This window comes from Haemaphysalis longicornis, unplaced genomic scaffold (genome assembly GCF_048455015.1).
Source record: "Haemaphysalis longicornis isolate Haplotype H1 unplaced genomic scaffold, Haemaphysalis longicornis Haplotype H1 scaffold_5, whole genome shotgun sequence".
Lineage (NCBI taxonomy): Eukaryota > Metazoa > Arthropoda > Arachnida > Ixodida > Ixodidae > Haemaphysalis > Haemaphysalis longicornis.
In genome coordinates this window covers 5,430,953-5,502,010 of record NW_027526385.1, presented here as the reverse complement: position 1 = coordinate 5,502,010, position 71,058 = coordinate 5,430,953, and the positions used below count along the sequence as shown (strand labels likewise).

Here is a 71,058-nt window from a genome sequence, read left to right as displayed (position 1 = left end):
GCCGAAACGTCTTTTTTGGATTTTAAACATTCTTTTTCGGTGCCAGTTTTTATTGTCATGCCATGAGGTATATTTACCGTAATTACCCGATTCTAACGCGCACCCGATTTTCCAGGCATAAAACCGAAAAAACTTGCACCTCCGATTGTAACGCGCAAGGAACTTTGTGAGCAAGAAAAACGAATGCGAGAGAAACGGGCGATTTATTTCCCGAAGTAATCTCACGCATCTCACTCCTCGTCGCTCTCCGAGAGCTCCTTGTCGCCTAGCTCCGCTGACCGCAAAATCTCGTCATCGGTGCCGTCAAGCGCGTTCGCGATGCCACATTTTTGAACGAACGTTCAACCATGTTCGACGGAATCGGGGCCCACGCCTCGCATGCCCATCCCGCGAGCTTCTCCAGAGGCGTACGCTTCAGCCAACCGCTCGTTGTGAACGCGTGGGAGCCGCTCGTAAGCCGCGGAAGCGGCGCACCTTCGTTGCGGCTACTGCCATTGCTGTTATCAAGTGCGCAAGTGGAATAATTTGACAATTGTGTGAACGCCGATAGAAAAGCCTAGGCGCCTAGATCCGAAAAATTGTTGCTAAAAACATTGGCGCCATCTTGAGATGGCGATGGCGATGGGTGGAACGAAATTTCAGCTGTTTCGGCAGTTTCGGTTTTGTATCCGATTCTAACGCGCATGTGATTTTTCGGCCTATTTTTGCGCAACAAAGGTGCGCGTTAGAATCGGGTAAGTACGGTAACTGACTGCCCCTCGCCAACACAGAGGTTATTCGTGAAACGGGCGGTTCGTAGCGCCGGAGTTTTGATTTTTCAGCGCTACGTATTGCTTATGTTTTCTTCTTTGTTCATGCGTGTGTTTTGGGGAACTTGTGTTAGGGTATACCCGCTTGATAGGAAAGTTCGGTCACGTGACTTTGGTTCATAAACTTACAGGATTGGTTGTTGTGGCCAATCAGCCGCCTAGTATGCATTTGGTAGGCCCATCCCACTCGCTTTTGTGACAGACCCTTTGAAGCGTGGTTTTTGTGTGTAACAAAACAAGTATTTCGTGTTTTGGGAGACGCTAGGAAAACTTGAGATCGGAGACTAGGGATCTATTCGTTTCACCTGCACCGCGTGAACCAGTTCAGGCGGTGCCGCACTTCGCCGTTCGTTTCAGCGGTGCAGCTCGCGGCACCTGAACCGCGCCGTTCGATTCACCGGTGGTGCCGACGGGTGCAGGACGGGTTCTTGGCAAAGCCTGCACTCCCTGCCGAGGAGGTGCAGAAGCAGACGAAAAAGGTGCAGGTCTGGTTCCGCCGATGGCGGAACCCGCTTTGCACCGCTGTGAACTGGTTCAAGAGGTGCAGGCTGAATCGAATAGACCCTAGGTTAAGTCGGCTGAACGAGAGCAAACAAGGGCTGACGCCGGCAGACATTCGCGGGGTTAGATGTTTAGCTAAGTGTATTTGAGTATTTTTCTTTTCACGTAAGCAGTGCGACAATATATTTGTTACTGCTTGAAACGTAACCAAATGTCATCGTCGGTACATTACAAAAGTTAACCTCAGAACCTCAAGGGACCCCGAGTAAACATGCTATACCGTAGCGAGCAAGACAAAGCGATACCTCAAGTTGGGCTAGTTGGTGCATGATTGGAAACTTCAAAGCGCACAAAAAACGGGGACAGACAGAAGCGACACATACAAGCGGTGATTCGCAACTATTAAAAAAAACACAAAATTTACACATGAACACCAATAATAGATTAGACGAACATGGTGCCGATTAGCGCGTGCTCCTTCCCGTGAAGAGAGATAGATGATTTGCTTACACACTTGTTATTACGTTCCTTGATAAAGAAGGCCTCAACCAGTTCCCTGACAATCTGATCATTATGCCTGTACATCACCACGCTTGCTGTTGCGGGTAGTTGCGGGCAGTGGTAGTTGCGAGTAAGCGCTTGTGTGTGTCGCTTCTGTCTGTCCCCGTTTTTTGTGCGCTTTCAAGCAAGACAAAAACCAGTCGCAACACGTGCCAAATACGGGATTAAGCTCACGCATGGGACTTTCGCAGTATTGCTTTAGAAAAGAAACCTGCTGTTGCGATCAAGGGTTTCATTTTAAACGTCGTGGCGCTAGTACGGCATATATTAATATAGTTTTGCCGCTCACGAAACACGCTCCACAACGGCGACGTCTACACAAGTGTGATGTCCATTACCGACCCCCTTTCTTTTCCACTCAGTGCTTGGATCGGCAGCCACCATCTCGGCCATCCGAGCTACGCTGAGGGCAACGGGGTTCGAAGAGGCCGGCGTGAGGGCGGGCTCGTGGGCCGCCCTGGCCCAGGAGGACATGGGAGGCGTCATCCGCGCGAGCAGCGTGTTCTCGCTGTGTCAGAGCTGGGGAGCGGCCGGGATACCGAAGCTCACGAAGCTGGTGATAGGATGGAACGCCTACTGCCTGTCACAACATCTCGCAAAGATTCTGCTACAGAAGGCTCGAGACGTTTGGGCTGCGTCAATCCCTATGGCGCATCCTTATGCGCCACGTCCGGGTTGGTTTTTTTGACCAAGGCCCGCAGAGCCAGGATTTTTTTTTTTTTTGGGGGGGGGGCACTCGCTGAAGGCCTGGACTATTTGATGAAAGCACCCATTTTTGATTAATTACTTTCCGTAAAAATCTCAGTATGTAAATTATTTGAGTTTTTAAGTACTACTTTATTGTTTTATATCTCTAGTTTGGAAAGGAATCTTCCTAATAGTACAATATTTTTATGCGGACTACCTGTCTCAACAAATTCCACTAATGATTGAATGAATGAATAAATTTATTACAGAAAAGATGGCACTCTGGCCTGTTGGGGGAAATAGGGGAAAGGGTTCAGTGACGATAAAGTTCAAGTTCTGTTGACCATGTAAGCGTCCTTCACGAAGGCCCACAGTCCAAGCAGCACGTCGTTGGCGTTATCCCTTGGAGACAGCCAATCCTGCCCTGATGTGACGCCAGGGGGCTTGTGCCTTGCTCGGATTCCTTCCAGGGCCCTACATGACCACAGCAAGTGGCTGATTGCCGGTCTATCTTGGTGGCAATAAAAATAAAACTACGTTATCTTAGAGACAAAAATAACTTAGACGAATAGCCGAAATAGTTTTGTACGTTTTTAATTGTGCATATAAAAGGTTAAAACCATTGCGGCCGGAATACGGTGGGTTACAAGGTAGTGGAAGAGAGGGACCGGCGTCCACTTCTTCGAGGTGGGGTGGTCCCGACGCAGACTCTGCGAAGAAACGGTCAGGTCCTCCTTCCTAAAGTACTGAAGAAAGGCCTGCCAGAGCCGATGTGCGTCCGATGGGCCGATGTGCGATGGCGGATCCATCAACTCTTGGCCGGTCGGAGCTACCCAACACCTCCCTCCACTGCTCGCTGCTGGTGATTAGAGGGAAGGGGTCTTGGGGGCACTGTCATTCCATATGGCAGTGCCCCCAAGACCCCTTCCCTCTAATCACCAGCAGCGAGCAGTGGAGGGGGGCGTTGGGTAGCTCCGACCGGGCTACACAAGAAGTCCTGGTCAAAAGAGCCACCGAAGTCGCTACCAGCCTTAGGCCGGTGGCCACCGCGCTTCTCTGACCACTTGCTGCAATAAAGTTTTCTCCTCCTCCTCCTCCTCTTGGAAAACTATAAAAAACACACCAAACTCATTGCCCCCACACTCGCAGCCCCGTAAGTAGACCCACATTTGCTTCAGATATGGGACGCTCGCCGATCTCTTTTGCAGCGCGGCGCAGAAATGAATCTAACCGCCGTCTTCGGCGCCGCATAAGCTTACTCACTCAGGAGGCAGAAGAATATGCTAAGCGATTGGTCAGCACGAACTGGTGGACACTCTGCGATTCACTAAACTCCCATATGAGCACAAAGCGCGCTTGGTCCCTCCTTAAAACTCTCATTCAGCCAACACAACGCATGAATCCGATTGCGAAGCTCTCACTTACCACACAGGAGTCCCCTCCGACCTCGCCAACTCTATCCGCAGCCTACTGCTCCCCAATAGTGCAGACTAGAGTCACTAGATAAGGTTTATAAGGTTATAACCGTATATAGTGACACTAGTGCAGACCACCCTACAAGCAGACTTCGCGACTAGTCGTTTCCAGCGTCGCCCATGGACACCGCCTTCACTTTTCAGGAACTACAACGAGCACTGGACTCCCTACACCGCAACACCACCCCCAGCCCGGATAAAATCACGTACAAAATCGTGAGAAATCTTAGCTCAGACTCTCAACAATCTCTCCTCACTCTTTTTAACTATGTCTGGGAGACTGGAACGATCCCTTAGAGCAGTGGTTCTCAGCCATGGATGTGTCGGGGACCCCTTGTGGACTGGTGGAAGTGATGGGGGACCCCTTGCAGCGGAGGGGAGGGAGGGGGGGGGGTACGTAGGTAAATTAACACAACTGGAGCGTGAAACAGGTGCCTTTTATTGCTACCAAAAACATCAAACAAACGTGCCACATCACTTCTTTTTGGGCAGTTCATCAATACGTGGCACAGTCGCGCTTAAACAGAGTTGCATATCTGCAGCCACATTCAACCTGTTTCGGTATTTGCTTTTCGAGTATGCAAGTCTGGAAAAAGCATGCTCGCATGCATACGTCGTAGAAAACTGTGACAGAAGCTTTACAGCCATCTCATGGAGAAGGGGGAACATTTCTGCAGTCCCCAACCAAAATGCCTCAAGGCTCACAGTGGCAAACTTTGCCTTCATCGCTGTGCTTTCATGGAGCTCCATCAGCTCATTTTCAGCTTCGACACATTCATGTGTAAAGCAAGCTATACGTCATCCTCAAAAGGGGCCACAAGCCATGTGTCTGGGGCAGATTCTGGGAAATAGTCCTTAATGTGGCACCTTAATGTGCTCAGATGGGCCGTGATTGTGGCTCTGTCACTTCCAGATACTACCCCAGAGCCTGCAAGACCACCGAGCAGCTTAAAAGAAGAATAGTCGCCTCTGTTTACCCGGCTCAACCAACTTTGAAGCTTTTTACAAAAGCCTCTCACCTTGTCCCCAGAAGAGACAACATTAGTGCCCATCCCCTGCATGCTGCTGTTAAGATGGTTCAGGTGCTCAAACAGGTCACACAGATAAGCAAGCTTTCCCACAAAAGAAGAGTCCTGAAAAGGATCTCCGAGTGCCCTATCTTCTGCCAAAAAAAGACTCAGCTCCTCTCTAAGCTCGAACACCCTTGCGAGCACTTTTCCGCGCGACAACCAACGCACCTCGGTGTGCAGGAGCAGGTGTTGGTGCTCGGCACCCATCTCCTCGCACAGTACCTTGAAGAGGCGACTGGCCTTAGGTCTTGCCGTTACACTGTTCACGACTGTGACAACATGTTGCATAACACTCGCAAGCTCTGGACTCAACTCCTTTGATGCCAAAGCTTCCCTATGAAGCATACAGTGTGTGAACGCTACTGCACTGTTCACTTTCTTAACGAGTCCTAAAAAACCTACAGAGTTTCCAACCATGCCTCGAGCGCCGTCGGTGCACACAGCTACACACATGTCCCAACGAAGACCGCGCGAAACAAAAAAATTGTTAATGGCATCGAAAATATCTTGACCTCTCGTTGTGGTCTCGAGTTCCAGAGAGTAAAGAAGTTCTTCGGCAATGACAGAGTTATTCACAAAGCGCACAAACACTATAAGCTGTGGGCTCCCGGATACGTCGCAGCTTTCATCGACGGCGAGGGACTTCAGCGGACTTCAATTTATCAATTACTTGGTCCTGCACATCAGACGCCATTTCTCTGATTCTCCGTGCCACGGTGTCGTTCGAGCACGGTATTTTGTCCAGTTTTTTCACATGCTCTTTCCCTATGACAGCACCGACGACGTCCTTCATGCAGGGCATAAGCAGTCTCGCAGATGGTGTGAGGCTTCATCTGTTTGGCCACGTGGTCGCTGAGCATGTAGCTTGCCTTGATAGCATCTGCAGAGCTTGCCAGCTGAAACGAAAGTCTAACTTTGTACGCTGAACCGAACCTACAAACACTGCATCGACAGTCTAAAACTGGTGCCTTAACCGGTCGCCTTCCCCACCCCGCGACGCGTTGTATACATGTGGAAAGTCGATGGCACATGCACTAAAGCGAACCAACAAAATCTGCCAGCTAACCGTGAGGCCGGAGCCTCACCGATCAGCGTACGCACAGCGAACATAACGCACATCGAGGGTCGCGGCTGCCGCGAACCTCGTATGCGCAACTAACGTAAAGTGCGTAAAGCACGTCGAACAAGCATTCGGCGACCGATCGAGGCTCGCTGCCGCAGCGAACATCGTATGCGCAACTAACGTAAAACTGTGTTATGATAATTTAGACCTCACCTTGTTTGGATTATCCAGCTTTTGGGATTCCAACTGTCATTTCTTGGTTTCGAAGAACTCTATGTCCTTGTCTTGGTAGCTTGGATGCTTTGTCCGGGGATGGCGTGTCAACTTCGTCGGCACCATGGAGCTTAGAGCGAGTACTTCACCGCACAAAACGCATTGCGGTTTGCCGCCGATATTGACAAAGCCAAACTTCAGATAACTTTCTTTGTAGCCACGTAACTTGGACATGGCTACGCGACTCAGACGAACACGTAGCTTCGCGACCTAGGCCAACCGGGTGAGACTGCACGGCACAGCTACTGATGCCAGGCGAAAATGGCGATATGATAATACGGCTGCGGGGCACCGAGACACGTGGTTCGGGAAGGTGTGGGGAAGAGGGAAAGGAGGTGATCGAGACGACCTTGTGCGGATTGCGGATCGCTGCGGCAGTTCCGGGAGCAGGTCCCGGAACTCCAAATGAGTCACGGCAAACTCCAAAAAATGTAAAAAAAAAAAAACGGGTGAGGGTTTTGCGGATCCTAGAAATGGCTTCGCGGACCCCCTAGGGTCCGCGGACCCCCATTTGAGAACCACTGCCTTAGAGTTTGTATGGAGTTAGAGTTTGTATGGAGACTCGGCAGAAGGATACATAGAAGCAACTTTATTTAGTCGCCTGCAGAGCGACACCACCATTAAATGGCGCCGCGACGCGGGCCCTTACGTCTTCTCAGCGGGTGGTCTTTACTCGACTATGGCGCGTGCTACTCCCGCCTTCGGTCGCCCTTGGGGGCAACGTCCCGGCGGTTTCGCTCGGCCTTTGTCTTTCAAGAGCCGCCGAGACCAGCTGGACGGCCCAGGTTTGGATTTCTTGGTCATAGCACTTCGCCGCAGCCGCGAGCCGCGGCGGAATCGTTGTACTTGTCGACGCTTCGTTGGGGAACTTGGTGCAGTCCCATAGGATGTGCGTTAGGGTGGCCCTCTCCCGCTGGCACACGCGGCACACATCACTCGCATACACTTGCGGGTACACATATTTCATCAACACTGGGGTGGGTAAGGACCCAGTCTGCAGTTGTCTGCAGCCCCGTCTGCAGTCTGCAGCCCCGGGTGCGGGGGTGGGATAGTTTTTCGAGCCAAGCGGTAGAACTGCATGTGTAAGTTCGTTGAACGTCGTCATACGGTCCTTGGCGCTACACCACAGTGGACGGTCGGTTGTAGCGGCGCGGTTGGTTAGCGCTCGCGCCACTGCGTGTGCCGTCTCGTTGTGGTTGTCGTGCTTGTCCGACGCATCGTTGCCTGCGTGCGCCGGGAACCACTTTATTTTAGCACACCTGTTCTCTCGTTGGAGGTCGGCCGAGCACAGAACGCGCACAGCCTCACCGCACACTTTGCCCTTGGCATAATTCCGCACTGCACTCCTGGAGTCGCACAACACTGTCTGGCACCCAGGGTCGGCAATGGCAGGGCAATGGCCACCTCCTCCGCCTGGCACGCCTCTCGGACCCGAACGCTCGCTGCCGCCCTCGTCGCGCCGGACGACGCCTCGATGAAGGTAGCCACGAATGCCTCGCTGTCTCCCTGGTATTCGGCCGTGTCCACGAACCTTGCGTGCTCGTCCTTGGCGTACAAGTCGATGAGGGCCTTGGCCCTCGCCGCTCTTCTCTCCTTGTCAAACTCCGGATTCATGTTCCTCGGGATGAGGTCTACCCGAATCCGGCGCCGGGTCTCGTCCGGGACAGGAGCGTCGCTGCTCGCCTTCTTCGCCGCAGGCGTGATGGCCAAGTCTTGCAGTATGCGCCTACCGGTCTCGGTCGTAGAGAGCCGCTCCAGCTGGGCGGATTGTTGCGCTTCAGCAATTTCCTCGAGGGTATTGTGTACCCCCAGGCTCAGGAGCTTGTCGGTGCTTGTGCACTCGAACAGCCTGAGCGCCGCCTTGTACGCTCGGTGTATCAGGGCGTAGATCTTATTCTTTTCGCACTGCATCCAATTGTGGAAGGCTGCAACGTAGGCGACGTGGCTGATTACGAAGGAATGCACAATCCGAATCAACTCTCCTCCTTCATCCCGGCCTTGCTGTTGGCGACCCGTCTGATGAGACGCACTGCGTTGGTGATCTTGGCTGTAAGGCGGGAAACGGTCTCGCCGTTGCAGCGACGCTTGTCTATAATCATGCCGAGAACCCGTATCTTGTCGACCTCCGGGATCACCTGGCCGCTCCTCGTCACGATCTTTATCGCCTCGTAATCCCTGGGCTCGCTCTTGTTTCGCCTTACGTGTTTCGGTCGTAACACCAGCAGCTCCGACTTGCTCGGCGAGCAGATCAAGCCGGATCGGTTTAGCTGGTCTTCGATAGTGTCGACGGCCTCTTGCAGCGTGCTCTCGATGTGACCATCGCTGCCTCCCGTAACCCACAGAGTGATGTCATCGGCGTAGATGGTGTGCCGGACCCCCTCAACTCGAGAGAGCCGCTCGGCAACCCCGATCATTACGAGGTTGAATAACAACGGCGAGATGACCGAGCCCTGGGGGGTCCCGACACTGCCGAGCCTTTTCTCTTGGAGTCGCGGGTCGCCGGCGCAGAGCTCTGTGGTCCGGCCTGTCAGAAAGTTCTTGATATAGTTATAGGTCCTTGCGCCCATGTTCAGTCTGGACACCTGGGCTAAGACCGCAGAGTGCTTCACTTTGTCGAAGGCGCTCTGCAGGTCCAGCCCCAGGATGGCTTTGTTGTCTTTCGTAAGGTTGCCGTCAATGACCTCATTCTTCAACAGAATCATCGCGTCTTGGGTGCCGAGGCAACGCCGAAACCCGATGATCATGGCGGGGTACAGTCCTGACTCCTCCAGGTAGCCCTGCCACCTACACATGAGGACGTGCTCCAACACCTTGCCCACGCAGGACGTGAGCGAGATGGGCCGGAGGTTGTCCGTGTTCGGTGGCTTGCCCGGTTTGGGGATGAGGATGGTCTTGGCAGTCTTCCACTGCTGGGGAAGTGACCCCACCCTCCAGCACTTGTTGTAGTAACCGGTGAGGTTCTCGATGGCCGCATAGCTGAGGTTCTTGAGCGCTCTGTTAGAGATGTGATCCGGGCCGGCCGCCGACTTGCTGTTCAGGTCATGCAGGGCCGCTCGCACCTCCTCGACGCTGATGTCGCGGTCGAATTTATCGTTGGCTTGACCCGCGTACTCAGGATGCCTTTCCGTGGGTGTGACCAGGAGGTACTTGCGATTACTTCTGGTTTCCTGTGTTCCTTGACTGCTCTGTGAATGATCTTTGCGAGGCGGTCGCGTTGATGGGATTTTGTTTTAGTCTCGTCGAGCAGATTCCGCATCAAGTTGCAGGTCTTGCCGCAATGCATCTGCCCGTCCGCAGCACTACAGATTTCATTCCACTGTTGCGAGCATAGCACGCGACAGTGGGCTTCGATGGCGCGATTCAGCTCCGCTACCTTCTTCCTCAGTCGCCGATTCACCCGTTGTTTCTTCCACCTGTTTAGGATGGATTGTTTCGCTTCTATTAAGTGCGCCAGGTGGCTGTCTATCTTGTCGACCTGCGCGTCCGTTTCTATGATCTTGGTCGCTTCCTTGATCTTCCCCGCGATGAGGGCCGACCATTCTTCTATGTTCTCGATGTCCTCCTCCTCCGTCGGTAACAGGCTACGGAAGGCATCCCAATCAGTAAATTTGTGCTTTCTGGTGTCCTCCGACGTGTTGACCTCCTCCGGCATGGTGACCTCCACGATGTAGTGGTCACTCCCGAGCTCGGACCCCGTGTTGCGCCAGGTGATCTTGCCCTTCTCGTCATTCTTTACAAACGTGAGGTCGGGCGTCGTGTCCCTGGCCACGTAGTTTCCGATCCTCGTAGGATCCGTCGGGTCCGTGATGAGGGTGAAGCCCAGGTCTATTGTGTCTTGAAACAGATCTCGCCCCTTGGCCAATTGCTTGCTGTATCCCCATGCCGGGTGCGCCGCGTTGAAGTCCCCGCAGACGACGAGCCTGTGGGTACCCGCCGTGGTGCTGGCTCTGCGCAGGAGTGTCTTGAACTTTTGTTTCCGGTGCGAAGGGCTACTGTAGACGTTAAGCAGAAAGGTGCTGTTCTTGTGTTTCTTGCCCGAAACGACCTCGATGAGAGAGTATTCTATTTTACTCTTGTTCGATGAAGGTAACTCCCTTGCGAACCAACGTACATACTCCTCTACCGCCGGTGACCTCCGGAGACTTGGTGTAAGCCCTGTAACCGGGGAGCGATACCGCGTCGGTGCGAGTCTCCTGCTGTTGTTGCTGGAGCGGCCATGATTGTTGCTGATTGTACTGCTGCGTTGTGATTTGCTGTATGGCGTTCGCTAGCTGCTGACATGTCTGCTCGATGTCGGCGAACTTGTCGAAAATCATCTTAGTGAAGGTTGTTTTAATATATTCCTCGAGCCCGTCAAGGTGTTTCTCGATTCGGTCGACCTTGTCTTCCAGGTTGTCCACCCTATCGTTAAGTTTGCGCTCCTTCAGGTTCTCGAGCGCTCGTCTCTTGGGTGCCGGTTCCTTCGGTGCGGGTACAACACTGCTGGTGCTGGGTGTGGGTTCACATGACACCGCTTAAGGCGTTTCGTAATTGGTGGAACGGGGCGTCAGAAGCTTTTTGATTTCCGCGATCTCTTTTGCCATCTTGCTGATAGTCGCCTCTTGCCTAATGACTGTCGTCTCGAGCTCGTTGTTCTTGCGCCGGAGTTCCTCGTTGGCTTCCTTCAACACCCTCATCGCATCGTCTTCCTTCGCCTTGCTGCTGTTGCCGCCGACGTTTTTGGTGGTTGCGGTGGCATTGGAGGTGGTGTGGTCGTACCCCCCTGTCTTTTATAGCATTATTTCTTGCTGCATCGGCCCAACTCACGCGGTCACGTGATTGTGATCGCTTACGGCTAGCGCTACGCCGTATGCTCTCGCTGCCCCTGCGCTTCGAGGCGGAACGCAATGCACGGCGACGAGCTGGGCTGGCAGCTGTTGCGGCTGCTGTTGTCAGCGGTGGAAATCCCTCAGCTTCGAGCGCCGCTTGTTGCTGCTGCTGCACTTGCTGTTCGGCCATCCTGCGCTCACACTGCCTCTTTCTAACTACGTATGGGATCTTGTACTTATTCTTGCAAACCTTGTCCCCGGTCAGATGTGGCCCGCCGCACAATTTGCAACTAGGGGTACAGGTATGGTCGTCCTTGGGGTTTACGGCGCCGCAAGCGAAGCACGTCTTCACGTGAGGGTTCGGACAAACGTCGCGGCGGTGGCCCACTTTTCCGCACTGCTTACACACATCGAATTGCTTTCGGTATAGGCTGCACTTGGTGAGAATGGGACCGTAGCACACGTAATTCGGGACCTTCAGGCCGTCGAAAGCAACGATGACTGTGGTCGAGCTACCAATTCTCTTCGCGCCAAGTGCCAGGGGTTTTCTCGAGTTTACAATGTTCCGGTCGATCGTGGCTGGGGAGTCCTCAATCGGGATACCTCTAATCACTCCTTTAACGGTGCCATATGGCGCGGTTTGGTATACGCCAACCACATGTTCCTTGCCACCTATGCAGATCGATTGTATCTTGGCGCAAAGTAAAGCACGTGCATCGTCGGGGGTACTCACCAACATGATGTTTTGTTGCTAATTGGGGCAGAAGGTGTCCGCTGCCCCGTCCTCCCTTGATACATTCGCCGCCGCCATGATTGCCGATGCCACGATGGCGGTATGAGTCCTCGCGATGTTAAAGGGGCACTGACGCAAAATTTTGAAGGCAATTTTCTTACAGTCGGACGTCCGAAATTGGCTGTATTTTGGAGGTTAGTAGAAATTTCCAGAATCACATAACGAGATGCTAATATTCTTACAACGAATTGTACAGTACACCGCGCAAGGCTAACGCACTACCGGGCAGACGGCATACATGGCCAAGTAAACTTGCTTCACATGTTTCGTTATTAGCGGTTCTCAATTCTTATCCTTCGCCAAAGAGATCATCATTGGAGTTGGTGAAGTGCCCTCCAAAAATTAAAAAAAAATAGGCTTGGTATTATAAATATGCCGATGAAACTTGCACCCTATACAAGCCAGGGTGTTGATGTACAAAATCGTTGTAATTGAAAAGCACAGTAGCTTTTTCGTTTTTGCTGTTATATCCCGTTTACGCCATTATTTGATGCTTCATGGGAACTTTTTACGTCCGGAGGATGTCATTCGGACTTGCACACCCGTTTCTGGATGTCCACTGTACATACTAAAATGTACGTCCAAACATGGACGTACAGTGGCCGTTAAACTGAGCCTTGGATGTACGGCCGTATTTCGGACGTCCCACGGACGTCTGTGTACTATCATGCGGTATTTATTCTCTAAACGATTCCCGATTACTGAAGTAAGCGTATTCCTGCAAAATTAAACACATTTCTACCGTTGTTAATGAAGTTACGGAAGCGTATTCCATCACAATTTCAGTTTTGAGGTAAATCTCAAAAGGCACCCCCAACTTTTTCTTTCGCTTGGGCACGACGCCGTTGCTTCATCAACTAGCTGCCAAAGGCCAGCGCCGCAGCATTCCCAGGTCGGCTGCACACACCGGCTTTGTAGGAGCATTTAGCTGGAATATATTCCTCGATACGCCAAACTGCATGTAGGTATGAAAAATTTACACGAAGGAACGGACTTGCACTTCCAGCTTGGCGCATGAGCGTCGTCTGCTATTTGTGATTACTGAGTATGGTCGTAAATCACACACATGGCATGCCTTGTAAAGGCACGGCCGCTGGATGAAAGGCGCACTGACGTGCGGCCTGCCGCGTGCCTCCAAAGCGGCGTGAGTGCGCCTAGAGCCAAATACTGCCACCGCGGCGCCACCGTTCCGGGACTGGTTGCGGCGAGCGCGGCCCGCGGGACGCCGGCTTTCGGGCCGCTTATTTCGAAGTGTGGGTTTATCATCGGCGTTCCGCGCTCCACTTAGAGCATTTACACGCACTAATGTTACGCCTATTAAAATACAAACACGATCAGCGGTTGCCGAGCTTCATTTGGTCAAGATGGAAGTTAAATTCCGTTCGCAGCACTAGCATTACGCGTTGATAGTGTGCCTTCTGTCTCGCATTGCTGTGTCGTTGTGTCTTACATCGCCCGGCATGCTCTTTGTGACCTCACGCCCGGCAGAGATTTACGTTTTGTCAGCCAGCTGCGACTGAAGAGAATATATTAAAATTCCGGACAAACAGAAACAATGTTTTTGTGACGGCGCTTGTTATTTATGAGTGCCAACACTTCTCAATGTTTAAGACACAACCAACTTTTGTGTAGGTTTTTCCTCGTGCACTAAATAAAACACCACAATTCGTAATAATTTCACGGCACATTTGACTTCATTACACATTGTTTAGTTATGAAGAAATACTACCATCACAGCTATGTCGGCCCTTTTTTATTTTGACAATATATATATACAGTTGAATGAAAAGCGATTTCAGTTTCTACCTGATATTATTACTTGTTCCCTGTAGCCTGGAAAAAAATTAAGGAGAGCCCATGGGATGTCCGGGTCCACAAAAAACTTTGAAAAAATATTTGCGAGCTCGGAAAGCTAAATTTTTGCGCGGACACAAAAGAAAAAAGCGAAATTGAACAGAAATTCCAAAAGTTCCCTAATAATGCGTAGCATTCAAACACCGTTTTTCCATTTCACATTTTATTCTTTTCTTTGCTATTTTAAACCAACAATCTACATCTTGAATATTATAATTATTAATTGTTCTAGCTGCGTGAATTACGCATTTTTTTGTGCAGATACAAGGCATTACACGAATTCTTGCATTACGTAGAGATTATGCTTGGGTACTCAAAAAAGAAAGCTGACGTAATAATAACGTATGTGAAAATTTTCCTACGCTACGAAAATTGATTCGATTTTAAGCGCAGTATGTTCACAGAGCAAAACTATCGCAACGTCTTTAGAGAACGCTAATTTGAGCACATACGTGTGCTGCTCCGGGAGCCCGACCGTTAGCTTCAGGGATATATGCATATGGGTTTGAATCGGCGATGAAAAAAACGGAGGAAATGTACCCAGCGCTAGCTCTCATCGCAAAGTTTGAAAAATGCTCAGCAGCTAGGAGAGTGGACCGTGCGCACTGTCTCTTGAACACAGCGCGGTGCCTTTATTTTTCTTTCTATAAAACCTCTGTCATCAAGTTTTCAGTAGCGCGTTTAAAGGCATTGTCGTGCCTGCGAAAATGAAACAACCCAAATCTCTATGCGCGGCAAGACATGATCGAGCCAGTATAAGAGAATCAAAAGACACGCATAGCAAAATGTCTAGTCTTTTCAAATCCTTTTTCAACCATCGTATCGCGTGTCCTCGTTTTATGAGGTGCGCATTCCGCCCGGCCAACATTTTTTTTTCAAAGAAGTGTCTTTAAGGCAAGCTTTATCCGTCGCTGGCAAATATTCATCGCTCTCCCGTGTGTCGACACCGCGTTTCCCGAAAAAAGGTGACATTTTTGAAATTTCTGGCGAACTGTAACTAATCAACTTGCGGCTTTAAACTGTGCAACGCGGTTTACGTGCTGTGGGTGAGACGTTTTCAGACAAACCTAACCGGTGGTTATTATCTTTTTGTTTTTCTGATGGAGGCGAAAAGCAAAAACGCCCGTGTGTACGAGATTTCGGCGCACGATAAAGATCCCCAGGTGGTCAAAATTAATCCGGAGCCCTCCACTACGGCGCGCCTCATCGCCTGCGTTGCGTCGGCGCGTTAAACCCCACAATCAATCATTATCTTTTTGTTGAATATTATCTTTTTTTAACAATGTTTTCGAATATGGGGCATCTTTTTAGATTTGTTAGATTGAAAATGTATTGCCTATATCTCATTCAAGAATTATTTTAACTTCTGGCTGCTTCAGTCATGGCCGGGTGGTTGGATCGAGCGACAGACTGGCAGACATACATACATACGGACAGACAGTTTTCGCGGTTGAGTAGCCCAGGAATGACAACAACATCTTTTAAAACCCGTGCGCTGGCTGTCTCTCAGTCGGCGCAAGCGCTCGCCTACGGGGACCGCCCCGCTCCGTCCCGAAACCAGTCCCCGAACGCTAGCGCCACGAGGGAGTCAAGCGGCGGCAAACGTAAACACCGCCACTCACGCCCTCGCCCGTTGAAATCCGGGCGACGCGGCAGGCCGCACCTTGCGTGCGCTCTCATCCAGCGGCCGTGGTAAAGGTCACGTACACGCTCAAGATTTACCGATCTGAAAAAAGTCCTCGTGGTTATCTACGCTTTGCGAGCCGCACCGCAGCAGAACGACAGAAAGCCATAGAGAGAAAGCCATGTACAGCAACGCTGCGCTGACCGCCACCAGTAGTATTAACTCTATGCCGCCACCGGCATTCCACTGACGAGCCGTTCGCCACGGGCGGCGCTGTTCTCCGAAGCGACAGTGGTGCCATACAACGGCCGCCCGGTTCCTATACTTTCTTCGAACAGATGCCATCTACTAGATGCTGCCGTCTAGGAGAGGGGAAGCGAAGTAGTTCATCATGACAGTAATGAGCGCCGACAGTTGGCGCCTCGATGCCAGCGGCTTCGTGTACGCGGGACGCGGGTGAATTGAAGCACCCTCCGCCACCTACTCTTTTCGGTTTCGGTTTCGTTTCTTTCGCACTATGAAAGAGGCATCAACCTCATTTTTGATGGCTGTTTTTTGATATCTAGTTTGTGCATGCGCAGTAGGGCTCGTTCACCGTTCCTGAACGTCACGTCTTTCGTTGTGCTTACCCAAAAAGCATGGCGAATTCACTGTGAATTTACGCAGTCGAGTTTCTCACTAGCTTATGAGAAACTCTATGGAAAAACATAAACCGTTTGTGGCGCGCGGAGTAGAGAACACTGCTAAACCACCTACTTCGGGCCCTTTTTCTCCACTGCTAACTTCCTAGAAAGCCTTTCAAATCCGGTTCCGGATTTCTTTTTTTTATCATGTTTTTTTTATTTTTTAGCGCGACATCTTGCGGCGACTGCAGAAAGCTTCCTCAGAGTCAACATGGCGGTTAGATGTTGTGCGGAATTATAGCTGCTCTAAATGTTTCTGGGATTCCATGCTTTTCAGGTGAGCCGTGCCTGCTTGCAACTTGTCGCCCAGGGCAGAACGATGTTATTGGATTGCCGTGTCAGCTTTGAAACTGTCAAAGCGCTCACGACAGTGCTTTTGTAGCCGCGGGAACATAAGTGGTTCAATGACCCAAGCGCCTCGTAGCCCGAGGTTTCATTTTCGCAATTCCGTCTCGCGCGTCGCGCAAAATGCAGCCCTCGTGCTCTGCTCGCGCTGACTTCATAACGCAATTCGCAGTGTCTGCTTGGGCCGCTACGCACCCATCCCTTTGGCGCCGTGACTTCGCGCTGTGGCGGCGCTTGTCAATCGGCGACGCGGTTTTTTCGCTGGGCCGACTTCATACGTGATCCGAATAGATATGACCGTCGCACGTTTCGCGTCACTTGTAACTCGGCTGCGTCGCATTCGCGGGACATCGGTGTCGGTGCGCGCGTTGTGACTGCAACGTGTTTTCGTGTTCTTCGTCCCGAAACATCGCGATATTTTGCGCGCTCCTTGGAGGTAGCGCCTCGGAGGCACCCGAAAGGCGCTAATGTCGACCGAGCTGACACAGTTCGAGGCGCGTCGTAATGCCCCGACCCGATTGGAATTCCGTTCTCTCCGGTAAAGGGGAAGTTTGTTAGCGACCAGATCTCCTTGAAGCGGGCGGGCTTTGGCTGCCGCCGTGAGGTCGCGTTTGTGCGTCAAGTGGATCCGAGTTGCGTCGGTGAGCCAACCGGGGGAGCACTCTGTTTTGCCGGCGGCATCTAATGTGGCCTTGCGTACGCTTCATTTTTGACCGCCTCGCCTTCTGAAGCGAACGTCACCGCTACGGTAAATGTTTTGCTGGCAAGAAAGCATTTCGACGCTCCCTACGTCCAGTGCAAGCCTACCCCCTCAGCGTTGCTGCAACGCACGCGCAAAATTATATCCTTAATGTACGAGCCCCCGACTAGATTTCTAAATTGTGACAGTAATTGTTTGTTCGGCGCCCCGCTTATATGTATGTTCATTCTATGAGCGAGCAGGATCGATGTCGCCAGGTTTTATTTTGCTTGTCGTTGACTGCGGACGCGGCGAGAGAAACGTCATGACGGGCTCGTCTGCGTAGTAGTACTGCGTGTTGCGGACACGCTTTTTATGACGCGGCGAGGCGAGTGACAGAACACTTGGACCTCACACTTGACACTTGAATGGATGTTGGCTGTGGCTGGACGCTTGGCTTTGCTGCTGCTTCGCGCGCAAATCTGCAGTGAAAGGCAGCGGCGGTGCCTGGGTGATAGCGTAACAGCTGTGAAAATTGAGTCATTTCTGTCGTGTGGTGCGGATCGTTTACTTTCAACGAAGCCAACTTTTTGCTTTCCCTGCACCTGACTTGTAGGAACAGTCTTCCACTCCATGGTGTTTGTGAATGGGAATGTAAGTAGATTACACCAAGTGTTTGTTTTAAAGAACAAATGATCTGGTCGCCACATAACAGCATTTGCTCATCATCATACAACCACACTTGCTCCCTTTCTGCCTCGTTTATTCGCATATACGATGGTACCGTGGCACTTTTGTGCCTTGGAGCGTTGACGGCTAGTGTACTACATTTAAATTCTTGCCCTTTATCGGATTTATTTCGTTGTGCTATTTATTCCTCAGTTATGCTGTACCAAGTAGCCCGTAAAGGCACTTTATTAGACACGTTCACGTGTACCTAAAGTGCCCGCCAGGTCACTACTACACCTTGGATCAGCACAAATAAGAACTGTGGAAATAATTTACCGCACATATTGAAATATGTTGCTGGCTCAAACGATAGAATACCTGTGCGGAAATGAAATCATTGGCAGTGTAGATTTTTTGGGAACAACAAATAGCAGCAGCACTCTCTGCTAATGCTGTGTTTGTGCGGAATTTGTTAATGATTGTAGGATTTAACGTGCCGACGCAGCACAGGCGATGAGGCGCACCGTAGTGGAGGGCTCCGGATTAATTTCGACCACCTGGGGATCTTTAACGTGCGCCGAAATCTCGTACACACGGGCGTTATTGCTTTTCACCTCCATCAGAAAAGCAGCCGCCGTGGCCGGGAATCGAACCCGCGACCTCGTTCTCTGCAGCGCAATGCCTTAGCCACTGGGCCGCCGGTCAGAATTTGTTAGCACTAACTTCCATGTAGCTGTGGTAGCATGAAATTGCATCAGTAACCATTGTAACAGCCGGGTAATTCTTGTTACAATTTTCTGTGTACTTTGTTGGGCACATTTTTTATTGAGTACTGTGAACGAGTGAAAATCATCTGCAATACGGTGAAACGTGTTGGGCGGTCGGCACTCATACCACACCAGTAGCCATGAAAAACGGGACACAAGTCCTAGGAGCTGATCTGCCTTGCTTTAATTACAATGTAAGAGGTCACGTGCACTGTGAGAACACATTATCTGCTCCTACGTTCCCACATTGACAGTCATGGCGTCTAAGCCTGTAGAGGCTCAATCACTCCATAAAAGCGCACAAGCAAGGTTTTTCAGCCATTTGGCACCACTCTTTGCAATGTACTGCCTAGTCTTGTTATCAGGTTTGAGCAATTGGATCTATGCAATGCGGCCATAAACGGGTCACTGTATCAAGAGTAATTAATGGTCGTGCAGGCTCCACCAGGGTGGTGTGATATCTCGGGTAACAAAGGGGCCTTAATATGAGGCTGTTGCTTATCAAGAATGTGGTGGCCTTATCATATCACATGGAAAAATTTTGTTTGTGCATATATATAATATATATATTATATGTATGTAATAGATATATATATATATAATATATTTATGTATGTATATATATATTATGTACTTATGTTTGTATATTTATATTTACCCTGAACCAAATCATGAATGCGGTGGCGTTGCCACAGCAACCATCGTTCAAGGCAGAGGTTTATGCTGTATGCTGGTTAACATGCTGCGTTATGAGTCAGCCTATGAAGACAGGCTTTCGAGTTGATGTGAAGTGGCTTGAAGCTGTTTCTTATATTTTAACTTTTTTGAAATAGCCATTTTTCGAAGTAACTCAGAAGCGGTTCTCACAACTTCCTGTGGGAATACAAAAGGTTTTGGGAAACACTGAGTGAGGAAATGTTGGCTCGCTCCGTATTTGGAGGGAATTTGACCACAAAACAAGAGAACAGTAGTAGTTCTGTCAGACGGCTGCACGTGCCGAGTGAGAGGCAAGGAAAGGTGGGCCCTTCTGGTCCCGCAAATAGAAGCTGTTGTTTCCGCGCTTATCATCACCGCCTGTTTACCTTGTCGTGTGACGGCCGGCGGGCACCGGTACCTGCTATCTCCCTCTGCATTCTTGCTTGTCGTGTTCTCGCTTCCGCTACTCCTGCTGCGTGCCAGTTTTTGCCGGCATTTTCTTTAACCAAGTATGCATCTCAAGCTCCCTGTACCTCAAGAAAGGCGTACCAAAGACTGCGCCAGTGCATATTGGCAGTATTGTGAACGAGGTAATGTGCAATTGCTGCTTGCAACCTGTCACTTAGCTTGTCACAGTTCTTAAGCAGCTGTAGTTTGGATGAGGCGCACAAGAAGTGGTTGTTGGCAATTAAGGGCATCTGTAGCGAGGCCTGACTATAGTAAATGAAAAAAAAAAAAAAAAAGAAGTGCTGAGGAATGGTTGCAGATGTTAAGAGCTTACAAAGCTCTTGAATTCACAGCACAACAGACAAGGGGAAGACGAGACACACATTGTCCATGTTTGTTGCGTTGTTTCAAGAATATGGAAAGCCATCCTTCCCGAGCATCAGCGTTGACGAGCATGCAAAACATACTTAGCAGTTAACAAAATGGTCTTGCATGCACACCATAAGCTTGCATAAGCCATGTGATATTTTGAGAATTGGGAGTGTTGTTTGCGCTTGCTTTTTCTTGGGAGAGATGTCACAGGACTGTTCAGCTGCTTGCACACTGAACCTAAGTGTTCGGCTAAAGCTACCCTGCCCACAGTTGCAGGCACAGATGTGTGGGGGTTATCATTGAGAGTGGCTGGGATCTCTTGCAAATTGTTTGGTGCATCCACTGAAACTACAAAATGGCATGTGTTCATTTTGTTGAGGTGGAAGGAGGGTTATTGCTTTGTTGGACCATTTGCTTAGCAGTCATGTGGGGATCCAGGTGTCACATGGGGAGGGGGAGGGCTGCAACCTTGACACCAGCTGAGTATGTTAGAGTTGTATGTAACTGAATTGTAACTGAACCCAATTTCCGCATTTCCAGCGCTCTCACTATGATTCTTGAACTTTCAGGGGCGGTGAGTGTGAGCAATTTGGCTGAGCGCTTTAATGTCACAGCAAAGAGTTTTGTGGCAGTATATGTGAGCTTGGGCACATTGAGGCTGCTGTGTATGTTTTGCGCTGTGTGTGCACAGCCAATAGGTTTGGGAAGAACGTTTTGCAAGAAAAGAGCGAGCAATGTTTTTGTCATTGCATTTCCAGTCATGGCGAAATTTCCTCGCCACGGTGAATTTTTCTTTCATCTGTAGACTTTGATAACAGGCCGTGAGACTTGTGTTGGAAACGTTGCTGTTGGGCCTTGTTACTTACGACTTATGACTCAGAAGTGCTGTGGCCCGGTCCCCCATACTTGGAGGGTAGCAGAGGCCCCCCATGCATGCGCAGCAGGGACTTGAAAGTGGGTTGGTCACTGCTGAGGGATGTAGGGGAACCACCTTCTCACCCCTCGGCTGGAATTGGAGGCTGTGTGTCCCCCACTGCTGCTGCTGATGGGTCCAGCCAATCCGCACCCCTTCCCTGCCCTCGCTGTCTTGAGGGCCTCTAGTTTCAATGGGGCTTGGTGGTGAGGGCATAACGATGGCCGTGGAACCAGCTTTCCCCGTCGTGGTTGCCACTGCTGCCCCTGTTCAGCCCGTGTAGCTGTGGTGTGGCATTATTTTCTCGCTGGGGTCACCAGTGTGCTTTGCCGTGTATGGTGAGCGACGGAGAAAAGTGATTTTTCGGGTAATGCGTGGATCGACTGGTAGTCAACCAAGCACCCAGCCCAAGCATAGTGAGAGAATCACCGAGTGGTTAGGGCAGACTATTAAATAACAAGAAGAAGAAGAAGAAGAAAGAACTGAGCTGGCAGCTGATGCCCCAAGCTTGGGGCCTTTCTAGAGCTCTGTCCTGTCGCAGTGGTTGCTGACGGGTGTTCTCTTTTTCTCTCCTTCTCTTCCTTGCTGTGCTTGTGCGAGCAGCGGCAGCGAGGGCGTCCCCGTGCTGGGAGGGTGTCCCAATGTACCAGTGCCTGAAGTTTGTCGACAGGCTCATTCGCAAGGACCACAAGCCCGGCCTGGGATCGGCCAATGCCGCAGGTACGAGAGGGGCACAGGCAGGGCTCCCGCTCCTCCTCCTCCTCCTTTCGGCTCTTTGCTTGTTAACTGTTGCGAGCGCGCAGGCAGCATTTGAAGGGGGCAGTGCCATCGACCCGAATGTAGCCGGAAGCATGGAGAAAAGAATGACGACACTCGCTCAAAGCGCGGCCAGCTGAGGAAAGCCCGACCTGCATCTCAGGTCAAGGACAACTTCTTGTTGATAAACCATAGGAAGGGGACAGTTCTCCCAAAAGTGGAGCGTGGAGTTTTCTGCCGCTCTGTGGTTATCAAACAGCTACACCTGAATGGATACACCGTTTGAAGATCTGACCCCAGCCGTAAGATAGAGGCTTGCTTTAATTCTCAAAATCAATCAATCAATCAATCAATCAATCAATCAATCAATCAATCAATCAATCAATCAAATTTATTTTTAGTGCCCAGGAGTGATGGTGACGTCTTAATGCTGGTGCACTAACGAAAATAAGAATAATATACAATGACATGACACATACAACGTGGATCAGTAAAAAACGCTACACTAATACAAGTACACAGAAAGGTAATAATGATATGACACACAATGGGCAGAATTGTTAGACTCAAATAATATACTGGGCAAGTGTACACGCAAACAAATAAAAGATTGTGAAGTAGGGATTACAGCTTTTACAAACAAGCAGTTGAAGCATATGCAGCAGTGTGTAAGGGAACGGGCAAAGAAAGGTACATGGCGTAACGAGAATATGTGGACGGAGTTAGGACATATCCTGATAGCTACAAACAGCACTGCTCAGCCCTACGGGAAGCTGTCTCATGGAATCATTGAACACGTCCAATTTCTCACCAAGTAAGTTGCACAGGCTTTGCAGTCGGTGGACAGGGGAGTGACGACTACCAGTTGCGCCAGTATGGAATGAATGCAGTTCTGGGGAACTCGGAGCATAAGCTGGGACAGAAGTTCCAGGCAGTAAATGACTCCGTGTAGTAGTCTGTGGAGAAAGAGAGTATCGGCTCGATCACGCCGGCAGCTCAAGGAAAGAGGCTTAGGTAGCTGATGTAGAATAAAGGTAGAAGCAGAACTGCGTCCTAGCCGGTGTTTATATATTGATAGGAGTTCTTTCTGCACCCTTTCAAGATGCTGATGGTTGAACTTACAGGTTCCATTCCAAACAACAGATGAGTATTTTAATTGGGGCAGGCAAATTGATTAATACAGCTTTAAAAAAGGAACAGGAGAAGTGAAATCTCTGCTAAACCTGCGCACCGCACCCAGAAAGTGCAGTGCCCGACCAACCATCTGTCTGATGTGGGGAGGGAAACTGAACCTCTGGAACTTTTGAAAGATGGGTTTAATTAAGAGTGTAAGAAAATTGGACGGGGTGTGTTTTTCGGCTTAGGTGATAATTTTGGCCTTTGATGGGCTCAGAATTAGGCCCTGCTCAGCACACCAGCGTCTGAAAGATAAGATGTGATGTTGAAGAATTGCGAGGCAGTCCTCAGGGCAATTAACTATATTGTAAACCTTTATATCGTCAGCATAAAAGAGGAAAAATGAGCTCTTAATTACGGCTGATATGTTATTAATACAAAGAACAGAAGAGGGCCCAACATGGACGCCTGAGGTACGCCGCTGGTAGGACTGTATTTGATAGATGGTTAACCATTTACACTAACATAACAGTGTTTATTAAGGAGATAGCTGCCTAAGAAGGCAGCTAAAGGGGCGTCAACACCACGGAGCAACAGCTTTTTGAGCAACACTGGGTGATTCACAAGGTCGAGAAAGCCTTACTTATGACCATGCAGTCATAAGTTTACTGCATCAATCCGGACACTGTCTGTGACTGCTCTGGGAGCATGCGTCACAAAGCAAGCAAGATTAGTGGTCGTTGACCACCCAGTTATGAAGCCATGCTGATTGGGTAACAGCGCATTTTTCACGCACAAAGACAATACTGTATCTAACGCGGATTTAAAAGGTTTGGATGCAGCACAAAGGATTGAAATCGGCCGGTAGTTGGTTGAGTCCGTTTTGCCACCTGTCTTGAAGATAGGATATATCCTGGATGCTCTCCATCAAGCAGGAAAAGTGTTGGTGATTAAAAAGTTATTGAAAATAGGTGTTAAAATAGGAACTAGGATATCTTTAATAAAAGTTTTTTAAGTACGGCTGCCGAAATACCATCATCAGGGTCAGAAGACAAACAAGGCTTCATATGCTTCCCCACGCATGCTGTAACTTGGATTTCTCGCCATCTTTGGGGGGCCTGAAAGTGCTGCCAAAGTGGCGCGCAAAGGAATTGGCTTTGTCAGGTAGGTAACTCATTTCCAGAAGAGTCAACCAGGTGAATTCGGTTTTCTGAGGTATTTCAATGAGAGTGGATGTACTACTACCAGATTATAGCAGGCTCACGTGTCGCACTTATCTCCACCGACTCAAGGTAGGCACTATAGTCTCTTTTGTAGAGATTTTTGTAGGCAGAACAGTGTAAACGAAACTCCTGTTTCCATGTATTGAGCCGAGTGACGCGTGCCTTTTTATGTGCACGATCTTTCATTTTGAGGGCGGTTTATTGTTCATGGGAGAACCAATATGGGAGTTCCGAAGGAGAATTCGTGTTCCTCAGGATGTACTGGTCCATACCCCGCTTTACAATTTTTGTTCAGCAGCTGGCCTGCACGTTAATTTCAGAGTGGGCCAATCTGCCGAGGAAAGATATTCGTATACGCCTTAACGTTCATCTTAAGCACACAAAATCACACAAACACAGAAGACAAGAACAAGCGCTTTACTTGGAAGAAGGGCTTGCGTACGGGCTAGTTGGTGTTCCATAAACGTCCATAACGTTTTGTGCGCTTAAGATGAACGTCGTGGAATACCAACTAGCCCGTACGCAAGTCTTTCTTCATATAAGCCTACATACCGGATTTTTGCATGTATAACCATCACCAAAAATTAGAAAATTTCAGATGTGAAGTAGAGGTGCGGATTATATGCGAGGTATTTCCTTTGGTATAGCTTCACCGCAATGTACGTTGGGCAGTGATGCCCCTACAGTAGTAATAGTGACTGAGCCACTGTTTTCCCATCGGCAATGCTTATTTTGGAGACACAGCTCAAAAATATACCAACCTGAAAAAATGTATGCGGCAAGTTATCTAGTTACACAGTCAGCTAGGTAAGTTCTTTTGTATGAACAAATGTGTAATGTTGCTTGAGTAGTAGATTTGGTCCATCCTCGTGTGTATAAAATATGCGGGCAATACGTGGGGATATATTTTTTTTATTCGTCGGCGGAAAGTGGGCATGCGCCGCGGTTATATGCAGGGGAGGGTTATACGCGCAAAAATACGGTAATCACCCCGTCTAAAGCAGTGAGGGCTAGGAGTAGAGCCTGCGGACGGAGCTATACAACGCTGTACGCATAAAGGTGTGGGAATGAGAAGTGTAGGATGAAACTTATCAGTATGAATGACAAATGTGAAAATGTAAAACTTGCATATTTGGTATGTCAGTGAAGCACTAGTCTAAAATATTCCCACAAGAGTTCCTTGTACTTAAGGTTAAGCTGCTGTAAAGAAGTAAAAGCTAGGAAATCAAGAATTATGCTGCACTTTTGCTCCGTGCAATAATTATAATGAGGAAACGTTGCGTTGTCCCAATGAATGCCCAGTGTGTTGAGGTTATTATAACAAGAAAGTTGTGATTGCTTTTGAGGGTTGAAGCGTGTATGTAATCAAGCACTGGAGGAGTAGCTTCAGGCGGCACATAAAACGCTCCAACAAGGAGCTTTTTGCCTTTGTGGAGGCGCACGTCAAGCCACACCGATTCCGCTGTTTCAAGCTCCTCCCGCCAAACGCAATGCAGCGACCTGTCAACAGCCATCAGAACGCCCCCATCTCTTTGCTTCAAAGCAGCAGAATTCCTATCAGCATGGAATATTAGGTAAGTTGGAGGGAAGTACTGAGCAGAGGAAATGTCGAAAGCCAAGTTTCGGAGATATATGAACAGGTATGAACAGGACGGAGCATTCGCAAAAAACTCCGAAGCTTTCATTCGCACACTGCGAGCATTTTGATATATTATCTCGAGCCTAGTGTTCTTTTTTGTCATCTTGCTTAGTTGGGTTTGGAGAAACAATCATGTCTGGATGGAGCTTGCCTCAAAACGTTTAAAGGAGCCATGAAGACAAAATGCAAGTTGGGTTTATTAGAAAGACTGCTTAGTCCCGATAACAATGATAGCAATATCATCGCAATCTTTGAACAAATGACGGAGATATTAAAGAAAACATTTGAAGCAGTCGCGACCCCCTAGCCAATGTCCCGCAACTTTTCTACGACGTCACGGAACCTTGTTTGTGCGATTGGCGGCCGCCTAACTGACCTGTCACGACGACACATGACTGTAGGTCTGTAATGGGGCCTCTAGTTCCATTTGACCGCATCACTTGAATGCTAACGTGCAGTTAACGCACTGAAAATTATGTTTTATTGTTGGCCCGTATGACGTCATTCTCGCTCATAAGACGTCACTGTGGCGCAAAATTTGAAAGTTTTTATACTTCTTGTTTTTTTTTTCATTAAAAAAAACATCTTTTATGGCTGTAATGGAGCTGAGTGAGATACTGAATCCTAGTGCTTTCAAATTAAACGAAGTTGTATTTTCTCTTCATGGCTCCTTTAAAGAGGCAGTCCGCAGGCCACATGCAGGGGTCTGTCGGGTGTTGAAAGCCCTGGTCGTCAACACCGACACAGAAGGAAGCAGATGAGTTGTAACTAGTTCTGAGCTGTCGACAGAATAACGGCGTGACACTTGCAGAAGACAGGTGCGCTTGGAGGTGCTGCGCCGTCGTGCTGGGATGCAGTTTTGACACAAACATAGCCTTAGGAGCAAGCTTCGTGGTGGGTTAACCACAACTAAACACGTCATGGCAGACGCACCAAGAAAGGCTGGGCTCTTGCTGTTCGTAAGCCCGTCGTTGGGAGGTGTTGGGTCTCTTGAAGAGGTGGGTTACGAAGAGGCCAGCGGAGGCGTTGTAGCTGTCGGAGCGGGGCTGTCGCAACACTTGTGGGGGCCGGGTTCCCGAGCTGAGCACAGCTAGCCACAGCTGACTTTGAATCCTTTGTGGTGGGTAAGGTAAGGGAATGCCGTACAGAAGCAGCGCACGATGACAGCTGTTGGGATAGAGCGCGCGCATTTTCTCTTCGCAGCCGGCCGCTGCATTCCCTAAGCTGGGCAACCAAGTCAGTAAGGAACGAGATCCGCTGCAGTGCGCTGAGGAGGAGCTCGCGCAGAGTGGTCTCTCCGTCCCAGGAACAGTCGGAGGAGAGGCAGCGGGAGTGGCGCGGGGCGCCGAGGCAGAAATGCCGGGGCTCACCAACCAGTCGTCCGGTGCGTCGCTAGTCCTGGCGTCGCCATCAACAGTCGCACATCGATTGCATACGAACGGGCTGAGCGCCAGACCGTAGAAGCTGTAGTTCTTCGTCCGGCAGTACCACACGCTTGCCATGAACACGTCCTTGCAACACAGCGTAGATATTTCTGTTTCTCATAGGAAGACGCAGAGCAAAGCAAACAGACGTCAGTACTGGGCCATGCGGGTAATGAAAACTTTTTCTTAATGCGGCCGTCGCAGAGCTACTTTTTGTTGAAGTTTATTTTTAAAGACGATAGTCGTTCTTGGGCTACTTAAACCCAGAAATTTTGGTCTGTCTGTATGTCTGTCTATGACTCGATTCAGCCACCCGGCCAAAGTGAAACGAAGTCTGCAGAATAGTCTTGTATACTCACAGCCAAATCTCAACGTCCAAGTCCAGTGTATATGTTCATACTTGTCAACAATGTTGAACAAGAACAAGTCACTACGCAAATATAAGACAGAAAATTACCGTATTTACCCAATTCCAACGCGTCCCCGATTCCAACGCGCACCCGATTTATGTGACCGAAAGAAATAAAAAAGACTTTTGGTTTGTACCCGAATCAACGCGCATGCGATTTTAAGGCCTATTTCTGCCGAAAAAAGCTGTGCGTTACAATTTTGTAAGTATGGTATACGGAAGGGATATTTACAGTGTTCCTTTATAAAAAAAATTCATAGATGTTTAATTTTTGCGAAATAAAATACTACATTTACTGCAAAAAAAAAAAAAAATTCACACCGTCGCCTGCTGTCGCCCGCGCCACTAAAGCTTCTCGCGGCGTTTTAAGAAATCAAGCGGCAACAGTTACGAAAGGTTCCACTATATAGGTTCCACGTTCTGCTTGGAGCGCACGTGGACTAGGGCAACACGGTTCTATAAACGTTGAAGTAGGGCACCTCGAATCACGCGCGTCTCCGCCGTACGGCAGCGATGGCATCGAGACACCTGGTTTGGAGCAGCGCAACGCGGTAAATTTAACTCAACTTGAGCAATGCCTTAGCGTTTTTACCTTGGGATGAGCACGATGCAAGAGGAGCAACATAAGAGGTGAGTGGGAAGACGAACGGAGGCATTTACTTGGCAAATGTCGGCAAAGACTATCGTCTTTTGTCGACATTTGCAACGAAAGGAGCAGATACGCAGCCAATTTTTTATAATGTGTATCTTCACTTTAAATTTGGCTGCATATTTTGAGGTTGTTCTTTCTGGTGTAGTAGAGCTGAAAGCTGATGAAAGATCTCATTGTGGCTTTCTGTTTTTTAGGAATGTGAGGTTCTCCAAGATTTCGCAAAGTTTTTTTTGAAACTATCTGAAGGGTCACCGAGTAAGCTTCAACACTGCTGGTGCTGGAAGGGACAAGGGTTGTCTATGCAAGAAAAAGAAAATGTGCGCATTGAATGACTGTGCTCGATTTTTAACTGGCATGAAAGTTTAATATTTCGTTCTGCCTTGTTGCAGCTTTTCTTTAACTGCGCTGCCGTGAAATACCAAGCCTGCAGTGATGATTGTGGGGTTTATGTACCAAACCTCATCTTGGGATTTTGGGGGGCGTTGTGCTGGATTGCTCTGGAAAAATTTTACCACCTGGAGATCTTTTAATGTGCGGGGAAATCTCGACACACAGGTGCTTCCACTTTTTACCTCCATCAGAAAAGCAGCCACCATGTCCGGAATCGAACCCGCATCCTTGGGCAGAGCGGCACAAAGATAATTCTGCTGTGACTACATGAAGGGGGCACTTAAAACCTACAACAGGGGCTGCAATGCAGCAGCCTGTAAGAGCAAAAGCTGTCAAAGCAGCTGTTTTTGAGGAAATCTGTATTAGTTAGCACTTTCATTTTATTCATATAATGGTTCCATTGAACTGGGCAGAGTAAAAGCTTGCATGCAGTTATTTGCTTGCAGTCCTGTACAGAAGTGTTTGGAAGCATGTCAGCCGGGAAGTGTTTCAGAAGCTGGGGCTCGCCTGCTATTTTATGGCATGCTGGGAAATGAATCAGTTCAGTTTTTTTGTTACTGCCGATAGCGTCTTCTTTACAGTGAAAGTGGAAATGCTTGGTTGCGTTCACTGTGGGTTTGTCTTAGTCAGGATCTTTTTGTTGTAGTGAGAGTTAGCTGTGTGAGGAGTGCAGTCTCCTTTTGTGGAAGCAGGAGGAACCACTGAAGTCTGTTGAACCCGCCGCAGTTGCTCAGTGGCTAAGGCGTTGTTGTGCTGCTGAGCACGAGGACGCGGGTTCGATTCCCGGCCACAGCAGCCGCTTTTCTGATGGAGGCGAAAAACAAAAACGCCCGTGTGTACGAGATTTTTGCGCTCGTGAAAGATTCCCAGGTGGTCAAAATTAATCCAGAGCCCTCCACTATAGTGTGCGTCATCGCCTGCATTGCATTGGCACATTGAACCCTACAATCAATCAATCAATCAATCAATCAATCAAAGTCTGTTAGGCATATTAAATGTGACATTGATGGGAGCACACCTTGCTGAAGAATCTCGTGTAAGAAAATGAAGCTAGCAGTCCTGATGTGGCTACCCCCTGCTTGATTTTGGTGGCGGCAGTTCTGTCTACACGCCACTGTGTGTGCGTGTGGGGGGAGGCCAACCTTGCTGTTGTTCCTGTCATTGCAGGGGGTGTAGGAGCGGGGGGCGGTGCGGGGGCAAGCCCGGTGTACCACGAGCGGCAGGTGAAGGAGCTGTGCGCGCTGCACGCGCTCAACAACCTCTTCCAGGACGGCCAGGCCTTCACCAAGGGCTCGCTCGACGACATCTGCCACAGGTTGTGCGTGACGCCCCCGCCTCCTCCTTCCTTCCTTCCTGTACCCTGTCCTCGGGCAGTAGCTTTGCGGCCTTTCGAGGCAGCGACTAGCGTCACTAAATAAACGCTTCTAGAGTATCGACTTTCTTTTCTCTCACTGGTATGTGCCGCCAGGATTTGCATTGGTCGGTCGACACCACGTGATATTTGTTTGCATATGGGCACAGCCATTTTGTTTCTGGGTGCCTCTCCTCTCTGCTGCGCGGACGCTAGAGTGGCCGGTTGCACTCTGCCCGTCACAACCGGTGGCGGTTTCGTTGGGAGAGACAGCAACACTGCAAGCCAGAAACAAAATGGCCCCCAGCTGCTTCCGGGTGCATGAAGTGGCGGTACTCTTAAGCGTAGCTTATTCGGTGACGCTAGCAGCGACTAGTTGAGGCATGGCCATCACTATTACCCGTAAAGTTAGGCTTGGTGTCAGGCAAGCAGTCGTGGACCACACCACTCTAGAGTGCTTTGGCCTGCGCCCCCACTCGCAGCCTTGCTGTTTCTGTACAGGCTAAAGTCACACTCAAGGTGCTTTTCCAGAACTTGGGCAAAGTCCCCTGCTCCGACCACATGCAGAGTTACTTGATGTAGGAGTTGCGAAACTCCTCGTAGGCCCGATGCATCCAAAAGTGGCCCTACGATTGGTCCACTGTTTTGGATTTTTCCGTACAGTGGCGCCATCTCTCGCTGACAAAATAAACTATACAACGTGGTTCGCCGCTTTGCGACCTGGGCGAGAAATGGTATTTGGGCGCTTGCATAAATTCGTTGGGCCAATGAGGCCCACGGTGTTCAACCATGCAAGTGTTTTATATGCGTTCGAACCAAGAGTAGTAAAAAAAATGTGACCGTGCGGTCAGCAAGATGCATTGTCGCTTGCACATTGTCGTCTGCTGCGCATCATCTGCAGTCTTCCGGCGGCAAAAGAAGGGTTCAAAATTTTCTTTGACAACTTTAAGCAAGCTTGAAAGGCTTATTTAAAGCCACTTGATCAGCTAGTAGATTAGATTTGGCTACAGTGTGATGTATGCCGGGCAACAACTACAAATTTAGTACTTCAGGTCGGACCTATGTTGTGCCCGAGTGCTCGCACTAGTGGCAATTGGTTGAGGCAGTTGTGCAGACGCGAATCAATCGCGACATAAAAACCAGAGTTCACCAAGCAATGTATAACTTATGAAAGTACAAAAATAAAGAATTATGCAGCTTGAAAATAAAGTTTAACGTTAAATTGTTAGTTGAATAATTGCTGTGTTTTTTGGATAGTGCGTGTGGTGGCCGCGGTGGCGCTACTGTACGCACGACTATCCAAAGCAGGGGAGGTCCAGGTGTGGCCTGTTTTCTGAGGTGGAGTTTCGCCACTGCCTACATCGAAGTGCTCTGGACCACGTGTTCTCCCTACGGCCATGATGGCTTTGTGATGCTTGGGCGCCGTTATATAGTGCCCTGAGTGGCACACAGTGTTATTGCAGAGCTGTCGTTGAACTGGGGCTGCATTCCCATTGGCTGGGCTGGCCCGAATACGTTGCTCAATTTTTCTGGCCAGCTGTTTGTGTAACCTGGCAGCACTTAGATTTCAAATTTCAGCATTGGCAGACGTGCACTGAGAGAGAGAGGGGAGGGAGGCATCCATGTTAAGACATTTAGGACTTGTTGATGAACCTTTGACGGCTAAGGGAATCAACTACCGAAGGACCTTCCAAGCCTGGCTACCCGCTACACTGACTGCTGGAATGCTGGCATTAATTCTGCAGTCGCTATCACAGTTGAATCCCCTGACGATGAATGTTACCCCAGTGAACAATTTTTTATGCGGTGCCTCCAGTTCTGTGGAATTTTCACGAACAAAATCGAAACAGAAGCATATTTTACTGGCTGTAGAGAATTTAGGGCCAAATTCGCAACCACTGTGTCCCATGGCTTGCTGCTGCCACCATTGTGACTTTGCCAGGTACCAGTGGTTGGCAGATACAGGTACGTGTGGTCTGTACCAGTCTCAGTCAGGCAAAGCAACGTGTCACCGCCAGCGAAAAAGCGGAGGTTTCTTCCGCTGGAGCGCAAAGTGCAAAGCATTGCCAAACCTGAAGGGGGAAAAAAGAAAGCAACAGTTGGTGGATGTAACGAACCTCTATGCAACGAATTCCTGGATTTAATGAAGTTTTTCAATTCCCCATTTCCACACCCCATTGAAGCCAGTGTGTTTGTGACCTGCATGTAACGAAGGTGTTGCAACGGCTAACCTTAATGTAACAAATTTGTTACGCCGAAGTCATTGTTTTTTGCTCTTTTGCTGAAAAATTGGCTAGAGAAGTGCACTAATTTAGCAAATCTCGCCTGCACCACACACTATTGCACGTTTCCATCTGTGAGTGCGGTGCGGGATAGGTGCTAGGCCTGCCCTGTCGGCGTGTAGTCGCGTGTCTCCACTGCTATCTGGGGTGTCGGTGATGAGTTCTGCTGCCAGAAAAGCAAAAGCTTTATCTTTTCAAGACAAGCTCGCAATTTTAAAAGCTGTGTCCGCCGGCGAGAAAGGAGAGTGAGGCTGCCCAGTACAGTATCCCAGCTAGCATCCTCTCAAGGATTTCGAGTGTGGTGAAGAGTATCAAGTTCGCAAAGAGGCGCCCTTTCAGCATAAGTTTGGTTCTTGAAACGTGCTAAAGCAGTGGAAAGTGTCAAAAGGCAGAAGTGGTTCTTAAATTGCGTTTGTGAATACGGGGGTAACTGACCTTGCTTCACGGATGTGTAGTGAGTAAGATCATGGGAAAGTAGCAGGCACAAGTCCTGGAGTTTCTCACTGAAATACATCCTTGCAGGGTTAGTTCACCGTCACTGATGTCTATCATTTTCATTTCGTTTCTGTTCACTCACACGCGCCTTTTTAAATTGAAACCTGCATGTAACGAAAAATTGCAAATTTTTTGTGAACTTGGTTATACATCCAGGTTTAACTCTATATCCAAAATGGATCTGCTGAGTACTTGGGATATAGCAGCATAGCACAGCACAAGAATGCTGCGTCACAGCATATGTGGTTAACTTGCTTTCCTCCTGCAGGGTTACTCAGAAGGGAAAAGGTTTGGGCGTGTTGGTTCATCATCAGACGCAAAACAAGCGCTAAATAAAGACACAGGACTAGCGCTTGTCCCGTCCACTCCTCGTCCCGTGTCTTTATTTAGCGCTTGTTTTGCGTCTACAGGGTTACACTTGCTCTCTCTATTTCCTTATCTCCATCTACTATGTGCTCACTCTTTGCTAACCACAGACTGAGCTCCCCAAACTTGCTGTTCTCGAGGTGGAGGGTGATGCGTCATAGCCCGGGGCTTTTCCTTTCTTTTTTTCCCTCCCCTTTCCCCATCCCCCGTCTGTGGTGGTGTGCAGCCTGTCCCCCGACCACCTGGTGAACCCACACAAGAGCGTGCTGGGCCTGGGCAACTACGACGTCAACGTCATCATGTCGGCCCTGCAGCTGCGCGGCTACGAAGCCATCTGGTTCGACAAGCGCAAGTGCGTACCCTCTCTGGACCCCTTGTTGGGAGGGGGGGAGAGCACGTTGCGCCTCGATGGAGGTCACCCCAGCCTGTGGCCTGTGGCGGCCGTTTGTCAAGCTCTTTTCACAGCCTGCTGGGTCGGTAGCCTTGCCCCGAAAACTCCCTCTTATCGCACCTCACACCTATTTTTGGTTGCAAAATGATCTCGACACCACCACGGCGCTTGCTTCCTCCGGCTCTGAATCAATGCGTTCCTAAAGGTAGTGGCTGTCCTTTTTTACTTGTGCAGTGGAACCTCGATGATACGACTATCAAAGGGTCCGCGGGGATGTTGTATGATCGGGGTACACAGGTAAATGCCGGCCTAGTGGATGGTCTCACATGACAGGTGGGCTAATGGCTTATTTAAACTGCTATATTTGGTGCGTTCTCGCGTAATTTGCGAATCCCTGGCTTTTGAAAATTCCAAGTTTCTAAAAAAAAAAAAAAAGCAACGCTTATTTTGTGCCCCCCTTCCCTTGACGGCGTCTGCGCTGGCTGAACAGCCCTGCTTGCGAGCAGGCCGACGCAGACAAGCAAAGTGAGAGGGGAAAAGGCGAATGTGAAACTGCCAAGACCAAGCTGAATGAACGGTAGTTTGAGGTGGCAATGGAAAAAAGGCGAGAAGAAAGGGAACGAAGTGACAACACAGCTTTTAAGGACACTGATAAGCAGAAAGTAGAAAGAGTACATCGGGAAAGAAAAAACTTTGACGGGGCAGGCACGGAAAGCGGGTGTTCGTCATCGCCGTGGTGCTGCCTCCTATGTGTTTTCACGTGTGTCGGCTCGCTGGGAGTTTCATATTTGCAGCTCGCTGGCCACCTGGACTTTGACTTTTCGCAGTTGGCGCATTAGTGTTCAGCGGCCGTGTGGGGCCGTCAAAGGTTAACTCCCACCCGCCAGTACCCACCTGCAGACCTTTGCACGCCAAGTAGCGTCAAAGGGGGGTTAAGAATATTGAAAGATTGATTGATTGATTGATTGATTGATTGATTGATTGGAGGGTTTACCGCGCCGATGCGATGCAGGCGATGAGGCGCACCATAGTGGAGGGCTTCGGAAAATGTTTTGACCACCTGGGGATCTCTAACGTGCGCCGAAATCTCGTACACACGGGCGTTTTTGCTTTTCACCGCCACCTGAAAAGCGGCTGCCGTGGCTGGGAATCGAACCCGCGACCTCGTGCTCAGCAGCGCAACGCCTTAGCCACTGAGCCACTGCGGTGAGTAATAAAGAAAGATCGTTACGAGACAGCGAAGCGGTGTTAAAGATGGGGAAAAACGCTGGTTTATCCCTGCCAGGGTCTGTCGTATGAAGTGGACCTCATGCGCCCGAGCGTTGTATAATCGAGGTTTTTGAATGCATTGTTTCTATGGGGAGTTTGCCGGGACTGCAGTGATCTGGTGATTCGTTGTAAAAAGTGGGTCGTCATAAGACCGTAAGGCTGATAAAGTACACGCTGTAAGCTGCAAGCAATCTTTTTGTTGCCCCTCTGCAAAAAATGTAACTCATGAAGCACTGTGGGCAAGAATGGAAATGGTGTGCACGCTTTTCCTGTACCGGGCAAGAACCACGTAATACTGGGGCGTCGTACAATCTGGGTGTGGGTAGATACCGCCTTGATAGACGGTCTTGCATAACAGGCAGGCTAGATCTTATCACCAAGCATCAGTAGTGCTCACTTTTGGGGCGTCAAGCACAGTGTAGAAAAATTAAATGAACTTTGGGCATTGTTCTCAGATTGCAGCTGACCAAGAAAACAAATGCAGGCAGGTGGTGGGGGTTTAAGTCTGCGAGGTCGGCTGATAAAAAGAAGATGAGCGGCAGGAAATGTGAAACGAATGACACTGTAAGACAAAGGAAGGAAAGGCAGGGAAAAAATGAGAGATGGGATGACACAGTGTGATTGGAATGTCGGAAGTCACTGATAGCAGAGATCATTGGGGGAAAATGGGCAGATTTAAGCAGTGGAGAAAGTATCGTTTGCCAGAGAGAAACACTGAACGAGAGTGTGGAGAAAAGCAGCTTCGAGGGTGGTAAAGCAATGAGCAGCGGTGAAATTGTGTGAAAGATGGGAAGATGTCAGTTTGTTTCTCACCCATCGTGGGTATTTCTAGTTTTGCATGCACTATCATGTGCAGTGGCATCAGTATCTCGCTGGTACCAGATTTCTGAGCTTGTCTCTTACAGTGCATCGCCTCAGAGCCGAGGCTTCCTTTCATGTGCTCTTGAGCCTTGCTCATAGAGCAAGCGTTGAGGTTCCAGGCACCTTTTGTTCCTTGGTCACAGCCAACTTGATCCACTGTCATGACCATTTTCACATTCAGCGCTTTTTGCACCCACGTATTCAGCTTGTCCCACACGTACTTTACCCACAGAAACAGTGCACTGAACATCTAGTTCCCCTCTCCTGTGGTTGCAGGGATCCGTCGTGCATTGACCTGGCCAAGATCGTGGGCTTCATCCTGAACGTGCCGAGCGAGATGAAGTTTGGCTTCCTCCAGTTCCCGCTGAGCCGCAAGCACTGGATTGCCGTGCGCGACATCGGCGGCACCTTCTACAACCTCGACTCCAAGCTCGAGGCGCCCGTCGCCATCGGCAAGGTGCGCCGCCCTCTGTCTTCTCTGTGCGCGCAAAAGCGGCTGTTCTTTGTGCGGCGGTCACCTCTTGCTTGAACCCAAGTTCAGCTGACGGGTTCCACCGGCGCGGCCGATGATTGCAGTCACACAAGGTGACAGCGGTTGCCACGGTAGGTAAGGTGCAGAAGCCGACCATTTTTTCGGACTCCAAAAATTCGAACTTTCCTGAGAAACCGCCAGTTGTCCCGTAGGAATAATGGCTTATGGATTTTTCGAACTACTTTTCGTTCCCCTCCTGGCCCGAATAATCGGTCGGCTACTGTATCTAGGTTTTATTTGGCAGAAGCACTAGCAAACGAGTTCTTTAAACTGCAGCAACAGGGAACAAATGTTGCAGCTCAGTTGAGATGACTCTGTCCAAAAGCAGCTGTTGGTGTTACTGTGCTCGAGTACCGTGTACCGGATTTCAGAACCCAAACCACAATTTTATGGTGGTGGTGCTCCCTTGGTGTTTAGGGATAACAATTAGTGACCCCTTGTGGAGCATGTTGCAGTGAAATGCCAAACTCCTGTTAAAAGCAGCGAGCAGTCCTACTAAGTTGTAGTAGGCGCAGCAAAATGGAAGTGCAGAATGGTTGCAAAATGCAAGTGTTGCACGCTGGCGTTGCTTGGTCAGGACATTTCTGGAGGGGCACGTGGGAGAATGCAGCCAGGTGTATTCAGCTTGTAGTAATGCTTCTGGCAGAACTGTCTTTTTGTGTGTGTGTTTGTTTGCTCCCGGATTGGCTACTGAGTGTAGAAGAAGGCTCAGCATGTGGAGACAAGCATGGTGGCATGTGGTTGCATCAACCATGAGAGCATTCGTCCGAGCATTGACATGGATTGCTTCAATCTCCTCACTGAGCACCAGTAATAATAACAACAGCAACAGCAGCGGCAATAACAACAACAACAATAACAATAACAGCAGCAACAACAACAGCCGCCAGGTGGAGTATCCCCTCTGCTTTTCCTACTTCCTGCCGGGGAACTGGACGTCCACCCATTCCGGCCAGAAATACAGGCAGGTGACCATGGCAGTGGGTACAGGGTAATGAAGAACAGTGCGTTGAAGAGGGCCCAGGCCAAAGTGTGCCAGAGGCTGTTGGAATGTTGTGCTGCCTTACAAATTTCTGGGGCCACGAATATTCCGTTTATAGTTGAATACCATATTTTCGTGCTTACAACTTGCACCAAAAATGCGAAAATTACAGGGGTGAAGTGGAGGTACAGATTATGTGCGAGGTATTCCCTTCGGCGTAGCTTCACGACAATGTACGTTGTGCCACGAGGACCCTACAGCGGCAGCAGGAACCAAGCTACTCTTATCCGACTGATAGTGCTAATTTCTCGCACACAGCTCAACAATATAACAACCTGAGCGAAAATATTGGGCTAGTCAGCTAGAGTTTTCCACAGAGGAAAAGGGCCGTTAAAGAGTGTGTATGCAAACACTAAAAACACCATGAAAACACCACTCCATACTATAGTGGTGATAGGCATGACTTGAATTTTGTTTGGAATGAGGCAGTGACTTTCGCCTCCACACTGTAGTGTTCTGTTCAGATGCCTAAATTATTTTAATGTAGAGTGTTTCTAACTTTTACCTCTTAGCTGTATAATAATAATATTTCTGCATTCATACTAGATTGGTGGGGGGCGTTTCCTCTTGATATTTCATTGTGTAGACGATGCAAAGCACATGTCAACTGTCCATACACTGAATGGATGGCTGAACATGTGGCTGAAGGTCTCCGACTTAACACCGACAGGCCACGTCCATAGGCCTGATGTTGGGCTGTCTTGTAAGTGAATCGTCAAGGCATGGAAAGTTATTCCAGGTGACATGGTTCACAAGAGCTTTATTAAGAAACTCTGCATTACAAGCAGCATGGACGGACCTCAAGATGATATTGTGTAGGACAGTAACAACTGTGGCCCAAGCAACAGCTCCCGAGAGCAGTGAAAATGAGTGGTTGTGGCGTAGGCCATGCAGAAAATGTATTCAATATGCAAATGTAGGTAAGCTTTTTGTGCGTCAACAAATGTGCCATGTTGCTGGAGTAGTGGCTTTGGTCCAGCCTTTCCTGTATAAAAGGTGCCGGCCACGGAGCAAGAATGAGATTGGAGGTGACACGAGGCTTCCCAGTGCGGCCAGATAATGTCACAAGCGCTCGTCATAGGTTAAGCTAGCGGCATTTTCCGCGGGTGAAGAAACTGCGCGGCCGCCGCGATCGGCATTTCACTGCGCGGCCACGAAATGAATTGCGGCCGCTATCATTTCCTCCATCAGGTGCCGATACCCTCTCCTTTGCCGTCGCAAACATGAAGCTTTGCAGTCCACCTTGGTTTGCATTGTGACATTATCTGGCCGCTCGCCCGCTCTTGCTGCAATGGGTCGTTTCGCCTCTTATACATGCTTGCTCCGTGGTGCAGGCAATACGCGAGGATATATATATTTTATTTGTGGACTGAAAGTGTGGGTGCAGGGTATATGCAGGGGCAGGTTATATGCATGAAAATATGGTACTGTACATGCCTAGCTTCAAGGCAGGTGCATGCACACATCACAACTCGTCCATATCGTAATCATCATGACCAGGAGTGTGGGTGCAGTGGTAGATGGGAGGGGAGTGGTGGGCCAGGATTGTCCCTTTGGGTGGCAAAATCGTGGTTCCTCTGTTCCCGAAGGATGTGTCATCCAGAGGGTTTATGAATGCCCCCCCCCCCCCCCCCCCCCTTACTCTGGTTTAGAGGGACAGTGCTGTGTTACATTGGCGGGCGTGTGGAAGCCTGTGAGCCCATTGTTTGTTCTTTAGATAGACGAGCATGTAGCTGTGCTCAAGTGCCCCCTCCCCGCATGCGCCCCGTGCAGTCCCAGGAGCTGCTGCAGTATCTGCGGGAGCAGGTCAAGTGCAAGGACCGGGAGATCTTCATCGTGGTCACCCAGGAGGTCGGCAGGGTCAAGGGCTGCTACCTCGAGGCCAGGTCAACGCCCCCGCGGCAGGCCTCGCAGCAGTCGGTGGCGGCCACGACGCGCGAGCACCCATCGCGCACGGGGTTGCGGTAGACAGACTGTTCCCGTTGAGCGTTTGCCCCTTCAAAAGTGACTCTGCACAGCTCCGTCCCTTGGGCTGACCACGGGTGTGAAAGCCACGGTGTCGGTGCGTGGACACCCAACCCACCTGCCGGCGGCCGGTGTCTGGCCGTGCGTCGCCCGCTAGCGCAATGCGTGCCATTATCGGTGGTGGTGAAGCGACGACCACGGGAGTGGATTCCTCCAAGTCGGTCGGTCGTTGCCAGAGCGAGCTTCTCTTCTCCCGGCATTCTTCCCGCCGCTGAGTGCCAGTGAGCCCGTGCTTTTTATACCTGTAAATTTGCGAGCGGCCCGAGTCCGCTGCTTTTGTGCCTGCCCAGTGAAGCCGTCTGCTTTTTGCCTTGCTAACGTTTTTCTCCTGGTCGTGTGACAGCCGCTTGGAAGGTTGCAGTGTCGCCTGGTGGAGTGTGCTGCGTCATGCAGCCGTTCGCAAACTGCACACGTTGAAAGAACAAAGTTTGAGCAGTGCCTCCCGCACGTTAGCCTGCAGCAACGAATCGCTGTGTCGTAGCTTCTCTGGTAGAAAGAGCGAGCCGTCTTATGTCCTTACCCGTGTATAGTTTAAAGGAAACAGCAGCATTGACGTTGTTGAACATTTCGGGATTGAGTTGACCTTTGAAAATGTTGCGTGTCAGAGGTTTTATACGATTGTTGTATTCATGTGGAGACATAGTTGGACAGTTTATTTCGCCATGAGCTCTGGCGCGGCTGAGTAATTAGCGTGCGTGCGAGGGAAAATAAGTATTGGCCCCATGCTGGTGAAACTGCCATTTTTTGTAATAGTTTAGGCGTGACCATAGTCGATGTTCAGGGTTTTGGTAGCGCTGGCCACTGCACAACATGGCTAACTGGCATTCGTTAGGAAGACCTCTCTTCTGCAGGGACATTAGTCACTTTGTAGTCCTCTTTGATAGTCATCCTGTAAATTAATAAATACTATAAGCACTATGTCACGACTTCAGAACAAAAGCCTTTCATTTTGTACATAGCTCTATTCTTGTGAGGCTAGCGAAACGCACAGTCCTTGTTTTTTTTTGTCATGCCCCAGAAAGGATGTTGGGTTGGCTAAACCGTGCGTAGCTGGCAGTGTTTTACGGCTTTTTTTAACCTAATCGCTTCTTTCAGGTTGTAATGCCGCGACCTTGCTTGGAAATTGGTGATCGAAATTTTGCAGAGATTGTGTAGTTTGCTTCAAACGAAGCACATAGCTTCTGGTTACGAGGCTAAAGTCAACGTAAACAATTTTTTTTTTTTCCGCAAAGGCTGATAAGCCAGGCAGCCCACAAGGACATCCTGCTTATAGAAGTCCACTACATAAGAACAAAATACTTCCAACTTGCCACTTAATTGGTGACAGCCGCCACAATTACATATCCAGAAGTTCTCGAGTTGAATCACTTGAAACGTGTAAGCGGGTATGTGTTCTTATTTATAGCCGAACATTTCTACGGCAGAAACCAGAAGGGTGGCCGATGTGAATGCGTTTTAGTCCGGTTATTTAACATATTGCCAGGCCTCTCTGCATTGTGGCAGGGCATCGACGAGGTTGGAAGGCGTCGTACGATGCTGGCAGCAATCATTCCGACTTTGGGTACCTCGTTTGCTTTGTGTTCACAACTGCGGGGCTGACGTTTTCAAATACTCTTGCTCGTGCAATATGGCTTGTTGTCGCCTTTACTTCCTCGTTTTGTTTTCTGTGCTGCCAGGCAATGCAGTCGTGGGCTGCGCTGCCTCACACAGTGTTGAATCTCTCGCTGGGCAGACCCGTGTTATGGAGGCATCATTTCAGGGTGTTTTTTTTTTTTTTTTTCGGCGTTTGTGTGTGGTTCAGGTTGTAAATGTGATCAGTGGCTTGTGGCAAGTTCTGCTTCTTGTGTTAAATAAATATAGATATGTTAAATATTTTCTTTCTCTCGAAATGAGTATGTGAGGTTGCGTCTTGTTTTACGGAAACCGGTTACTCCTATTAGTTTAGGAGGGACGTTGCCTTGGGTGTCTGATGGCAAACCGTTGTGACGTTGTTGTCGGCAACTGGCGGCAGGAGAACCAACCTCCAGAAACGTGGTTTCGTAGCCACCGTGAGCGATAATGTTACCCTGTTTTTTCCCCCTTTGTGTGTGTTTGTTAGCATGCACTTTTGGTTTGTATGTTTTGTGGAGTAACACACTTATTTATTTGTCAGAGAGGGCTGTGACTGTTTATTGCCGCACGTGCGATGAATTACAACATAATCTTGAGCGCTTGTGTCAAGCCTCGCAGCGTTTTCGAAGTTCACCAGAAAAACTGGATCCTGTGTACTGTGTTGTTTGTTCTGTGCTGCGAAACATTGTAAATTAAAAGCGTTTGCCTTTCTTGTCTACAGTGAGCAAAAATACCAGGAGGGGGCATTGCATGTGTTCTACTAGAGTGAGGGCATCAGTTTTGGGTTCCATTTTTGTGCGCAGTTGTGGGGCGTAACATCCCACTTTACAACAATACCATTGCATGGAATGGTTACCAGTTTAGTTTTAGTACAATTTGCTGCTCAGAAAAAAAATAGGCATGCATTTCAAAAACCATGGGCCTCACTTAAATTGCATATACTCTGTAGGACAATTGACCAGTATAAGTGCAACATTTGTAATGTAACACTTGTTTTTTTCATTATTCAAATAATGCACCCAGCTGAAATTACAGTATCGGTGTGGAACTTTGGACATCCTATTTCAATTTTTGTGTTTTTCCAGTTGTAGATTTTTCTGCTGTCCACTTCCTCAGAAAAAAAAACTGGGCAACCATTTCAGAACCGGATTTTGGAAGTAAAATCGCATGAAAAAGCAAATTAAACAATGCTGGCATTGGACATTGAAGATTGGGAGTTCCACAACCATTCCATATTACTGCGGTTGTCGCCGAATTGGCTGGATTGTTATTTCCCAGGACATGTGGGCAGTTACAGGTTCAATAACTGTAATGTAAAGAGCACGTGGATATTGGTCTTTCTTTTGCATGCTAGTTTACTGACCAGTCGCAGTGCAGTCAGTTGTGTCCACGTTGCCATCAGCTTCTGATCGTCGGTGCCATGCTGACTTAAGATGCCGTGTGAGGACTATCGTGGCTTTCGGCGCCAGTTAGGGTGGCCACTTTGCGTCGCAGCTTCAGATGTACATACATACATATACCCAGGACACATGTACAGGCAGATCCTATTTGTCGGAGACATCGGAAAGTATTTTGCCTAATTAAAGTTCTCTTTCCGCGGCCTGCTTTCAGTGCTTTCGATAGTTCAGCCTAGGAGTGAATCTCCTTCCTAGTGCAGTGGCTTCTGCATTTGCGACTCCAGCGAAGCGCTTTGCAGTGTGCAATGTGGCTGAAGCGACACTGCTCCCCAGGCACTGTCTTGTTGCAATGGTGTGTGGGCTTGCGTCTTTGCAACGGTGGAAGCTAGTTGCGGGGAATTTTTTCTTGCTCTTACAGGGGTGGGGGGGGGGGGAGATTTGGGACTGTCTTTTCTCTAAACTGGCTGTTTACAGTCGTTTGTAATTGAATGCCAGCTGCGCTGCCATTTGTGAAAATCTTGCCATAGCAAAAAAAAAAAGGTTCCTTGTTCTGCGTTCACACTGCGTTCAATCCTAGCAGCATCTAAAAAAAAGGTTCCTTGTTCTGCGTTCACACTGCGTTCAATCCTAGCAGCATCTTCTCACACTTTTTCCTTTGCTACCAAGTAGGAACTTTTTGCTCCTTCTAGTTTCATTTTCTTGTGTATCTGGTGCCCGTAAGCGCTTGAAATCAGAGCCTGTATAGAAGAGGTTGCTTGTTTGCTGAGTAAACTTTTGTTTGCATTTTGAACGTTTTCCCATATTGTTCAAATTGCTGTGGGATGTGTGACACCAAGTGGAAAAGCTGGAAATTTGCAACCAACAGAGCATGGTGCTCAGTACAGCCCTGGCAATTGCTGTGAGAGACCGAGGTAAGACTGTGGCTTGGATCAGGACACGGCAGCCTACAAGAGTGAACCAGTGCCATCTCTTGGAGTTGCAGCATCCCGACCTAACATAACTTGTCTGGCTTGTCTGCGATTCCAGCCAGTTTTCCCATTCAGTGCTGTGCTGTGGCAAAATGTAGAAGTGCTATCGGTTGAACACCTCGAGGAAAGATCGCACAGGGATGGCCCAAACAGCACACCTGAACAGCAGCACCCTGGTCGACTGTTACAGCGCCCGCTTGCCACACTCGCCACGTTTTCCAAACATCTAAAAAAAGAATACTAACTGCTGCCTTTACTGTTTTTGTCTTAATTCTTCATTTTCTTAATTTTTATTCTCCAACTAACTTTTTCTAAGCATTTTAGAGTAATACCCCTGTCACACGGCAGATCTAATGACATTTGGAGCAAATGTCATTCGCTCTAAATGTCATTAATTCGGTGCTACACGAGAGTACTGAATGACATTTGAGGCGAATGACATTTAGCGGCTAACTGAGGTCCCGGACCTCAGTTAGCGGCCAAATGAGTAGCCTTGACAGTAGTGGCGCTTCACTAGACAAAAAAATTCAGTAGTAAACCAAAGAATACTGTTCTAAAAACTGCCAGCAAACTCGTATTAATTCAGTAGTAAACCAAAGAATACTGTTCTAAAAACTGCCAGCAAACTCATATTTTCCTCTTCATGTTGTTGTTGAAACACAAAAAAGTACTAACGAAAAAGAAAATCTGGTCCCAAGTGCGCACGCTACCCTAATACGGATTTTTTGCGGACTTAACTCGGTTTGTGATGTCTACTGATGTTTTTTATTTAAAAAATAATCTTATTTTTTTTAAACCATGTGAGAAAACAATGTAGAGACGCTTACAATATAATTTTGCGGTTTTGTGAGCTCACTGATTGTCACTGCTATCACAATCAGAAGACATTTGTTTTGCCATGTAGACCTGCACAACTGAACCAAATGTCATTAACAGCTAATGTCATTCACTTTGAAAAATGACACTAGATTTGCCGTGTGACAGGCGTATGAGACGTAGCTGCAGCCATTGTTTGTCAAACCAGCAACTTTATGGAACGAGTCAGTATAGTGTACACCTACGATGTGCACAGTACTGTTCACACTCATTTAAAGTTCCCAGAAAAAAATTTAGTCAGGCATGACGGTGGGAAAAACATAATCAGGTACAAAAATGTTAGGCCTTGTATACAAATCCAGTGTGGAGGTAAGTGTATATATACACCGACATGCCCACACTGCAGCGAACATGCAACACTGTACCACATCACGTGGGCTTGCCAGAACACACCAGCAGCCCCCATTATTCGCACCCCCACCCTTGAGCAGTGGGAGGCCGCGCTGTGCAGTTCGGACCTTGAGGACCATCGACAGTTGGTGGACCGGGCACGCAGGACCGCAGCCGCCGCAGGGGCCCTGGACTGAGGGCTTCTCCCGCTTTCAAGCGCAAATCTGTTGAATAAATGTTTTTACCACCACCACCACCACCACCTGAATGCACAAATTTCGGGGGTTGGGGCATCCAATAAGCCTATGTTGCAGGTATAATGACAAAGATGTACCTATTACAAATGAGCTTATGGGCTTCCAAACTATAAGGCACACAAAAAGTTCTCTTCCGCAAGTGCAGTTTTACATTTAAGACATAACTAATGTCATTTTTTTTTTTTTTTTTGCAAAACCAATCTAATAATACTCAAATTAACCGTTTTTAAGCAATAGTACTACACCCGCCTCGAACTCTGACAGCCTGAAATTTTCCTCCCAAACCAGCTAGGCTTCACGCTTTCTTCATCGTCGCTTATTTTGAAAGCTTTTGAGGTGCTTGTTAAAAACTAACTGCACTCAAATGTTTGGCAACGTTAAAATGCTATAATTAAATAGCGCACATTGGAGGAAGAGCGGTGAATGCAAAACGCTGCATTCGAGATAGGTGCACGCATGCTACGCAAATGGCTCTTAAAAATAATGGCGAAGCTTGCACTATGTCATGCAAGGTTTGAATCGTAGCGAAGCTGGAGTGTAAGCACTGAAAGACACCACCACGCATTGCATTAGGTTTGAAATTGTGTTTACATGTTCCGTCATTGCTTTTCACTGCGGTAGAAGTAATCCTCATATCCATCTATATCGTTGTCTTCCTCATGCGTGACTGGCAGGCCCGGATCGCTTTGTCGGCAGGCCTTCACATTTCTCCCAAAGTGAAACGCGTCAGCACCTGCTGGATACGCGGCAACCGGCTTCGCGAACTGGGCGTCTGTAGCGCGAGCTGTCATGTGCTTCCCCCGTGAGGCGCGGACGCACGTGAAATGTTTTCTTGGTATTTTTTTTCGCCTCGACAAAGCCAAGCTCGCCTCATATATAGGCGCGTGGTAAACGGTAGGAGTAACTATTACCCGGGTTTTAAGTGAGCCTGAATCGTCCGCCGCCGTAGTCCGCATAGCAACAGCTGCGGGTGCGCGCGCTCCTCGTCTTCCCTAGCAACGGGGGGAGATGGGCGCGCGCTGCCTGGCCGCTGACATGGCACATACCCACGTGGGGGATTGGCCAGGAATCGGGCGTGAGAAGGGCTAATGCACCTGCTTAAAGGAGTACTGACACGAAATTTCAAAGCTGAGATCCGCTCTAGCAATCAAGTACAACGACAACACAAATAGGTGTCTGTGAATAAATGCATCTTTCTTTCTTTGTAGTTGTGTGTGTGTGTGTGTGATCTCTCTTTCGCGAACATTACCGAACCGCGCAAATTCAACTCGTGCATTCGCACTTTCACATTCTTCCCCTCGGGGAAATGCGGGGAATTTTTTTTAGCTGCGGCGCGATGTTCAGAAAGTGGAGGGAGACGTCTTGTTCGGGTGGAGCTTTAATGGAATGTGCTAGAAAAGGAGGGCGAGCCGACGCAGCCTCGAGACTCGAGAGCATGCGACAGCTCGTGAGAAGCTGAATGAAATGATGAACAGCGTTGTCTTGATGGAGATGTCACAACACCGTCTTTTTTGTTGTTGTTGTTGACGCCACACATTTCACTCATTAAGACCAGCAACAACGACTCCGCTGGTAAAGTACGCGTTCCCGAAATCGAAAAACGAAAAAGACTGCCATTACTGGTGGCTGGACGTGAGTCACGTGACGTAGGTGATGGAACGGAAGCGTACGCGTCGGTGCCAGCGGCCGCTTGCAGCGGCATCCGAGCGTGCGTATGGGAATCAGTGTGTTTTGCATTGTTTCCGCATCAGAACTGCCACCAGTATTTTGCTGTTGGTATACGTTGCGTACTGTGAATAGTGCGACATCGTGCTGCTGCCAACCAAGACGCATTTCGCAGTCTCCCCCGTCGACCTCCAATCGCTTCTGTCCCCGCGCTGCTCGAGTCCAATGTTTGCCTCCGAACTACCTTATTTCGTCCCTACATCGAGTAATTGGCCTTCCTCATTTTCTAGACCCGTCTTTCACGCACTACCCTTCCACCTCCACGCCCCTTGTTGTCCCCCGAGGAATCAGCAGACAGATCCAAACCCACTCGATCCATCCTCACCCACATATCGCCATCCCCCTTTCACACCCCCGCTTGTCCACACTGCGGGGACTACGAATTAAAACTTCAAAGTGCACAAAAAACCGGGTCAAAGAGCCCCCCCCCCCCCCACCCCTCCACGTCATCTGGCGATCTGGCACTGCCCCGCCTTACTTCCTCTCAGGGGTTTCCCCAGGCATCGAATCAAGGGGGGGTGTCTCAATGGCTCTAGGGGGGGGGGGGGGGGGTCATAAACTAGAAAAGCTGTTTTTTCCCACTAGTTAAATAATAGACGTCTGTTAACCAAACGCTCATCCCCGTGACGTACATTTTTCATTTTCTATACATACATATTATATATATATATATATATATATATATATATATATATATATATATATATATATATATATATATACACACCTGAGAGGCGGTGCTTTCTATTAAATCTAAGAAAAAAACAAATTTAGAGAAATTCATTTTTTACCATGAAAGGTCCGTATTCAGTTTTTTTTTTAATTTCTCGCCATTTTTCAACGTATAAGGAGATTTTCCAACTTGTTACCAGGGCCAGTGATGAAATTTGAGCTCTTGAAACAATGTTTAGGTAGTACACGAATTATACAGCACTTATAAATCAGGCACCGATTGTACGCTCCCGATTTATTAAAACGCCAGGATTAGCTTCCGTAGCGCTTCGCCTCGCCAAAATGCCCATTTTAAATGTACATGCTGAAAGAGCTTCTGGGAAGATTACGGTTGTAAACAAAGAACGGCTTCGAATCTACGAAGAAAGTAAATTATATGTGTGTTTACTGCATTTAGTTCAAATCAAAGGTAGCCTCAGCCGAAGTAATTTTGGGTGAGTGTTTGTCGATATATGCTTTACTCGTACCTCCTCACGGGCTTGTTCTTGCTCTGTACCGGTGGCCTCTGACGAATCGATATGTTATTTATTTGCAGTTCTTATAAAACTTTCAGATCGATACTGAAAAAGGTCCTTACAAGGACTGACAAGAGTGAAATTTGGGGATTCAAGGGGGGGTGTCCATAAAAACTAGGGGGGGTCTACACACCCCCTAGGGGGGGTGTAGGGAAATCACTGCTTCCTCTTCCCTACTCAACCCCCCGTCTCCTGGCTGTCGGCCCTCGAGCGGTCCATAGCAACGTTACTAGAATTCTAGTAACGTTGGTCCATAGAGCTGCGCTTCCGCGGCTCAACCCGACGGTACTAGACCTATCTAGTAACGTTGGCTCAACCCTCAACCGTCCGTAAGCCTGGCCAGAAATAAAACGTGTCTCTCTCTCTCTCTCTCTCTCTCTCTCTCTCTCTCTCTCTCTCTCTCTCTCTCTCTCTCTCTCTCGCTCGCTCGCTCGCTCGCTCGCTGGGTGTAGCTAGAGTGAACTAAACCGGCAGCGCAAATTCACCGCCAAGAGCGCAAGCTTGTCTGCTCGCCACTCGAGGCGCGAGCGCACGTGCACTGCGAGGGCACGGCCCGACTCGTAGCGCGGGAGGGGAGTCAAGTCTGGCCGTGGCGAGGCGAAGATCGCGCCACATCTCCCGCCACAAACGCTGGAAGAGTGCTCCCCGCTTCTTCGTCAGCTATTCCGGTGGCCGTCTCCACGTGTGAAAGGATGGCTTGACAGATTCGCCATCGTCTTCGGCGCGGCGGACCCATAACGCTGCGGGTCGCTGCACGACGACGACGAAGGCGGGAGCTCCTCATGGGGCGTAAGCCCACGCGCTAGCCTGGACGACGCCGGCCGGTAACCGCGAGGCACACGCTCAGTTCGCTTGGGGCTTTCTGTCTAGGCCGGACAGATTTGTGTCGCCTAAACAGCGCTGCTGTTTTAATCGAAGGAGCCTTGGTTGGCCTGCTCATCTCGCTCTTGGCAGGGATAACGAACCTCGCACGAGCGGCGGCCATATATCACGTGCGAAAAGCTTTGTCCTTCTCGGATGGTAACTTTCACCTCGCCGCACAAAATTCAGTATCAAATTGCAAAATCAGAGAGAGAGAAAGCTTCTTTATTCGGCAGAGCCTTGTGGGAGTGGAGCCCTCTTACAAGTAGCCATGTGCCGTGCTTGATGCTACCGCTCTCTCAACCAGCAGGAGCTGATCGCAAAAATGGGAGCTGGACAGCAGCGCCCCCCACTTCTCGGAGGTATGGGGAGGGGCTGGAGGGGCCAAATCAGGACTCTGGGTGCATTTAAGAAGAGCGTGCCTAGGTGTTCCTGATTGTGTACAAAATTTGCATTGGCTTCGTGTTGATTTGGAAACATAAGGTGCATCAGTGTTGGGTGGGGGATACGTGTTTGTTTGCACAAGTCTGGGCGTAGTTTCTTGTGTCTTTGTTAGTTGTGGGTGGGGCAATGGAAGTGTTCTGCGACCGAGTCTGCAGTGCTCTGTAATTTCCTGGTACGTCGTGAGTGGCACAGGTTCGTTTGAGTCCTCCGCGGCCTGGTCGACGAAACCTCGGGCGTTGAGGTGGGCTTGATCATTGCCCTCCATGGAGGAGTGGGCCGACGCCCTCACCACTTCGACTACCCTGTCTGGTGGCTTGCTTGACAGTATGCGGTACGTCATTGGAGCCACCCAACCCGACGTGAGACTCCTGCATACTTCTTGTGAGTCAGTAATTATGACACTTGCCTTCGTTTGTGAGAGAGGTAAGGCTATGGCTAGTTCTTCCGCTTCTTGCGTTGGGGCTCGTGGCAGGGTTGCGCCGACGACGAGGTCTGTCTTCGTTGTCACCACCGCTACTTTGACTTGCCTTTTGAGGTATGCGGCTGCATCTGTGTGGATCACTGTGGGCAGAGATCCATATTTTTTGTCCAGAGCTTTGGCTCTTACTTCTCGCCTACCCTGATGGGGAACAGGATGCATATTCTTAGGTAGTGGACAAATTATGATGTACTTCCGCCATTTCTCCGGCATTTCCTTTGTTGAGACAGCGTCCCACACCACGCAGGCCTTGAACTAAGGGCAGTTTTGGGCCCTTGGTTGGACCCACGCCAGGCCGTACGGGCTACCAAAGCTCTGATGGTGTTCTTGCGTAGTACTGGCTTGGAACAAGTGCTGTGACCAACTTAACTTCCAAACTCTGTGTATGTGCTTTCCAAACTCTGTAAATGCGGTTGAACACTCGTGCGCAACACCTCGTTTTTTATTTATTTATTTTATTTATTTTAATTCACAGACCCTCATGTTTTCGTTCATTCATATGGCGTAGCATGCTAAGCGATATGGCTCGGCTAACCTCGCTTTTACCATTAAATGCATTCTCTCTCTCTCTCTCTCTCTCTCTCTCTCTCTCTCTCTCTCTCTCTCTATCTATCTATCTATCTATCTATCTATCTATCTATCTATCTATCTATCTATCTATCTATCTCTCTCTCTCCCACTGGCATCAATTTTAATTGGGCAAGGACCTTCCAGCCGGTTGGGTTTGTGCGAGGCGAGCTTTTTGGTTGGGCAGGTGACCATCAATTAGCCCATCGACTGTGTTGTGTAGTTCAATGCTAAATAGCCTGTCTGTGAACACGCTCATTTGAAGGTCCAGAGCTTGTTTTGTTGCTTTCCTGATGACGGTGTAAAGTTTGTCGGTTTGTCTCTTGTTTAGAACTGCATACGGCCCTGAGTAAGTTATTCTGGAGAGGATGAAAGCCTGGACGAGACGAAGTGTGTCTTTCTCTTTCATGCCTCTGTGTCGGTTGGTGATTCTTCTGATCATGTGTAGAACCTGTTCGGATGTTTTTGTAAGCTGCTGTATCATTTGGTCGTTCTTCGCGTCCGATTGTATCAGAAGGCCTAGAATTTAGGGATGTGCAGGGTTTGATGACCTGTTTCTCAAGGGTCACCTGGATGTCATCTTCTCGTTTGCGGCGGCGGCGAACCACAAGAAATTGCGACTTTTGGGGTGAGCAAGCCAATCCGCATTCCTTCGCACGCTGGTTGACGGTATCGGCAGCGAATTGCAGTGTGTCCTGCAGACCCCCTAATGAATCGGTACCCGTCCACAGGGTTACATCGTCTGCATAGAGAGCGTGTCTTAGGTTCGGTATGAAAAGCTAGGTGGTGCGGTAAAATTCAAACTTCAAATAGGTTCCGTCTTTCTACCACTATTTGCTGGTATAAACTTTCGACACTTGGAAGATGTTAAATGCATAACTGCTTTTGATATACAGGGTGTCCCAGATATAATGCACCAAGATGATAAAAAAGAGCAGTGGTGTAACTCGAACAAAACCTAGCTCATGTTTCCAGTACTGAAGTAGCGGCCAGTATTTTTTGGTTAATGAGATTTAATTGGAATTATCTAACTGGAGAAGTACTGCCCTAATCGTTGAAGTGTCAATAAGACATTTGTAGGTACTCACGAGAGGAATCTAACTGCAATATTTTCAGCGACGAACTAATTGCGTACTTATTTCTTCTGCTTGATAAAGAAACCCCGCAAAATAAGAAAAATACCACGTGACGGCATTCCCGCGTGTATCACAAACCAGGGCCCTAAGCTGATTGAAAGCAACTGCTTTGCCCTTCACACGTCCGAAAAGACAGCGCATCACCTTGATAAGGGTATGCATGGAAGGAGCAGCAACAGCAAATTTCGCGGGGCGCGTGGGTGGTAATGCACAAACTGGGTTGCGATTTCTTCTTTTTACAGCAAAGCTGTAAATGGCTAGGATCCAGCAGATCGTCTCCGGCCCAGAGCGATGTAGACAGGAATCGCTAGCGAGCGTAGCGCCACGTTGCGGAGCCCACTCAAATCCCCGGAATCGTAAAACTGCGCGCCCCGGAAATGGCACACGATCGTTCACAGGATTAGAACTGGATCGGCAAGAACCCCACACTTTCGCGCCACAAGATTCGGCAGCCTAGATGACCCCGAGTGTTCGCGGTGCTCAGACATTGCACACATCCTGTGGGACTGTCCTCGTTTTGCCGACTGTCGCGAACAAGCCTTCAAAACTGTAGGATTGGCAATCCCATCGAGCCTTAATGATTGGCTTAATCCAGGCAGTTCCAATCAGAGCGAAGAACGGCGCCTGCTCGTCGCTCTACGAAACTTCGTCGAGGACTCTGGTCTTCACCATTTCCTTTAATTCCACACCCACTTGGATGTACCATTGGATGTATCCTACTTTTTCCCCAACTCCCATTACCTAATCCCTCTCCCCTAGACACCAAAATTCGCTAAAGCGTAACATGGCGTCTTTGTATCCCTTGTACATAAAATAAATGCGTGTTACCATCACCACCGCCACACCCCCGGGGCTTGCAAAAAATCATACAAAATCAAAAAGGTCCTAGGTCCTTCATAGAGCATGCACTGTGATTACCATACCCGTGCTATAATAAATTTCTACCCACGATTCCTGTGTGTTTTGTAGCGTAAGCTACACGGGCCGAGGTTGAGCAGTTTCGCGTGTGCCATGAAGGGCCGTTCTGCACAAGCGCGGGGAACATTGAATTGGATTCGATTGGCTTGTTTTGGCTTAGACTAGATTGGATTTGGATTCGGATTGGATTAAAGTGGATTGTGTTGGATTGTGTTGCGTCATAGCCGCGGAAGACGCGCTGGCGCCGGCGCGTGCCCAGGGGTGCGCCTCAATTGCGCAGTAGCCAAGTCTGACGCTGCGTCGGAGCCGCTTGATAGGCGTCTCACATGGCTCGTGAAGATGCGTGCTGAGCATGCGCGAGGAGCAGTGACTGGACAGGACTGGACTTTCAGTTAACAACCAGGAACAATGCTCAATCGCAAATTACAAACAAACGTGTTTTGCTTCGTGCACCCCTTGGACTACGACCCAGTCAAACCTTACGTGGAGGCTCCGCACCGCAGCTTTGCTGGCCATCCCTCTTCACGGGGTGGAAGGGCTCTGAATTTTTGTTTACTACATTCTGGCTAACTCAGATGCAGCCTGCTTGAGGGCATTGCTTGCTATCACCCTTTGTCTTTCCGTTTGCGCTGTGGTTCAACATGCATCACAAACTCGCCCAAGTTTTCACGTTCTAATAATTCATGCAGTAATATTAGGTGCCGCGGGAGTTCCCTGGCTGAGTTATAGCCATGCGTGCTGTGTACTCAACAGCAATGTTAGTGAAAAAAAATGCACTACTATACTGAAGCAATGGAAGTGTTTGGGCTTGTTGGTTCATACTTAAAACACAAACAGCGCTCAAGACAGGACAGAAAGAAGGAGGCTACACACACTCCCTAATGAGAAATTTGGGTGCAGCGCGAGCTGCAGTCTTCTCCGCCACGGCGCATATGATCTGCCTCTCAGGAAGTGATCACGTGATCAGCGAACGCACGGCAGGGCGCGCTACTCTGCTCTACTCTGCTATCTCACAGTGCGTCGCCGCCGGCGCGCGGCCAGCGTATTGGTGCAAATCGTGTTTGAACCTCCCGCGCGGATGTCACGTGGTTCGGATTAGTCACGCATGGGGGAGCAGCGAGCATGTTGTTGCAAATAGTGTTTGAACCTCCCGCGAAAATGTCACGTGGTTTGGATTAGCGGCGAACAGAACAGCGTCTGGGGACATTGAGGGAGAGACAGTGAGAGAGATGACGCCATTGCCGCGCCTGCCGCCCTCGTCCTCAGCCTTCGCCAGGCGCTTCTCCCGTTTTCTTTCTGCCGTCGCTGCTGCGTTCGCTCACTAGGTTACGCGGGCGTAAACACGCCGCCCCCTCGAAACCCAGGTAACCGCTGCCGGAGGGCTGCGCCCTAAGATGGGAGGAAGGATGAATGAGGCTATAGCTATTTCAAAAAATTCTACCATTCGCTTTGCAATATACGCAGAGGATATCACTGTGTGGACGGAACTGAAGGGTTACGGGGCCCCTCTCTGGGGCCATGCACACAGCGCTTCCATTAGTCGCTGCAGCCCAGAGTCTGAAACTGCTCAATCACCGTCACCTTGAACGGGCCCCTGACAAGACTGAATTTCTCTCTGCTTTTACCCGCGAGCACCCTGGAGGTCACCAACTCGCCTAAGTCACAGTAGCTGAACCCCAATACGCTCATTGGACGTCTTCGATTTACGGGCGCCTGGCAGCCAGAGTGAACTCTCGCAAGAAGTTGCGCCATAATTACGTGGATCAAGCGCCTCGGTGTACACCGGAAACCGAAAAAAGGTCAATAAAACAGCAAAAAGGTTGTATAAAAGCTTCCATCCTTTGAAAACAACCAGTCTATCTGGCTACAACTTAACGTTAAACGGGAACCTATAGTACTTTGTAGTAGCGGCACTGCCCCGTCTTCCCCCGCGCATGCCGAGCATACTTTCCGCGATGCCTGACGACGTTCGTCTGTCCAGCGCTGCACCCAGCGTGAGCGAGTGACCTCTCGAACGAAGTCTGTGAGCAATATCTCGAATTTTGTCTGGATGCGATGCGATGACATACAGCAGAGCCTCCCCAGGTCGCGCACGACCGCACCTTACCGCTAAATGATGGGGTTGAACCGAATACATGGTACTAGGAAATGAAAGCTCAACAGTCGTCCGAATGACGTTAGCTATAAATGACACTTGGTTTCGGCGTGCGAGTCTACACCGCGAAGCGTAAGAGTTAATGGCCTATTGCCATGAAAGCATCAAGAGCGGCAACAAGCATCAAGAGCGGCATAGAATTGCCTGACCTCGATGTGATACGCAGCTCTAATATTCTCAATCCTTATGCAACTGCACTTGAAGGCGAGTTTTGTACACTCCGCGGACTTCCTGCACGTACGCATTGTCTCCAACTCATCTGCAGCCCTTCAGAGTGCCAGACAACACTCAAAACATCGGGTTCCCCAAATCCTAAGCCAGATGTCGGCTCTTCCCTCTAATGACTTTCACGCTCGCATCAACTGAGCGCCCGGAGACCAAACCACGTCGCCAGGGAATCAGGCAATCGATCAGCATGCTTCCTCTTCGGGCACCTTTCATACCTCTGTTACCACAGGATGCACAACTCATTGGGCGTAATGACAAGAAGGCCAGGCTCCACAAGGAGAAGCAGCTTCAACCAGCACACCGCTCCGCTCAGCAAACAACTCGTTCCTCCTTCACGTCTTCCATCACACTTCGTAGGCTCCTAGCGGTGCAGCATGCTTGCACTGTGCGGATCACATGCCGCAGCACAACAAACAACTCCGTTCCTATAGGACTTGCCTAAATTTATCACCCCTTGCGCCCCAATTGCGGCAACGATTGGCACATTGCTCACCGCCATACGCGATGACATCGTATACTATTGCCAATACAGTTGGACTACTAAACAAAGTTGTTTCCCTTCACATGGCCTGCCTGCACGCCAAAAAGTGCCCATTCAACGCTGTGCGAAGTGGCCGCTAAGCGCAAGTCGAGACGCTTTGCATACGCAGGTGGTACAAAAGTATACTTACGTCGATAAAAAGTTGCGGTGGGTATAGTTTGCCGTTCAGTCAACCACACCTTTAGTACCTAATAAACAAAGCTGGAAATTCCGTGGCACCGCCTTAGCAGGCAGATCACCGTGCGTGATAACATTCCACTTTATACACGCTAAAAATGCTGAGCTGGCCATTTTGCTGGCGCGGCAGCGGCCACTGAGAAGGTAACACAGCGGTCAATTACGCACAATAGCACGATATGAAGTGCGCAGTCCGTACTGCTTGGTACAGCACCAGTTTCACAAGACGCAAATTAAGTTGTGAAAACAGCCAGAGAGTGCGACAGAAGCTAGCGAAGCTTCCTAAGCGAAGGAGGCTTGCTGAGATCGTGAATGTCACAGCGGTGGCTTGGACGCATGGGCGATCCTGCCGGGCAGCCGTAGGCATCCGCGAACTCCTGCGTGTTGATGCACGGCTGGTTGCAGCGGATGTTGTGCGGTAGATACGACGAGTGCTCGGAAAACGTCTCGTTCTTCTGACAGAACATGTAGCAAGAGCCGGCGAAGAAGGCCTGATCCGGGGATAGCGAGGCAATGCCACCTTGGCGGTCCTCCTCGCGCATGCTTCTGTAGGCGATGTAGGCCGCCTCGACTCCAGCGTTGTCGGCAAACGTCTCGCTGATGGAGTTGTTTCCGGCTATGGCACTCCGGGTCATCTTGTTCGCCTGCACGATGAGACAGTCGAGAATCTCGCCGAGCTTCCGCTTGAAGCGGGTCGATTCGACAAGTTGCTGCTCCTCGCCGCGTTCGTTGATGTCCAAGTACTCGCGGTCGAAGGCGTGCGTCAGCTCGTGGCCAATCACCTTCCCGATGGCGCCGTAGTTGAACGAGTTGGGGCCGCGGGGAATCAAGAAGGGCGGCATCAAGATGCTCCCGGGCACGTAGATGATGTGGTACACGATAATGTAAAACGCACCCACTGATAAACCCGTCAGCTCCCAGTCGTCTCTGCTGACGGAGAAGGAAGAGTCGTCCGACGGAGGCCGCAGGAAGCGTTTTCTGTGCGCGGCCACCGCTCGGTGTGCCTCGATGAGCCACTCGATGAAGCTGCTGTGGTGAGTCATCGCGGGAACGTGGCTGTAGTAGACGTCCAGCGCGGCGTCCGTCCGCAGTGTCGAAGCTGTTCCAATGATCTGGTGAATAGATCGTAGGCGCTTTACGATCACCTGCGCCGATTCGTGGTCCAACCACGAGGCGTTGTACGACAGCTCCAGTGTGTGCCTGATCCGTTCGGCGACGTGGTTGGCGAAAGTTATGGTTGCGTCGTCGAGAATGCCCATCATTTGTAGCTTGAGGAGAGCGTAAGGCATGACCAGCTTGACGTAGCCGTGGCAGCGATCGATGGTGCGCTCCACGGTGAGCATCCAGGGAGGCGCGCCTGGCGAGTAGTGGCAGAAGAACATTTTCGTCGAGGCCGCATAGGAAAGGTATTTGATGATCTTCCAGCCGATGTAGTTCTCCAGATTTACGGTCCTCATCTTGTACGCTTTCACAATGGCCTCGGTTAAGAAGAGCGCGTGTTTGTCTCTCAAAAGAAAATTTGACTCAAGGTTGACGGCCGAATCTTCTGGAATGTTTTCATTGATGGCATCCACCCACCACTCGGACTGAAGGTAAGCTGTTTCGTCGAAAAACGTGTCGATGTCTTTGAATTTGTAGTACCGTATTTTGACATTGCCGAAAGAAAGTGTCTGTGTAATCGCTCTGACGTCCTCTTCCACTTTGATTACTTCCACTGCGAAGCGGTTGGCGTCTACGTCCGGGTCGAAAGCACGCATGCAGTCCGCCATGACTGCGGCATCCGTCACGTACCTGAACATGGTCTCGGCGTACTTGACCTCGAAGACGAACCTGTCGCGCTCCTGCAAGGAAGGCATGAGCTTCAGCTGGAAGAATACGCCCAGGAGGTCGTGCAGGGTGAGGGCGACCAGCGTTCGGAACAGCTCTCTGCTGGTGTGCTTATCCTCCGCCGGCCACGCGAGCCCGCGACGGTGCAGCACCTGACGGATGGTCTTGGTGTGCTCCACGTTCTCATCGCCGACGCTAGCGCACGCGAGGAACGCCGCGCCCGCCTTGTCGGCCGCGGACGCGGACCTCGCGGACGCCCCGTCGATGTTCTCGAGCATGACCACGCGCAGCCTCTCGTTGACGAGCGTGAACTGGTCCACCTGGTTCGGGTACATGCTGGGCCAGCGGCCGCACACGTGGGCGAACATGTCTTGGCACGGGCTCACGTCCACGAGCCTGCTGCGCTGGAGCTCGACGTCCAGGTCGTAGCAGTCGACGGGGTTGTCGCAGTACGGGAACAGTGCGTTGGCCAGGACGGCCATGACGCACAACGCAGCCACGTAGGCGGTCGTGTACAGGGACATGTAGAAGGCGTACCCTGCGTTGCCGCCCTCGCGGCCGCCGAAAACGCCCTCGAACGGGTTTGGGCACCTACGGCCGGCGGCCGGGGGAGACGACTCGGAGACGACGGGAGGCGACAAAGGCGGCCCATCGCCGGACATTAGGGGCCGCGAACGTGCCTTGGATTCTTGGCGCGGGGAACGGACAGCTGGAGAGAGCTGGCCTGTGACGGCACGAGGGGACAGTGGTCGTACTCGAGGCGAGTGCGCTTCCATGGCCGGTGCCTCGTCAGCGACGGGGGGAGGGGGGCTTGAGCCTGCAGGCGGCGCTTTTTGGGATGGCAGCCGCGGGGATGGCAAATTACGCGACTGCAGGGGCGGATCCTTCCCGGGGCGGATAAATCAGCGTGGGGCCAAAGCCGCCTTGCGTGGTTGTGGCTGGTGGCTGGAAAAACGGAGACGCTCGAGAAAACCGTTGTTCGGATGGCCGACGGGCGCCAGGTTAGCACGAGGAGAACGCGCCGAACGCTGTTACTTCGTCGTCTTCTATTGTGAAATGAGAGAGAAAACGAGAAGCGAGACGCAAAGCTGCAACAAAAAGAAACACGTTTGAAAGAGGCTCCATTTAACTAGTGGAGCGCTTATTGTACGGACGGCACTCTAGACAGAGTCGATAAACGTTAATCGACGGCGAAGTAGGGGCAAACACGGCATTTTTTCATCGAAACGCCCGTGGACGTCGCTTTAATGGAGTGGTTTTAGTACCGTCTGACGGCACTCTGGACACGGCCTTCAAGTGAATGCAAGGCGTGCTGTGACAGGGTTGGCCCACATCGCATGATATGGTCCTGTCCCTTCTCGAGAAATGACCCGCAAAACAGTGAGGCTGCAGGGCAGCCTTTACTCAACATAAGGAGTAACGGGAGACCGCGCTACTCAGCTGCGACCCGGTTTCCGGACCCGGCTCGTCTAGATCGCCACGACCATCTCAGATACTAAAGGTCTCCTGACTGAGGGAAAAACGACAAATCTAGGCAAATAAAAGAATTGGGAAATCAATTGAAAGAAGCAGTTCTGCCGTGCAATTTCCCGGCACTGGGTGCTGGCATCGTCACGGGCTCATAAAATCACCTTATCAATGCCATCGTCGTTTATTTTTGTCTGCACACGATGAATGATGATTATGATGACCGTCTGCAAAAATGGTTGCTTTCCTACTCGGAGGATGGGCTAAATTAACTAAACGGTGCTTCGTCATTGTCGTTGCCGTATCTGTCAATGCGGGATCAGCCAAGTAGCGAAGGAGCTACTTGAATACCATTCACTCAAGATGCTCAAGCATTCAATAAATTACGCCACCACATATTTCGAACGTTTAGAAGGTATTAATGCTATCGACAAATGACATTGCTGCCTACATGTACAAACATACACGTACATGGTCACTTGCACGACGTCTTTCAGTAGCTTAAAAGCATAAAAAATCTTCGAGGTCGTCTGTGCGGATGGTTTTCGAAGCTTTCCATGTACGATAAAAACATCGCGCACCAAAAGAACAGTAATTAACAACATCGAATCCGATTCACTGTTTAGGAGCCCTATCATTCATCTTCCATCTGCTGAACACCTGAGAAAGCATCTCGACGAAAAAACTTATCATCCCTTCGTGAAGACAGCGGAGAGAAGCGCTGAAGCTTTGTGACATTATTGCAGCGTCAAAAGCGCGTCCAACCTTCCCTGAAAGTACGTCCAATTGATCTTCAAACCTTGAAAGACCCAAATCGCAAAACAAAGAACGAACCCATGCGACGATTTTTCGCGCATTAAGTAAACGCATCTAGAACGATCTAAATGTATACCGATATGTGGTTGATGAGTTAAACGTATGAAGCGTTTTTTTTTTTTCTCGAAATAAGCCAGATCCAGACACCGAAACTAACTCGGATAAAACTGCAGTGACAAGAAAAACTCGGCAACTTTCCCCTAAAAAGGGGGTGGCAAGAAAATAGTTGAGATAACGCCCTGAAAAACCTGTACGCAGATTGTATATATAGTTCGTATCGAAAATGAGCCATGTCCTGCTGTTTCACGGATCAAAGTGAGCCAAATGCATTTACACAATGGGAGTTTGCTTTTGGCTTGACTGTTCCGATTTTTTCGTGGGTGCTTTCGAAATTTTTTTTTTTTGCTTTTCGAAGCCAGCCTATTAGAATAGAGACGACAGTTAGGAGATCGGCGTGAGATCTGTCCTAGGTGTCAACGACGAAGTGAGCGGAAGAAGCGAACTAAATGAAACTGAGGAAAACAATGACTTCATTTCGTCTCACCCATCCCTACGAAATATGTCTGGTGGTATTTATTTTTACTCCCATATTTATCATTTTAGTACTTGTCTAAATAGCCGCCGCTGACAAGCTCTGGCAAATCTGCACCCCCCCCCCTTCCCCCGCCACCTCTGAAAGTACGAATTACTTCATTAACGGGAATAAGATACGAGCAGCTTTCTTGTAAAGTGCCATCACGTGAAGTGTCATCACGCATTGATCATCCGTTAAAAGTTGGTGTGCCAAACTCCCGAACAAACCTCTACCTGAACTCGTTTGTTCCAATGACCAGCTTGCAGTGGAATCACCTTCCAGCCTCTATCGGCTCCATGAGCGACGCTGCGCACTCAAAGTCAGCAGTCAGCAATCACTTTCTGTAACCACCCTCATGTTTTCTTTTCTCATGTTGTTTAATATTGTACCCCTCCTCTCTGTAACGCCTCACGGCATTGAGAGTAAATAAATGAAATGGCAAAGCAATGAAGAGCTTGCTTACTTCGTGAGTGCCTTCAGGCGTGCCCAAGAAAATTATCCCAGGGAAGAATTCAAAAAGACCTGCAAATGGTGCCAAGCGGACTCACCAGCTCTCCATGTATAGTTATACTGTTCTTGGAGCCATGTTGCATATTTTTAATGCCTTTTCACAAAAACTCAATCGCACCGCGTTTGAAAGTCAATTTAAATAACGTTTTCGTAAAAAATGCCGCATCAACTGGAGTGCTTCCATTCAATACAAGCCAAATCCAAACTTATCACCGTAGTATTGCTCAAATTCGCGGCAGAATTTTTAATAACTTGAGGCCATAAACTTCCCGTAGCAGACATGTAAAATCTATCATGTGATAGCTTTGACGGCGTTGCATCTACGTCCGGTAACAAACTTGCGCTTCTTTCTCAAATTCGCGTTAGGTGTATCTGGCTTATTTAGAAAAAAAAGCGCCTCGTACGCCATTGTACTCCTTCTTCATGATCGATGCGTGTATTCTCTTATCTAGAACCGTTATTTTTTTGCGATTTTCAAGTACCCGTTTTGTATCAACGGAGACCCAGTTTCCCGCACATGCCATGTATCCAGTGATCTTATCAGAGCTTTTCGCTCGACCAACCGGTCTGTGCACGCGGAAATGCTCTTATTTCCTGACAGGGCGCTGTATGTCCAACTAAGAGAGCTTTCTTTCTTAAGAACCGACTGGCAAGCATATTATAAGGAACTGAGTGGCCATAGGGGAGTGCCGAAGAACACAAAAGATTCCTCAGAGCCCTTAAAGGAGCCATGAAGACAAAATACAAGTTGGGTTTATTAGAAAGACTGCTTAGTCATGATAACAATGATCCCAATATCATCGCAATCTTCGAAAAAATAACGGAAATATTAAGGAAAACGTTTGAAGCAGTCGCGACCCCCTAGCCAATTTCCCGCAACTTTTCTATGACGTCACGGAACCTTGTTTGTGCGATTGGCGGCCGCCTAACTGACCTGTCGCGACGGCACATGACTGGACGTCTGTAATCCGGCCTCTAGTTCCATTTGACCGCATCACTTGAACGTTAACGTGCAGTTAAGGCACTGAAAATTATGTTTTATTGTGGGCCCGTATGACGTCATTCTTGCTCATAACACGTCACTGTGGCGCAAAATTTGAAAGTTTTTAAATACTTCTTGCTTTTTTTTCGTTAAAAAACATATTTTGCGGCTTTAATGGAGCTGAGTGACATACTGAATCCTAGTTCTTTCAAATTAAACGAAGTTGTATTTTCTCTTCATGGCTCCTTTAAGTATGCTTACGCGCTTTGAAGGCCAACACCAGGCGAAACTTATGAACAACTTTTAACAGCGAAGCTGTTGATCGAGTCATTTGTGTATGGTGCCCGCGGTTTGAAAAAAAATATCAAGAAAATGCCGAGCGCTCCTGCACGCAAGCCTCGAGCGAACGTTCGTCAAGCTAAGTCTGAAGTTTAAAGGAAGTTTGCAAATAATACAGTACACTAATTGGTAAGGAATACGGAAACAGGTCCCATAGTTCATCACTGAGGGGTAACCTCTTGTTAAAAAGCATATGAGAACAGGTAAAAGCTGAGCAGTCATAACAAATAACCAGACATATAACGTAGATTACAAATCAATCTACGTTACAAATCAATCAAGCAGCATACAAATCAATTGGACATGGAAAAGTGAACACAACGCGGTGATGATCGCTCATTATTGATTTGGCCAAACATTCACAGTGCTGACTCAAAGCAAACAAGACGCGTCACTGTACACCAACAATGTCAAAATATAGAAAAAAAGGAGTTGAATTGCGGCAAAACAACGTAGGCTGATTTCTTAAGCCCTGATAAAGCAAGCAGAAAATACATGAACACAGAACACATTGTGTAAACCCATTTTACACAATAAACGCATAACGGGGATCAATCAAGCAAACTGCATGCTCTTAGATGAATAAAAAATAATCTTTAAAATAGGCGGGGAAAAAACGTTGACAAAGAAGCAAATACACAGGACGACGAGCTACTTTTTTCCGCTTCTATTTTCAGGATAAATCAACGCCAACTCGTCCAACTTTCCATCCTGTTGAGAAGACAAAAATTGGCTGGTGATTACGATATTCCCTAATGCGATATTTGGGTGCAGCAGCAATGCGCTGAAGCAGTGCACCCACTCGTGGGTTCTCTCGACGGCAGCGACGATGAGCCTCCGCGTCGGCGGCGCGAAGTGCGTCTCAGGAAGGGACCGCGAACTGCGTCTATTAAGCGAACGGACATCACAGACACGCGCACGCCACCTTCACGTTTTCGCCAAGCGTCGCGCCGTCGAGCGCCTCGTGCGGGCACAGCATACTGCCCCCTCCCGTCCCCCACCGCACTTTCAGAGAGCGCTGGCTCGCTCCGCCACTCCGAACCACCCTCCCCTCTCAATTTCCCGACACTCTCCCCCTTTGCTTTCTTTCACTCGTTGGTCTTCCCATCGTTCGCTTGGTCACGACGACGGCGACGCGGCTCAGCCCAGAGACGGGCGACATAGGGCTGCGTCCTAAAATAAAATCGCAACGCACAAATAGCGGCGGTCAACTGGAGACATACAGCTTCCCGGATAATATACACTCGCTTTTATACATTTTGTTTGGATTTATAGCGTGAAAGTGAATGAAGGACTTTTCAATAAGAAACGTTTAAATGATCTCATAAACGATCATAATGGCTTTCGACTTTTTAGGTGGAAGAGCAGGTTGTTCCACAATCTTATCATATTGAATTGAACCGACTGCTTTCCGTGGTTCGTACGGTCTAGCGCACGCATACGCTAGTTTTGCAGGCTCAATAAAGTTGATTCCACTCCACTGTACCGTTGCTTTAGTGCGCTGTTGAATGGCTGTTTTTTAGTTGTGTAGCGTCATCTCCACTGGCCGAGGCTGAGCAGTTTGCGTGGCTCCTGGAGAGCCGTGCTGCGCATTCGCGAGTAGCAGTGACGTCGCACGGCGCACAGAACGTTGCTCGCTGCCCGGCGTCTCTCAACACCCCACGCGCCCAGCGTCTTCGCCGACCTTGGGCACGGTCCAGCTGTCTCACGTTGACGTCACACTGGTGTCCCAGCGGTGTGCCTACACCTGCGAAACCGCCACCAGAACCTGGGGATCGCACCACTACCTTATCCTGGTCACCCTCAGGGGCGATCGCAGGCGGGCAGACACCAGGGTCTACGCCGTTACCAACTGGACCACCTACCGCAAGGAGATGGCAGAGCGTCGGGAGGACCCAGAGCCTGATTTCCTGGCAGCTGTCGTGCAGAGCGCCAACAAGGCGACAGTGCGGGGGGAAGTACCCCTCTACACGGCACTACCGAATCTGGAGCTCCTGAGACTATGGGCCAGGCGCAACCAGCTGCAACGGCGGGCCATACGGAGCAGGCGTCCGGAAGACTGGACGGCGTACCGACAGGTGGATGCACAGTGCAGGAGGAGAGCCAAGCAGCGGCGGAGGCAGAGCTGGGAGTCGCTCTGCTCCTCCATGGACTCGCGTAGGGATCCGGCCAAAGCTTGGAGAGTCTCCGGGCCCTTCTCCAGCCTTCCGTCACCAACCGGCACCCCCTGCTGGTCTCCGCCATTTCCTTGCGCATCACTGAGGAGGCCTTGGCAGAGTGGCTAGCCGACCAATTCACCCCGGCGCTACCCGCCGTTAAAGCCCAGGTGCACGTGTTTCCGGTGGCCCCCCAAGACCCGCAAGGGGTGGCCATTTGCAGTGGCGACATCACACTCCGGGAGCTGCGGGCCGCCCTGGATCGATGCCCCAAGCGGCGAAGCGCCCCTGGTATTTACGGGGTGACATACCAATTTCTCCGGAACCTGGACATCACCCAGCTGCAGCCGCTTCTACAGCTCTTCAACCAGGTGTGGAGGGAGGGCAGCCTTCCACCTACTTCAGAAGAACGGAAAGTTGGGCTATTTGGTAGGTGTTAATCTTGGTGGAAACAAAAGCGCTCAAAAAACAGGGACGAAGGAAGACGTGCTGTCTACGTCTTCCTTCGTCCCTGTTTTTTGAGCGCTTTTGTTTCCACCAAGATTTCCACCTACTTGGCGGGTGGCACTAGTCAGGCCGATGCTGAAGGTCGGTAGGCCGCCCACCGAGCCTGCATCGTACCGGCCGGTTTTTCTGACGTCCGCAGCGGGGAAGCTGATGGAGAACACTATCCTGGCCCACCTCCAGTGGATTGCTGATCGTCGGGGCGTCTTCAAGGAGCAGCAAAGTGGCTTCAGGCGCCACCGCTGTACGGCTGACTCCCTGGGAGATGTGGTGTCTATGCTGGAGTAGGCCCGTCATGACAAGGAGGTGGCCTTCTTGCTCCTGCTGGACATGAAGTCGGCCTTCGACTCCGTTTCCCACACGGCCATCCTGGAGGCCCTGGACAGCATGGGCGTTTCGGGGCACCTCCGGAGATACGTGAGAGAGAGAGAGAAAGGACTTTTATTGGTTATCCTGCACTATCGGTGAGGGGGATCACCACACAGGGTTCCGCCCTCACCGTCGGCTGTTGGTGTTAAAGCCGATCCGGAGACGGGGCCGCGTCCGGCCGGAGGCGTCGGCGCTGGGGGGTCCGACCATTGACGTGATCGGGAAGCCGCCCGCGCTTCTGCCTGGCCAGAGCTGTCTCCAGCTGCTGGATCACCATGAGTTGGAGCTCCCTAGTCGGGGAGTTCATACTTTGCACGACATGTTGTGGTAGTTCCGGTGGGTAACCCCTCATTCTGTGTTCGTCACACCCCCACATTATGTGAGGCAGGTCCGCGCGCACCACACTACACACACAGCACACGTCACTCTGGTAGAGGTCCGGACAGATGTGTCGCGCCAGAGCTGGCGTGAGCGCTGTACCAGTCTGCAGCTGCCGAAGAAACACTCCCTCACTTCTACTCAGAAGCGAATGAGGCTTCGGTGCTTGTCGGCGTTGTTCGCGATACCAGGCGAGGACTTCACCGAAGCTCAATGCCGGGTTCGGTTCGTTTTCCTCGTCGTTGCCTTCCAATCGCAAGAGAGGGGGCGAGGTGACTGTGCGGTGTGCGAGCTCGCGCGCAGTTCTGTCCGCTTCCTCGTTGCGGTTTGGCGTCCTTCCCAGAGTGGTTTCCATGTGCGCCGGGAACCACCTAATGTGGGCCCGCGCCATTCTATTTGTGGGCAGTAGTCCATGCGCCTGCGATGGCAAATGCGTCACAGCCGGTAGCGTATCCGGAGATACGTGAGGGCGTTCCTGACTAACCGGACCCTACGAGTCAGGGTGGGCCGAGCAACGAGCAGCCAAAGAGGCGTCAGCTCTGGGGTTCCCCTGGGGAGTGTCATCAGCCCATTTCTTTTAAATCTCGTCCTGGCTCTACTCCCGGACTGCATCCAAGCTGGGCTTACATTTCCAGTGGGAATGGCGGTCTATGCTGACGACATCGCCATCTGGGCACACGGACCAACGAGGCTACTCTCCAAGGTGAAGGCGTGTTTCCAGGGGGTGCTGTGGGCAGTTTCCGCCTTCCTGACAAGCCGTGGCCTGCAGCTGTCCGAGACGGAAACGTAGGCCATGATCTTCCACCCGAGGGCAACAGGGAACGCAAGACGACACCGCCGCTCACTTTGAATGGTCAGTCTCTTCCTTGGTGCACCAGCGCCAAGTATCTGGGGCTCCTAGTTGACTGCCAGTTGTCCTGGCTACCTGCGGTGAAGGCGCTTCGGAATCGCACAACGAGGGTTCACCAGGGCGTGCGGAGGTTGCTGGCGCGTGGACAGGGCTGCACACACACCGTGGCCCTGCGTGTGTTCCACGGGATGGCGTCGTCCGCCGTCCTCTATGCTCTGCCTGTAGTGCAACCCGAGCCGAGCCGGTGGGAGGAGCTGGAGGTGGATCAGCGCCGGGCTATCCACCTCTGCTTGGGCCTTCCGAGCACATCTCCGGTGGCGGCGACATACAAGGAGGCAGGCTTCTGGTTTATCCAGATGCGGGCCCTGCAGGTGGGGCTCCACCACATCCACCGCCTGCAGGGCACACCGGACGGCGCGGGACTCCTTGAGTGCTACCGCAGCCAGCCCAACTCTCGGAAGGGCATGCTGCTCGGTGCGTACGAGAGCCACATCGTGTTGCCGCAGCGGCCCCGACTGAAGCCACCACCCACAGGCACGGGGCAGGCTCTACGCATCGTCAACACATAGCCGGGGGTCCGTAGTAAGAGGTCGACTCCTCCCCAGGCCGTCCACCAAGAGGTGGATGCCCTGCTGCAGGACGACGCTGCCGGACATCTGCAAGTGTACACGGATGGATCTGTGCAACAGTCGATGGGCAGAGCCGGAGCCGCCTGCACGGCCCTAGAACTCGGCACCAGCCAGGTGTGCAGCCTGCCCTTCCCTGCCTCATCCACCCACGCAGAGCTGGCTGGGCTCTACTTGGTCGTGGATCTTCTTCTCAAGCAGGGCACCTAGGCCCGGGAGGCCATCATCGTGACTGACTCACGGTCTGCCCTCCTCCGTCTGCGTGCCGCCGACCAGCCAGCCTGCTCTAGCGGCTACGTTGAGCGGTCGCTGGCGGCCCAGCTTCATGCGGTGGAAGCGCAGGGGTGTCCACTGCCACTTCACTGGCTTCCATCGCACGTGAACATCAGGAGCAACGAGGTTGCAGACACCTTGGCCAAAGGTGCTGCTCGCCAGGCAGGGGTCCCAGTTTCTCGGGGTGTGGTGTCATTTGACGCTGCAAGGACTATCCTGGCACGAGTGGTGGAGGCCATGCATCCAGATGCCCGAGTAGTCAGTGGCCAGGCCCCACGGGTCTTGCCCGGACACATTAGCAGAGACGGACACATTAGCAGAACACATTAGGTCGCTCCTGCTTCGCCTGCGGCTCAATTGCTGAAACCTGGGAGCGCGCTTGCACCACCAAGGCCGCCGAGCGTCCCCCACCTGCGCCGACTGCCCAGAGCCCGAGACGCTAGAGCACTTACTGTGCTCTTGCCGCCAGCACGACACCGCGAGGGCAGAACTCCGGGCCGCACTCCAGCGACTTGGTGCCCCAAGCCACAAGCTAGAAGACTTCCTGTTCCCTACGGGACCGGACGCCCTTCGACGGGAGGTCTTCCAGCGTTACAAAATGACTAGAGCTGCGTTTGTAGCCATCGAGTCATGGACGGAACGAACGCGATATAGACTATCCCCCACTCTCCTACCCCTCTTCTCTTCCCCCTTCTCTCTTCCTATCCTTTGAAGCCCCAATCCCCTTCCCTGGACTGGACTGAACTTTCCGTTGAGTTCAACAATATCCCCAGGCCTTTTCTCTTTCCTTCTTTGTTAACAAATCACCACCACCACCCACCTCCATTCCGCATGTGGCGGCCCGGTCCACTTGATGATCATGCGAGGTGTGGCCGGGTGTGCAACCGAAGCCTCGTACGTCGCAGCTACACCGGCGTGCGCCTGTAGCTCTGGGGCGATTGGTGTCGACGCTGCGCCGGAGACGCCTGATAAATATACATGTGTCGCATAATGCGTATACCGTGTGTGTGTGTCATTGAAGCAGCAGTAAGCATGATAATCAAGCTAATCCTAGACAACCAGTCAAGCTAAGAACAACCAGCTGAACCTTAGCTCACGCCACGTATATCCTGGCATAGCCGAGCTAAGCCGCTGCTAATTTTTTTCGGTGAAGGTATCCTTTTTTTCGTAGTCTTTTGAGCAAACCAACTGTTAGCCATCATTCTTGCGGAGACGTTTTGTATTTTTTGACAGGACATGACAGATGTTGAAGATAGTATGCAGTGATTTATGATTGATGCGAATTCCCTGTAAGATGACCGGGCATCTTGGGCATCTTGGACTCGTGTTTAATATGAATGGCTAACTAAATCGAGAAATTTCGCTTCGTTGAAAGTAGATTTTGTGTAATGCGTTACGCGTTTGGGATTGGGGAAAGCATACCCACTTAGGGAAATTGGCAAATATTGGCAAAAAAAAAGAAATTTCCGCGTTCGCCGCATGCCTCGAGCGCACGTTCGTCGAGCCCACTTAGGGAGGTTGGCCAACACTGGCCACAGAAAAAAAAAACTGCAACGTGCACTATACCAAAAGGTCCAGCGTTCGCCGTATCGTGGCAACTCTTGCTCAGAACGAGAAAGACGTCATAGCGTATGCTCCTCGTCCCTTCGTACTCGTGGGGTCGTGCGCATGATCTCTGTACCGTAGGAGAGCCGCGACTTGAATGTCGAAGCTGCTCTGGGGATCATTGAGTCCACATGGGCCGGCCACGGATGTTCGCACGTCGGAGGAAGAGGCCGCGCTTAGAAAACATCTTAGAAAGCATCCGCCAGAGACGATAAGTCGCGCTCGCAGGGTGGCGTATGAAAACGTCGACTAAAACGACGAGCTCACTCTGCCTTGCTCAACATAAGGTCATTGAAATGCCGTGCCGCCGACGTCAACCACGACAACACAACGATACTAAAACTCAACTTTGGGTCCGTCAATGATTGCCTACAACAGTTTCGCTGTTCAGGTCTTGCGTGGGGGTGCAAGCTTCCCCGATTTTTTTTTGCTTCAGCATCGTACCATTGTGCCATCACGTTCAGCTGTCACGTGGCACACACTACTCGACATATTTTACTGTCTCGATTCACAGTTCTGAATTTTTTTTAAAGAATGCACATTAGCCTCTCAATGCTCCCAATAACTGGCAAATAACTCAAATAGGTATGGCCTCTAAGAAAAGAACAACCATTACAACGAAAGAAACCTCTGTTCAACCGCTGGAAACGTGCAGAGATGGCACAGGGGAGTAGTGAATTAAAATAACTTCTACTCTGGATACCGGGTTCAAATACCATCAAATTACACATGTGATTATGATTTATTTACCCTTTACAGCAGTGATCATTTTCTGGGCCGTACAACCACGGTTTAGTGAAGATTGGGGCGCTATGCTTTCCTCTTGCTCTGTGGTTCCCCCTTATTCAGAAAGCTTATGATGCTTTCGGTCACGTCGAAGCCAGGAAAACAAGCGAGGTATGCTTTACAATATTGTAAATATTAAATAATTAATAAATAATATATATTATTGGCCTGACATATTCACCGACGTTTTTGAATACGCTCACCACTGCGACACTTGCCCGTGCTGAAAGACGCCTTAGACCCAACGTTTAGGTTGCTTTGAATCACACTCCCAGCGAAAAAAAAACACTTTGTCACGGTATTACAGCTTTGAGTACTATGGACCCACCGTGGTGGCTCAGTGGCTAAGGCATTGCGCTGCTGAGCACGAGTACGCGGGTTCGATTCCCGGCCGTGGTGGCCGCTTTTCTGCTGGAGGCGAGAAGCAAGAACGCCCGTGTGTGCGAGATTTCGGCGCACGTTACAGATCCCCAGGTGGTCATAATTAAACCGGAGCCCTCCACTACGGCGCGTCTCATCGCCTGGGTTGCGTCGGTGCGTTAAACCCATCAATCAATCAATCAATCAATCAATCAATCAATCAATCAATCAATCAATCAATCAATCAATCAATCAATCAATCAATCAATCAATCAATCAATCAATCAATCAATCAATCAATCAATCAATCAATCAATCAATATGAATGCTATTGGATGTTTTGCAATTATCTGTTCTCCCAAAAGGTTAAATAACCGGGTCTTTGGGCATGCCACTCATGTGTAAACTTCTGCAAACAGGAAGGAGACCCTGGACGCCTACCTTGCCTGCTTGAAGAGAGTGTTCATTGCTTGACAGTCTGGGAATTGTCTTTCGAGAGCAGTACAGGATTCACTGTAGAAAAATTTGAGCAATTCATAAAAATAACAACGTAATGAACTTTCCAGAAGCTCACAACGTCCGCAGTGTAATTGCCTAAATGTGCTCACCAACCAGTAGAATAGTCACTCGACTCGCCTCCGCTGCAAGATCGACGAGAAATACCGGAAACAATGGCGGCGTCTCTTTGTTGTTGTCGAGGAGTACAAAACACTCTTCTGGGTCACGGGTGACCCGACCTGTTTCTTCATATACAGCACACCAGTTTACTCTATCCCGTCTCTGACGCTGGCGAAAACTTGAAGAAAGCTCGTTCAAAAGGGGCCCGAAATTTTCTGTGGTATCGCACGAAAGACAGGTTTATGTAAGACAAGAAATGTTTTCCCCCTCAGAGCTCCAAGTGTTCTACATGGGACACACCCTGGCACCCCAACCACCGTGACCCTCTACGGTAGGCAAAGACCGCAGCGCGGTTCCACTCTGTGGCCACACCGACACCGTCTATGTGGGGGATATTAGGTCTATATTACCCGCCGTATACCTATGACTCTCGCAAGAGCTCAGCAGCAAGGGTTTTCATGTGCGATTTCAATGGATCCCATCCCATGTTTGGCTCAAGGGCAATGAGGCCGCTGATCAGATGGCACAGAATGCGCTGTCGTTTGCACCGACTGCAAAGGTTTCCGCTGATCACTGGCACGACTTCAGGCGGGAACTAATCGGCCACTTCAAGTCCTTGGGAGAACCCCATCATCAGCCTTGCGGCCCAAGGGAACTTGCAAGAGCGGAGGTAACTTTGCTGCCCCGCATCCGAACGGGCTCAGCGAAGTCTGCAGCTTGGCTATTCAAAGTGGAACTCTTGCAATCACCTCTGTGTTTGCCATGTGCAGTGCTGGGAGATGCGCACCGC

At 50.0% G+C, this 71,058-nt stretch overlaps 2 protein-coding genes across 4 annotated transcripts; one reads left to right on the top strand and one right to left on the bottom strand.

Annotated features, from left to right (window-relative positions):
- The first annotated feature begins 21,664 nt into the window (after window positions 1-21,664).
- LOC144137833 (josephin-1-like) lies at window positions 21,665-43,110 on the top strand. Of its 3 annotated transcripts, XR_013315740.1 has the most exons (6): window positions 21,665-21,809; window positions 29,866-30,016; window positions 33,419-33,544; window positions 35,990-36,170; window positions 39,061-42,860; window positions 42,915-43,110. XR_013315740.1 is itself a non-coding variant. In XM_077669846.1 (5 exons), the coding sequence occupies exons 1-5, from the start codon at window positions 21,731-21,733 to the stop codon at window positions 39,253-39,255; spliced, it is 729 nt and encodes a 242-aa protein (XP_077525972.1). In that variant the 5' UTR covers window positions 21,665-21,730; the 3' UTR covers window positions 39,256-43,110. The 3 variants fall into 3 exon arrangements, 2 of the variants coding, with proteins under 2 accessions (XP_077525972.1, XP_077525971.1); XM_077669846.1 differs by having other exon boundaries at window positions 29,866-30,013; window positions 39,061-43,110; XM_077669845.1 differs by having other exon boundaries at window positions 39,061-43,110.
- A 12,202-nt stretch (window positions 43,111-55,312) lies between these two features.
- On the bottom strand, window positions 55,313-57,769 carry LOC144139031 (neprilysin-1-like). Its single transcript, XM_077671521.1, has one exon. The coding sequence runs from the start codon at window positions 57,715-57,717 to the stop codon at window positions 55,498-55,500; it is 2,220 nt and encodes a 739-aa protein (XP_077527647.1). The 5' UTR covers window positions 57,718-57,769; the 3' UTR covers window positions 55,313-55,497.
- Between the last annotated feature and the right edge of the window lie 13,289 nt (window positions 57,770-71,058).

Excerpts from the sequence above, each read along its gene's own strand:
- LOC144139031 (XM_077671521.1), bottom strand. The coding sequence starts at position 57,717 with ATGTCCGGCGATGGGCCGCCTTTGTCGCCTCCCGTCGTCTCCGAGTCG.
- LOC144137833 (XM_077669845.1), top strand. The coding sequence starts at position 21,731 with ATGTACCAGTGCCTGAAGTTTGTCGACAGGCTCATTCGCAAGGACCAC. Across the intron at positions 30,017-33,418 it reads GACGACATCTGCCACAGGTT|CCTGTCCCCCGACCACCTGG; the intron begins GTGCGTGACGCC and ends GGTGGTGTGCAG. Across the intron at positions 36,171-39,060 it reads CGCCCGTCGCCATCGGCAAG|TCCCAGGAGCTGCTGCAGTA; the intron begins GTGCGCCGCCCT and ends CGCCCCGTGCAG.